A 72089-nucleotide genomic window follows, 5' to 3' on the forward strand; every position below is an offset into this window, starting at 1 on the left:
CTAACTTTTAAAATTGAGTGTGGTTTTTATTCTTATTGTTTTATGGTAGTGGAAGGAATTTCTGCACTGGATAGAGAGTTGAGCAAAAGCTTTAGAAGAGAGAAAGAAAGAAAGATAGAAAATGAAAGGAAGGGAGGGAGGGAGGAAGGAAGGAAGAAAGGAAGGAAAGAAAAAGAGAGAAAGAGGAAGGGAAGGAGGGCGGGAGGGAAGAAAGAAAGAAGGAAGGAAGGAAGGAGGGAGAGAGGGAGGGAGGGAGAGAAAATAAGGCTAAAACCCTTAACCAGAGCCCTGAATATAAAACAGATTCAAGTGGAACCACTCCGATTAATCTCTCACGTGTTTCCCTACCCTTTTTCCTCCATCTCTGCCCTTTTGTATTATCATCAGTAGGGGTGGCATTCGTATCATTTTATGACTGCTACTACCCCACTACTCCAGTGGTTCCTCCTTCACACACAGTCAGCATCGTTCAGTGGGATCAAGCAGATCTGACTCAGATCTAGGCCATGCCTCTCACTGTTCCTGCAACATTAGGCAGAACAGGAGACCAGCAGAGAGAGACAGGGGAGCCTAGGCCTGAGGCTGCTGTACTCATACAGAGTTCTTTGGAAGATTTCTTTTTCTGATGTTTCACCTTCTGTCTCTACCACTCAACTGGCATCTCCTTGAGGACAGGAAGCAGCTGTCTCTTCTCTTTGTACCTTTTCACCATCTGGTATAAAACTTTACATTCAATGGATGTTCTCTGGTTTCTGGCTCCCTAAGCTGCTAATTTCTAGGTGATGGATTCTTTTCAACTGGAGTGTCTACTCCAGAGAAGCAAAACTGCCATGTCATGAATCTTTGACTCTTTGTCATAAGAATAGGGGAAGGGGAAATTATATAACTCTGTTACACAACTGACAACAATTTTATAGCCAGTGACACCTTCCCTTTACAATGGTGATTCTCCAGCCTTGGTGTTGTAACATTCCAATATGTTTTTTTTGTTTGTTTCCTGAAAAGGGAGGGTGAGGTCATGGCAATTCTCGGAAAGTATTTAAAGCAAACCAAATAACAAGTCACGTTACCTCAAGTCTAAATTATAACTTCACCAGTGTCACACAGCAAGCGTATAGCAACATCAGGATGAGAACTTGGGCCTCCTAAATTCCAGGAACCACAATCCAGTGGATTTAATGCTAAATTACCAGGGCTTTCAATCTGATTGTATCCTCCCTGCCTCTTAGCAAAAGCACATACCAAAAGTTAGTATTTTTGAGTGATTGTTAAGAGCCTTGCTCTCTGCTTGTATTAACTCATTTAATACATTATCCTTAACTGAAGGATGAGCCAACTGAGACTGATTAAATAACCTTGCCAGAGTCTACTGATGCCAGTTAACTCTCAGCATCTGCACAGTTAACTATTTCTCTTATATACTTTCCACCTCTTTGTGCTGTGGCTGTGTTCTTCTACCTGCTGTTTCCCAGATTTAAGCTTTGCATTCATGCTATTCTTTTGTCTAAGAATTCCCCTCCCTCATCTTCCACCATGCTCCACCTGCAGAGCTATTCTTTTAAAATTTCCCGCTCAAATAGCACCTCTTCTGTAAAGCCTTCCTCAACTGCTTCTAGGCAGAACAACCCGGCTCCCATGTTGGCATAACAGTTTGTGTGTGTGTGTGTGTGTGTGTGTGTGTGTGTGTGTGTGTGTGTGTATGTGAATTACCTATTGACACATCTCCCCCACCAAATTGAATCTGAACTTCTCAGTGTTGAGAGCATGTCTTTGTTATTTATTCCTGCACCCTCATGGGTCTTGCACTGTGCTAACAACAATGTAGCTTCTCCATGAATGTTAGAAGGAAGGATGAGTAAAAAAGAAAACTTTCAAGGAGAAAAAGGAGAGCGAGAGCTTTACTTTAATTAAACTGCCAACAAATCTGAGAGGCACGTATTAGTATCCTCATTTTACCACTGGGACAGACAAGACATATACTGTAAGACTTAGCATCAGAGCAGAGGTCTGTCTGATTCCCACGCTGGCATTCCTTTCTTTCTTTTAGAAGAAGAAAAGGCACATTCTTTGGGGGAATGCAGTCAGCACTGTCACATGCAGAAGCGGTTAATGGAGATCACAGAAAGAAGGGAAGGAAAAGAGCAAAGGGAGAAGGAACATCAAAAAGTAAGGAAGGTGGAATATTGTCAGTTTAGGGCAGAGAGGGAGACAGGATTTCCCAGGTAAGAATCAGCTTAGCACCCAATAAGAAGGTGCAAAGGAAGGAAGATTGCGGTGACATTTAGACAGGCTAGAATAACACCAGAATTGAACCCCAGATAATTGGATGAGTTTTCTTCAAAACTGTTTCAAGAGCCAGAAAAGAGTGAAGAGCAAAGACAGGGGTCTGCATCAGGCAAAGGAAAAAGAATTATTTAAAGGCAGATGCCACGGCTCAGGAAGGAAACTGCTTGACCTCACTGCTTGAGAAGGGAAGTGCCTGGGAGGTCTGGCAGGCTGGCCACTGAGTACATCTTTGGTGGCTGTTTGCAGTGGCATATGGTTGAGGGATAATAGCAGCCCCACAGTGATAGAAGGGATAATCACACGTGACATTTTAAGAAAGAGCAGGAAGGAATGAGGAACCAGAGGTCTCTGCAATTGCCAATTGCCAATTGTGAAATTTATGCAGAGTGTTTACTCTTAACTGGCAAGAGTTTGCAGATGGTGAGAGGCACGAGGGGTCAGGCAGTGCCTCCATAGCTAACTGTTTAGGAGCCTGTGAGATATCACTTTAAATGTCAAGTATGGGAAAGGAAAGGATAATTGCAAGCATTATAGTATAAGAAAGGGCTTGGATTTAGACAAACTGTAGTTTTCTCCTTAAGATAATTCAAAATAGTCAAGCATACACATTGCTAAAATTTAGAAGAATCTTATAAAGGTGACATGGATTAATTTAAAAGATTTTTAAATGTGTAGGCAAGCTGGGAGGTATTTTGGGGATTATACACTTGGACAGAAGAGGAACCCTTGTTTCAAGAAGTTTTCCATCCAGAATGATACTCACCACTCCCATGTAATAGCACTTCCCTAAAATGTCTTGAATCTTCTGTTTCATTTGCTTCTCATATCTGTCACAGAAGTGACTCCATAAACCATCACTCCCCAGACAAAGAAACAGAGACCAAGGGACAAAGAGATCAGCGAGTGTTTGTTAAGCAGATAGTGGTGGAGGCAAGTCACCATTCCATTGTCTTAACCCCTGCTTCCATAGTCTTTCTCTAGTCCTCACCTAGATTAATAGCTGAATCTTTCCCATAAATGAGGGAGAGTGGAAAAAATTATAAATGCGTGAATAAAACTGCTTGATTAGTGTTTCCCAATTTCGTATAGTATCAGGAGTTTTAAAATACTGGAACCACATGTTAAGAGTGCTGGACCATGTGCATGATGGAGTTACACCTCTAATCATAGAATGGAATTGCTGGAAAGGACATTTACTCCAACTCCTGCACTTTATAGATAAGGAAATAGTCCTGGAGAGGTGAACATGCTAGGATGTCAGAGAGCTGGCCTGACCCTCAGCGGCTTTTTGGTTCATTGCTTTCCAATAGACAATTTTTTCATGGCACTTTCAACTTCTCCCCACATCTGCATATCTCTTGTATTATTCATTTTGTTCTCTGTTTTAGTTTTCCTAAAAAGGCCCACATTATAAACTTACATATATATTTTAATGGATCATATTCCTTACTACTCACAAATCTTATTACAAGTAGAAAATAACCATGAAAATGTATACATAATCATTGAAGGTAATATACTCATCGGTTATCCACGTAAAACCATCTTATTTATCAACATACCACACTTTGGAAAATGCTGATCCAGCCCAAGTAACCCATTTTACAGGCAAGAAACTCGAGTCCAGAGAGGAGTTTTGAACTATGCATCTACTGCCTCTGCTCACTTACCTGAGCTCAGCAGCTACTCCAGTAACTGGAAAAAACGTCCCCTGCTTCTCGTGGTGCTCGGTTCTCAGACCTGGACGAGACACAGACCACAGCCAGTCCAATCAGAGGTGACGTGTAGAAAGGACTGAGCAGGACCCGGCAGTGAGCTGAACAGTCAGAGATTTACCTCCTGCCATAATTTCAAAACTGCTCCTTGCAGGGTAGAAGTTTTTACGGCAAGTATTTCCCTCTGGAGAGCAGTAGAGTCTTCCAGAGATACAGGGTCTCAAGTTTCAAGGTCAAATCTATTGAATATCAACTTTCAATGCCCATTGCTATTACCTGCCCTCAACAATACCAAAAAGAGGATCCTGGGAAGACTGATAATGGCCCAGCAAGTTCTTGCCCAGGAGATCCTGGTGTTTCCCAGAGAAAACCATTTTTGGAATCTTGAGAGTCAATGGCAAGCTGAATGGTCAGTTTGCAAAAGTGGAGCTGACAAGTTTTATATTGATTTATTTTGCAATGGAAAATCAGAAAAATAAAATACGCAGCAGATGCCTCAGAGAGTTCAGGGCAGACCATGACGTTTTTCTGGTATAAGTTTATGCTAGGTCTCAACTATCCTGGAGCATGAAGAAAGGAAATTGGTAACACACTAGGAGGAACTAGGAGAACTAAAAACTTGCCTAGGTCACAATGTCTAAATGGATATTGTAAGCTCAAAATCAAACAGGCCAGGCTAATCTCCCAGTGAGTCTGATCTGGTGGGATTGAGAAGAAGCAAATGTAACCGTGTGAAAGAAAGAGACATTTTCTGACCAGTAAGGGACGTTTAACAAGAAGGATCACATATTTAATTCTGTTGATCTCGCCTTGGTTGTTATGGATCTTAGCAATAAATCTCAAGGACAAAACCAGCAATCATATTAAACGTAGGGTATTATCCTCCATTTTCTATTGTAACTTTGATTCTCTGATCTGTCAGTGCATTAAAATCACTTAGGGAATATTTTAAAATACAGATTCCTGGGCTTCCCTGGTGGCGCAGTGGTTGAGAATCCGCCTGCCGATGCAGGGGACACGGGTTCGTGCCCCAGTCTGGGAAGATCCCATATGCCACGGAGCAGCTGGGCCCGTGAGCCATGGCCACTGAGCCTGCGCGTCCGGAGCCTGTGCTCCGCAATGGGAGAGGCCACAACAGTGAGAGGCCCACGTACCACAAATAAATAAATAAATAAATAAAATAAAATAAAATACAGATTCCTTAGGCTCAACCTCTGATGCTAAATCAGAATTTCCAGCAATAAGGATGATAAACAAGGCTAGAAAAATAGATAGAAATATATAATTAAAGACCTCAAGTGATTCTTAAGCCAAGCACTTTTTTAAAAGTCAGAGTTGGTAAGCTTTATCATCTTGATATATTATTCCCACTTTTAATAGTTCTATTGAAAGCATCTCAATTGTAAGCTGCCAGAAGTCCTTGGTGAAAACAGACTGAGTGCAAATGAAGGGTGAGGGAAGAGGCTAGAAGAAGAGCTAACAGATGAGAAAGAGAGAGAGAGAGACCTAGAGACCTAAGAAAACATGTTGGATTAAGTAGCTTAATCTAACTTTAGTATCTTGGAACAGAGAAGGCTTGTCTAACCTTTGGCGAGAGACTTCTGTTACCCATCTAAGAAATAAAGTCAAAGACAGCTTGTCTGAAGATTTTGTGAGAAGTTCAGAGCCTCTGAAACTTTTTCATATAATCCTCCCTTATTTTCAACTTCCTCTTTCCAAATAATGCCTCCCAGGGATTTCCTTAAACAGGAACAGTATTCATTCCTCTTTTGTGAAGATGGGAAGACCACCAAGAAAGAATCTAAAGAAGAAGATAAGACTGAGTCCCAGAAAGAAGGTGGGCCATGTGACCGCATCTCACCAGTGGGGCCCTGGAAAGATGGAGGCATAATGTCCTTGGGAGCAGTGGATAAAAACCAGGCTGGGTTATTTCAGGTCAGTCCTGTCTTGCTTGGCTCATGGGAGATGGGGTGTTGTTAGTGTGAGACAAGAGCTCAAATTGGCGACTGACTGGTTTTGATTTAATTACATAGTGAGATAGTTTCTTAAGAGCATACATCACCATCCTTTCTCCTAAACGTGGGTTTAATTTTCAACAAAACACGTCTCGCATAAACAACATGTCGTTTCTAAACCTTATTGCCATTCCCAGAACTGCTTGCAGCCTTTCAGAAACCCATTATTTTATAATTATAATCAAGACTATTAGGACAGGACAGTTTGTGCCAAAAGCACATTTACACTCAGAATTGTCACTTAGCACTGTCACAGGGAGGTATCATCTCTATTTCTGTAAAAATCAAAGGGAGTAGCAGACACTGCCTTATAAACTTTCAATTTCTAGATGGCATGGGAGGTACTGACCTTGTCTAAATTTTTCTCCAATCAGTCCTCTGAACACCCCTGATGGAATAGCTGTTACTTGGTGGAAAGAATGCAGCCCTGGGAGTCAGGCCAACTTGGGTTCACATCCTAATTTTCTTCCTTCCAAGTGGACAATTCACCTTTGGACCTCCGTTTCTTCATCTGAAAAATGGCAAAGCTATTAATATGTGCCCATTTAATTTTAACAATTAAATGAATTAATATACAGATTGGAACAGTCCCAGGCATGTACCAAAAGCTTAGCAAATATTAGTTATTTTTGTGATTAATGCATAGGAGCTGTGTGACCTTAGACAAGTTACTCATCCTCTCTGGGCACCCATTTCCTCTTTGTCCAAGTGAGGAAACTGGTCGTGGCAGCAATCAGATAAGCTCACATGATGCTCAATATATTTGATTCCTTTTGATCAGCCATTTATTTATTCCACAGGTTTCACTATGAGTTGAAAACTCTGTGAGCTCCATAACAGAACCCAGAGCGTGTGACCTTATTCCAGCCATCTGGAAAGTCCTTAGCTTTTGGAATTTCCCCATAACCTCTGTATTCAGTCACAGGTCTGTGATTTCCATCGGGAAGTCAGACTGACTAGAAAAATGATACAGCAACCTAAGCATGTTGTTTACAGGAAAGGCGTGATCTAGTGGACCTGATTTGTCCATTGTTAAAAATCTTTCATCATGTGTATTTTTTTTTTCAAATTAGTCCAACAGCTTTATTAAAAGATAAAACCCTTCTCCCCCCACAGTCCTGGTGGCATCAGCCTCAGGCTCTGTGCATTCAGATGTCCTACAGCCCGAAGGGCATCATGTGTATCTTTAGTTTACTTTTTCACAGATTCTTATGGCTGTAATAGTAATATTGATAAGTAACAATAGTAATAATTCTCTTTGGTCAATACCAATCAAAATTATGACAATGAAATAGAAGGCTTTATGCATTTTTGTGGAAGGAGAGTGCTCTTGACATAGTACAGTGCTTACTTGTCTTAGTTATGGAGTGAAGTAGACTTACATCCTAACCTCAGAGCTGTCATTCATTAACAGGTGACCTGGGGCATGTTACAGAATGACTCCAAGTGTCAGTCTCCTCATCCGTAAATTGGAAATAATTAGTATCTTCCTAATTCATTGATGTGACTAAGTAAATGAGATAGTATATATAAGGCCTTTGCACAAAATGATTGCTCAATTGAAGATAACTATTGGTTATTATTATCAGTATCGTCATTATAGCCCAGTGAGGTCTGCAAAGAGGATAGTATCACCCCCATTTTATGTATTGAAATCTGAGCCTCAAGGCACTTGAATGACTTGCCCACAATCACACAACAAGTAAATGAAGAGCCTGAACCAGATCTTGGTTTCTACTCTCCCAGGAAGTTCAGTGTCCCCTGCATCAGAATTCTGCTCCATTATAAATGGACAGAGTCTGGCTTTTGCCCTTTATTTTTAGACATATATACATTCTTTTTTAAATATTCTTTTCCATTATGGTTTATCCCAGGAGATTGGATATAGTTCCCTGTGCCATGTAGTAGGACCTTGTTGTTTATCCATTCTGAATGTAATAGTTTGCATCTACCAACCCCAAACTCCCAGTCCATCCTTCTCCCTCCGTTCTTTCTTGGCAACCGCAAGTCTGATCTCTATGTCTGTGAGTCTATTTCTGTTTTGTAGATTGGCTCATTTGTGCCATATTTTAGATTCCACATATAAGTGATATCATATGGTATTTGTTTTTCTTTCTGACTTTACTTCACTTAGTATGATAATCTCTAGTTGCATCCATGTTGATGCAAATGGCATTCTTTTGTTCCTTTTTATGGCTGAGTAATATTCCATTGTATATATGCACCACATCTTTGTGCATTCATCTGTCAATGGACATTTAGGTTGTTTCCATGTTTTGACTATTGTGAATTGTGCTGCTATGAACATTAGGGTGCATATCTTTTTGAATTATAGTTTTGTCTGGGTATATGCCCAGGAGTGGGATTGCTGGATCCTATGGTAATTCTATTTTTAGTTTTCTGAGGAACCTCCACACTGTTTTCCATAGTGGCTGCACCAACTATGGCCATTCTGACTGGTGTGAGGTGGTACCTCATTGTAGTTTTGATTTGCATTTCTCTAATAATTAGTGATTTTGAGCATCTTTCCATGTGCCTACTGGCCATCTGTATGTCTTCTTTGGAGACATGTCTATTAAGGTCTTCTGCCCATTTTTCAATTGGGTCGTTTGTTTTTTTGTTGTTGAGTTGTATGAGCTGTTTGTATATTTTGGAGATTAATCCCTTGCTAGTCGCATCATTTGCATTTTGCCCCTTTAAAAATTCTAGCAATGGTGTCTGATAATTCAGTGTGTTTTTCAGAGCTGGGACCCTGCCATCTCTTTCCATTCTCCCTCCCTGAGAATGGAATCCCTGAGTTTGACTATGGGTGTGAGCCTCCTGCCTTAGAGACTTTTGGGATTCCAGTTTTCTATGTCACCTTCATGCCAGGCTTGGGATATTTCTTGCTCATAAGGCAGCCCCTTCAAGCAGGTAAATTAGGAGCTGTGCTCCATCTCCCTTCCACTCTCTATTTTAATCTTTGTAGTAACCCTGTAGTATAGGAGAAACTTACCCTTCATATTCAAGAAAACAAAATGAAATTAGGGAGATTTAAAAACTTGTCCAAAATTATCTTGTGAAGTTGTGGCAGAACCTTCAAATACAAGTCCACTGTATGCATCTGCTAGAATTGTAGCCACATAAAGAAGTCCATATAGGATTTTTTAAAACTTGTCCTCCCTAGAGACTTCCCTGGTGGTCCAGTGGCTAAGACTCTGCGCTCACAATGCAGGGGGCCCGGGTTCAATCCCTTGTCAGGGAACTAGATCCCACATGCCTCAACTAAGAGCTTGCATGCCGCAATTAAAAGATCCCTTGTGCCGCAACAAAGATCGAAGATCCTGCATGCTGCAGCTCAGCCTCGGCACAGGCAAATAAGTAAGTAAATAAATAAATAAAAACCCTGTCCCCCCTATATTTAGCAACAATGACTAAAATATTCCATTGGAAGAAAATGAAAGCCAAATTTTCTAGCCACTCCTGATTTTCAAAGCATCTGTATTCTTCTTCACTTATTTATTAGCAAAATAGATTATTGGCATTCTAGGTACTAGGCTGAAATTCTAAGTCCAAATTCTCAATTATTTGGGTCCTCTCATTAGATAGCCTGGAATAAGTGAGAATAATGGTGCCAGTGGGAAAGTCAGTCCAGGAGGCACGCTTTGTTGCTTCTCCTCCTGACAGTCCAACTTAACTTCTGTATCAAGGTGCATTGCTAAAGCTGATGTACTCAAACTCTATCAGTTAAGTCTCCTTATTGTGTTGATTTCCAGTGACACATCCCTGTCATTTAATGAAGGCATTGAAAGGAACAGCCTTGTTCCAAATCATGTGGCAGAAAGGTATCTCTGAGTACAGGTTGGTGGGTAATTGCTATAAATACAGAAACAGTTGAGCCTATCTGGAAGGCAATTTGAATAGACCTATTTGCATGAAGTCCTGGGAGCCTCGTGGAAAATAAATTACTACATCAGAAAAGATAATTAAAGTGGGAAAGGCTTAGTTTGTCATTGTTGGAGGAAATGGTTGATTTCAAGTACTGCCTCATGTCTCTCACCCAGCTCATCTTTCAGCCCAACACACATCCTTTGGTTTAACCTTCATATCTGGATTCTTTTGAGCCCTGGCTCAAAGTGGAACCATAGGAGGACTAATTCTAATTAGGGAGTTTCTTTCTGACTTGGCTTCCACCCATGCAGTTGTCAGAACCCCAGCCTCCTTCTGGACTCTCACTTTTCTGGAAATTACCAGCAAGTTCCTGGAAGGTACTACATGAACTCACAGGTGTCCTTAGAAGGATGACTGAGAGGTCTATTGCGTTTAAATCCAAGCTCTGCCATTTTCTACCTGTGGGACTTGTGATAAGTTACTTATAGAGCCTTCATTTCCTAATGGGTAATAATGCTGGTATTATCAGTGTCCATCTAATAGGCAGAGTATGGGACTTAAAATTAGATACCATACACAAAGCAGTAGAATAAGGCCTAAAAATGGCCATTAAAAAATAATAATTATTAGAGAAGTCCTCTTCTCCCGTTCTGCAAGGTCTTTCGTAATACTTGGAGTTAAGGAACCAAGTGGAGGAGGTGGCTGAGAACATCCATGCAGACATCAAGAACAGGGGAGAGTCATGGAAGTCTGGAGCCACAGAAACTGCACGGGCAACAGAGAACTGTGGTCTGGGACTTGGCGGCCTTGACTGGGAAGAACAGAGAACATCATTCCCTGCAGAGATAATCCTTTGCTCATTCATCAGTTCTTCAAATAAGCAGGTGTTTTATGTCTGCTATGCGCCTGCCATTGAACTCAGGGCTGGGGAAGCAAAGGATAAACAGATATGCTTCCTGCCCTCAAAGACCTCCCAGTCATTCTTGCGAGGGTTCCTGTGAGGTCATGGAAGACCCCCACCCCCCTGCCCCCCAGGATCCTGCTGGAGATGTCTAGAGAGGTTATAGAGTTCTGGGGTTCTGATAATCCTGTGGGTGGAGGCCGGATCAGAAAGAGACTGCATGATTATGCCTACAGTCCTCCTGTGGTCTCAGGGGTTGGGAAAACAACAATTGGTAAAATGGTATTATTGAGATAACCATTAAGTGTTTCTCCCTGTGGCCGCTTCATAAAGTCCCAGAGGATTACCCCCCTTTAAAAGTGTTCCTTATATTGAACATGTACTATTTTTAATACTTACAACAGTTTTGCAAAGTAATAATCTACCCTCCTTTTATATTTGAGTTAACTAGATTCTCAGGGAGGTGAAGCCAATGTCCAGAGGGTAAGTGGTGAATGTGAGTTTTGGCTTTCTCCAAAAGCCATACTACCCAAAACACCAGGGGGGTCTCTCTGGAGTTAGGACAGGAAACCACTATGCTAAAGCTTACTTTAATTATCTTTTTTTCCTCTTTTGTTCTTTGTCAAGATTTTCTAGCTCGAATTAACTAAACTTGTCCATGTATTGTTTTTTTGAATCTCCCTCATGCCCTTTATGGAAAGAAAGGTGTCATAAATAAATCAGTCAGTATATATAATGTATATATGCATATGTATTTACCTAATGATTCATGGTTTCAGTGAAAAACCCTTGAGTGCTGTCAACCACACAGAGAGGTTCAGGAGTTTCACTTCCCATCTTGTGAACTTGAAGCATGAAGTAGTGGGGTACAGTAGAAAGTGAGCTGCCCAGTGTAGGCTGGAAGCCAAGTTCAGGCTGTGCCACTTTACTCTGTGGCCTAATAAATTTACTTCCTGGAACTTCAGATTTTACACCAGTAAAATGGTGAAATGACTTCTTAATCTGCTACACCCCCCCCCCCGGATCATAAGAGATTCAAGTGTGGTTATAATTGTGTGAATCTGTTCTAAGTTGTAAGGTAGTATACAAATTTAAGGCATTATTATTAATTTTTCTGTTTTTTGTTTTTCTATTCCACCCTTCATCTCTGTTTAATCCAGAGAATTTAAATGGCTGCAAAGAACCTGTCCTAGGCCTCACTTTCCTTTTTCTTCCCCTTATGTTTCTGTCATATCATTTCTTTCCTTTCTTGTCCACCTCACCTGCAATTTTCAGAATTCCCAGCTGGGAGAGGGGACTGATAGGAAGAAGGCCAGTGACAGCTTTGGATACAGGAAATATTCCAGTCCTATTTTGATTTTCCTCCTTAGAGTCTTGTATATTTGCTTGAACTAACACACAGATGAAGAATGCATACTTAAATATGAACAGAAACACACTCACATATAGCCTGGACACACACAAAAATGCATGCCTTCAAGCATACTCAGAATACAACACAGACATTTGTATATAAGGAATCACATACCAACACTAGAGTGAGGACCTAACTCAAACATCTGGAGACATCTCTGTCAAATGCAAATAGTCCCCTTGCAATATAATCACACTTTCTTCCGTGCAGACATGATCACACGAAAAGGAACAGGAACACATAGAGGCATGTGCACAAATACATACATCTACTTTCACTAGCACATAAGACCTATAAACACACCCAGGCATGTTCAGCAACTCCAGCCATGCTCCAACCAAAATACACTCTGGAACACTCAGTCACAAACACACTCCTAAATGTGGCCATATTTCCAGTTTTTGACAACTGTATTTTCCAAGTGTCCTCACTGCACTTTCTTTGACTGCACCATTCTGGGAAAGCTGGCTGCATGTGCTTTTCAAAGAATTTCCCTTAACATGACCCACAGTAACCTCAAGGACATTACTTTCTCAATGATAATATCTACTCTTTCCTAAATGTGATCATGGAGTGACATCCAACAGGAAACAGCAATATGTGCTGCCCACCTTGAACCATTTCAAAATCCCCTGAAAGATTCAATGGACCATCAAACAATACTCATTTGCTGCAGAAGAAACCTTTGCTGCAACTCCCATCATGCAGTCACCCCAGCTCTATCAGCCCACATGTTTCTGGGGTCATCAAGAAGAGCTGACCTCCTGAGGTCTTCCCACATCCTGCCCTGCCTCTAGCCTGAATTGCTCATGGTGAGACCAGGAAGTTGGACTTGTCTCCCTCTATTACAATAAGTGCCACTTTCAACCAAATTCTTTTAATGCTTCCTTCATGACAGTCATAACTTGGTAGGTAATAACTTCAGAATGGCATCAAGTGACAAAGTGACAGAGTATATTTTACATATTTGCTCAAAAGTTAGTGGTTAAATATGGATCTTTCCAGCATGCCTCTAACAGCCTTATTTATGATATGGGTTTATAGAGAAGACATGAAAAATGAGAACTGGATTTATAAAGACAAAAAAATATCAGGGACTAGTAGTTAATAAATAGAACATGCTAAGGGATAACCAGGATATTTGTGAATTGACTTAAAGTAGGGGGGTGGATCTGAATCTTGAGCCTTTTGAGTCACAAATAGAATTTAAATTATATTCAAAAGAAAAGGGAAAAGTGAGCCGAGACCTAGATCAGTTGAAACTACCAAAACCTCTTTGTTTTAACATGGCTAACACATATAACATGAGATGGTTTCTACTCAAAAGACGAAGGAGAAGAAGTCTGTCCTTTTCTAATCTCACTGATGCCCGATCTCTTAGTTCTAATTCAGTTTGGCGGGGTAAGAGTTGAGTTGACTTTCCCTGTCCTGGACTCCTTAGCTGAGTTGGTTGAAACATCCACCTGGAAGTTCTGTATTTCAGTACAGTGTTTATTCCCTCTACATTGTAAACTCCATGAGATTAGCAGTCCTGTATAACTTGTGCACCACGAAATCACCAGCCTTTATTTAGTACAATGCTTGGTACGTTGCAGCATTTAATACTTGTTAACTGAACAATCGCTGTGTCCAGCTGGGCAAGGAGCACATCAGGAGATTTTCCTCCTCAAGTGGAGTCTGTTGCTTCCTGCTGTCTGCTGTCTGCATCTGCTGTTCCTTCTGGCCTCCATGGTTTACCATCCAGCAAGGCTTTTCTGAGTCGTCTCCAGAAGATGTGCCGCCCCAGGACACTGTCCTCCCACTCCAGGTAGGTATTCCTGTTGAGAAGGCGATACAGCTCTACCTTCTGCCGCAGCAGGGACTTCTCCAACTTCTGCAGGACTATGAAGATGATGCCAGCATGGCTGCTAAGAAACTGCCAGGTCTGGGCAATCTCATACTCAAAGATACACCATCGGCTCTGGATGAAGTGCGGGGACACCACGACAATAACCTTCCGGCTTTTGTGGAAACCTTCCTGGATGATGTTGGCGGCAATGGCCACCCCAGGAATAAAGTCTCTGTAGTGAAGGCAGAGCTGAAAGGGGGGCACCCCCTCCTCCAAGTTCTTTACCAGTTCGTTCCTCACCCAGTCTTCATCCTGGCTTGAGTAGATTACAAAAGCATCATAGGTGCTTTCACCTCTGCCGTACTTTTTGCAGCCAGCAAGAAGCATTAGGTGGAAATAGAACTTATAGACCAGGACTACTGCCACAGATACCAAGAGGATGGTGAGAACCGACACACTAACGATCATCTTGTTCATCTGACAAGTGGCATTCCTGAAGCTAAGCACGGGCATGTCCTGCATATCTAAAGGCTGTGTACACATCATTTGCTCAGCTCCCACCAAGAGCTGCCTCTGGTCCTTGACCCACTGCAGGAAACTCTGGTGTTCACAGACACAAGCGAAGTCATTCTGAGTAAGATTTAACAAAGCAAGGCTCCTTGGCAAATGCTGTAGTTCTTGCTCCTTGGACTCCATGATACGGTTGAAACTGCAATCCAGAATCTGGAGGGAGTGGAGTGGTTTATAAGGAAGTGTATCCAATGACAAGAGTTTGTTGTGACTCATATTTAGCACCCGAAGTCTAGGGAGGGAGTGAAATGCCATCTGGGATACCTGTTCCAGTTGACACTTAGAGAGGTCCAGGATGATTAAGTTAGTCAGTTCTGTGAAGATGTCAGGAAGCAAGTTGTTCTGAAAAGAATTGCCTGCCATTTTCAAGGTTTGGAGGCTGACCAGGCCAACAAAGATGCCATGGAAGACAACTTGGGTGTTGGTATAAGAAATATCAAGGTAACGGAGGTTTCTGAGTGATAGGAATACTGAAAAATCATTGGCCTGTTTCAGACTGGAATGCTGAAAATCCAGATGTTCTAGTTGCTCTAAGCCCAAGAAGTTTGATTTCATAGTAATGACATCATTGAAGCTCAGATCTAAATGCTTCAGTTTGATTGTCCCAAAATTAGTGTGAGAACAGCAACCCGTGAAACTCAAGCGATTTCTTTTGAGATCTAGAAACTGAAGGTTTGGTAGCTCCAAGTCAGTAAAAGTGCTCGTACCTTTGTTGTCTATGAAAACAAACTTTTTGAGAGAATTGAGCTTCAATGTGGGAAATTGTTTAAAATGACAGTTAATCAATTCTAAGTGTTGCCATCTGCCATCTTTAGGAAGGGCTTCTAGACTGTGTAAATCCAGACTCAACAGAGAAATCACAGAGACATTTACCAAACAATTAAATAAGCCTGTATCATCCCTTGGGAATTCACTGAAGTATGCTATCCGAAACTGTTTGAAGGTCAAATTGCACAGTCCCTCCAGGACAGATCTGTCAAAACTTTTCAAGGTCCTTTCATTTTTAAATTCTCCTAAAACCAACCGATTGATTTTTAAACCAGCCAGACCTTGAATACAAACTTTCATTACATGTGTACTATTAAAATTACTTCGCAAAGTCAGTTCATTGAGCTTAATTTCTTTAAAGGTACCTGGTTCAATAAAGTCTAAAGGGTTCAGGGACAAATCTAAAGAGAGGTTGAGTAGGGGCATGTGATGGAGAACCTTCAAGTCTTCGTGATAAATGTTTTGGATTTTGTTATTAGAAAGATCCAAGTGCTCCAGGTTGGGCAGGTTAGAAAAATATTCAGGAAACTGGAAGGAATGGATAAGATTGTGAGCCACATTAAGCTCCTTCAAGGTTTTGAGATGTCCAATGGGGAAGTCCTCTAGAGATGCTAGGTTTGTCTCCACAGCTACCAGCTTCTGTAAACTTGATAGCCCAGAAAAGGCTCCCAGGGCTAAACTCTGTATAGGGTTTCCTGTCAATATCAAGGTGGAGAGGTGGCTCAGGCCCTGATACGCATCATCTTCAATCACCTGAATTTCACATCTACAAGGAAAAGAGATACAGATTACATAATATTTCTGCTGAATAAAAAAACAAAATGAAATATCAACACAGTCATCTAGGTCTTCACACAGATATGACATGCCATATTATGATGCATAGGCAAAAATATCAAGCAACGCAGATGAAGCAAAGAAGAAACCCCACAAATTTGGTACTATCATACTGACCCCCATGACAATCTTTTTTTTTTTATCACACTAGGCACACATGCTAAGCAGAGGCAGCCCATCCAACAGAGGGAAATCAGTTAAAGATCAATGACGGCGGCACGTGAAGACTGAACCTTGGATCAACTTTAGCCATTTCCTGACCCACGTAATTGTGATGATATATCTGATTGGTACAGATGAGGCAGATAGTTGTTAGGCATGATAAATGACTAGTGAATGTCAATTTCAAAGGTATAAAAAATTACACCAAAGTGTCACAGATATCCTTAATGTTCATGAAAAGTTCTCCATATAGGGCTCATCACTTAATATTAATCAGAGTATTAAGATCAATAGAATATTTAATTTGGAAGCAGGAGATGTGAACATGAATCTCTGGTCTGCTGTCAACAAGGCATGTGCATGTATATGAATCCCTTAAACTCCCCGAGCCTCAATTTCCTCATCTACAAAAAGAAAAAAAATGTATCAATAGATTTCCACAGGAAAAAAAGACTGCCTGGTCTATCACAAAGCATCCTTAGAAGATAAGTGGAGTTACTGTTTATGAAGAACACTGTGAAGCAACATGAAAAGTCAGAGTATCTATTGCACTGTAATCTGTCCTCGCCCTAATCCAGAATCTCCTCCTGGCTAACCAGGAGGGGGAGCTGGCCTCTCTCCAAGCACATATTTAAAGCCTTTGAGGGTAGTTCCTTGGGTATGTGGTGTGTCGAAAATGAATTATAAGGGACATTGATGAGAAACTTTTGTTTAAAAAAAAGTGTTGGTCTGTCTACCTCAATTCAGTATATTTCTTGACAAAATCCTTATTCAGAAAACTGAAATTTATAAACTAATGGAATGCTATAATAGTATTTTATGCTTATACAGTCTACTTTACAAGGTTTTTAATATATATAGCGTGTTAACATTTAGTATCACAGTTAACCCTACGGGGTAAGGTTCACCATTTATGGTTCACAGATATGAAAACCGAGACTCAAGTCACACAAAGTGACATGCCTCAGGCCACGTGGCAGTAGATGTTGGAGGAGGACCCAGCTCAAGTCTTCTGACCTCCATAAGGCTCTATGTCACTGCCTTCAAAATGCTTGATCCCCCGCCTTTGTTGTAGTCTATCAATATCCAAGTTAGAGTATAAAACATAAGATGATCACTCTTCTGCAGAAAGATCTACTATCGTCTCATCCTTTATTAAGAGTTTCTGTAATAAAATGTCATACATAAAATGTTTCTCCATTTTTCACAAACCCTTATAGAGATGATGGTCCATTAGCTATTACATTTCTAAATAAGGTCCCTGATGATGAAAATGATTTTAGGATTCAATTCCCCCCAAAATGATGTTAATAACTTCACCTGTTCTAATGAATGATATACTTCCCGGTATCAGAAAAATAAAACATTAGTCACTGTTCTTTCTCACAGCAGATGTTTTCCTTTGATCTTGTTATCTTTCTCTTTGGGTTACTTGTTTCTTTCTAATTCCTTATCCTCCACCCCACTTCCAATATGCTAGACATTATTTGAATCCCACTCAGTTCATGAACTCTATATTGATTATTCACTGCATAGAAGGCCCCTTTTCTGTACAACACAATGTCTTGCCTCTAGTTTGCAGATAACTTATCACCTACTCTTATATATTACTATCCTTATTATCTCAGGTTCACAATCCAAAATCAGAGTCAAGTAGCACGTGTTGGATGTTTACTATGCTGAGCACCACGCTCAGGATTTAAGTGTATCAACTCTTTCCAGCGGATATGCCCTCTTTAATAGCTCGGGTTGTATGTTCTATAGCAACATACTCTCGTTTCCTAGCAGGGCGAAGAACATATAGCAAGCAGTCAATAAATACCTGCTGATGAAAGAGTTAAAGTCAGTTTACTCCCCTAAATAACTTAAAAGAAAATCAAAGATAGAATTTTCCTTAGAGACTGTCTCATCCAGCTGCCCGTTTCACAAATAAGGAAGCTGAGACCTGGAGAAGGGAGGTGGCTTGCCCAAAGTTATATAGCAAGTAAGATGTCTGTTGAATGAATAAATAGGTGAATGAAAATGAGACGTCATTAATCAGGCTTTCTGACCTAAGAATGAAATGATAAAACAATGAACATTTCTCCGGGTACAATGGTAAAACTCATACATTACCTGGATAAATCCAACACCTGCAGTTCTGGGAAGCTGGAGAAGCTATGGCTGTTTAAATGACTCAGGTGGTTAAAGCTCAGGTCCAGTATCTTGGTCGATGTGGGGATGTTGTCAGGGATTTTGTAGAGATTCAGCTCCATGCATTGGTAACTGATGTTAGGAACCACCTGAAATGGTCAGACCTTAGATGCAGTGTCTTGTTGCATGCACCTTACCAGACCTCCCAGCAACTCTCCTCTCCTAGGCCAGAGCCTGGGATGCCACTGGGACAAGCACAGGGGCCAGTCAACTGTCTTTCATCCATCCATCCATCCATCCAGTCATGCATCCACCCAATCATCTGTTCATCCATCCACCCATCCATTCATTTATCCACTCACTTCATTCTTATAAAATGTCTTACTCTAGATTAGGAAGGGAAAAGCACCTACCCAATGTTTAACCTCTGCTATCACAATGGCAGCATTTAGCGAGAAGCAATGGAGTCAAGTGGTGAAGAGCTGAAGCTCTAGAGTCCAAAAGCTCTGGGTTTCACCCTATCTCTTCCCTGTGATTTGCAACAAGGGATTTTGTTGTTGTTGTTCTTTTATTTATTTATTTATTTAGGGCTGTGTTGGGTCTTCCTTGCAGTGTGTGGGCTTCTCATTGAGGTGGCTTCTCTTGTTGCAGAGAACAGGCTCTAGGTGTGCAGGCTTCAGTAGTTGTGACACGCAGGCTCAGTAGTCGTGGCTCGCGGGCTTAGTTGCTCCGCGGCATGTGGGATCTTCCCGAGCCAGGGATCTAACCCGTGTCCCCTGCATTGGCAGGCAGATTCTTAAGCACTGTGCCACCAGGGAAGTCCCATTGTTGTTGTTTTTCTGAATACACCTCTTGTTGTATACGAGCTTAGGGAGACTGTGAGTCAGGTGTCCAGACCTTCCTTAGTCATAGCCCAATTTTTGCCAATTGTATTCTTTCCCTTGGATCACTGACCTTTGAGCAGATGAAATAGAAATGGGGACAAATCTTTGAAGTGCATAGACTCCAGTGGTGGAACCTAATGAATAGGTCAAGCGCTTGATGCTGTCTTGGTTCCTCTGCTGATTTCTATCATACTTTCCCAAATTCTTTGTAAGCCTTGTTCTCTAAACTCCCATTTAATTTCCTAATTCTCTGATTCTTAAAGAAAATTTCTTGCTTAAGCCAGCTAATTTTGGTTTTCAGTTTAAAACCAGTAGAATCTTTTAAAAGGATTAATGAGATAAGGTATTAAAGAGATTATCTCAAAGCCTATTACAGTGTAAATGATCAATAAATGTTAGCATGTATTATTATTGGCTATTATTAATTCCCCGCTATATGCAGGCTTGTTTCTTATATGTTACATGTTTGAATTTAATCTTCAAATAAACCTTTCTAAGAAGAAGAATTCAGTGAGATGAATTAACATGCGTAACGTCTCACAGGCCATAGTGCGGCTCTTTGCTTTATTCACTTGTCTCCTGAGATGGTATTGCTCACAGAATCCTCACAGCCCGTACCGTCGGAGAGAGGATGGTGCCAGGCATCGTCGCTTACCCTCTTTTATCCTCCTTCACAGGAGGCATCACTGTCTAACATTATGCCTTCTATGTGATTGTTCCATACGTACTGTTTGTTTCCCTCACTAGATCGTAAGCTTTGAGACTCTAGCTCTCTGTCTCCAGCACTCAGAATGATGCCGGGAAAATGGTTAATGCTCAATAAATATTTGTTGAGCAAATGAATTGATAACTGATTACATGGAAGTTTATTCAAATCCCAGTTGAAGGCATTTTCTGCTAAGTGCTGTGGGCAGCACAAAGACCGATGTGATAAGGCTCCAGGCTTCAGTGAGCTCACAGTCTGGAGTAAGAGTTATGATAGGAGCACAGCTCATTCCTGAAAGGGGTCTTAAACCAGGCTTGGAAAATATTCCCTTTGGTTCAGAAAAGGTAGAGATCAATCCTGGATCCAGGGATTGTAGATTGTAGAAGGCTTCCAAGAAAGAGAATATTTCCAGGTGGGTCTGGAAGGATAAGTGAGATTTGGATATGGAAAGAGGGAGAAGGAGGGAAGAGTGTGAGTACACAGGGGTAGAAAACTAGCTCAGATTATCTGGTGTGTGACAGGAGTAGTGAAACCTAAGCCAGAGGGGAAGCCAGAGCCAGATCAGGAGGGCCTCATACTTTGTCCTGTGGCAAAACTTTTAATCACTTAACACATATAAATTGAACAACTGCATGTGCTAGGCACTGTGATAAAGTGATAAATAAAGCCAGCAATGATCTTGTCCTCTTACAGATTCCATTTCAACAGAAAGACAAACAGTGAACAATAAATAAATATATATATATGTATTCACAACACTATATGTATTTTATATATATAGTATATATATATATATGTATGTATACCCAATGATGTGATATAAAAAATAAAGCAGCATAGGAGATTAGAGTCAAATATAGGGAGTGGGGAGCTCTACATGAGACAATCAAGGAAGACTTCCCAGAGGAGGTGACATTTAAGCAGAAATTTGAATGAAGTGAGGGGTTAAGCTATGAAAATATCTAGGGCTGCACTGTCCAATATGGTAGCCACTAGCCACACACGGCTGTTGAGTATGAGAAATGTGGAGAGTTTAAATATGATAAGTGTAAAATATATACAAATCTCAAGGACTTAGTACCAAAGAAAGAATGTAAACTATCTTGTTAATAGTCTAGTATATATTACATTTTGAAATAATATTTTGAATATACTGACTTAAATAAAAATAATATTAAAGTTAAATTCACCTGTTTGTTTTTATTTTTTTAACTACTAGAACATAGTTTAAAACATAGTTTTAAATTCAGTTAGTTAAAATTAAGTTAATTTGGTTAAATAAAAATTTAGTTAAATTTAGTTTATTAAATGTATCGTTTAAATTTAAATAATATCATGTGACCCACTGAGCAGCACTGATCCAGGGGAAAAGCATTCTAGCTAGAGGAACTAGCCAGTGCAAAGGCCCCATGGTAGGAAAAGGTCCTAATAGCAATGGAAAGTTATTAAAAGTTTTTAAGGACAGTAATTTGTTAGAGCTGAACCTCAGGCAAAATAACAACAATGACAAATAAACAGCAGAGAAAATGAGCAGATTAGATTAAAGGAAGGGGGCTAAGGGGTCAGGAGATTAGTCACTGACCAAGAGTCAAGGCCAGGGGAACTGAGGATCTGCCCTAGGGTGGCACTGAGGTAATGGGCAGGGTTGGACAAGTTTCAGAAACTGAGAGCATTTGGGCATGGGAAATAGGAGGAGCCAGGAGTGGCTGTAATTTTATCCTGGGGTGACCATGATTGGAGGATCTATACCCACTAACTGAACAGCAGGAGAGACACAGGGAGGAGGACAATGAGCAGGGAATGGGGGGAGCAGAGGATGTGGAAATAACAAACTTGTCTTTGTTACGTATTAAAGTACACAATTTCCCCCATGTCCTCAATGTCAGGACGGCTGGTTATGCTTTTCTTGAATTTCTGCCCCACCCTAAATCCCAGGGCATTCTTCTGGCTGTTTGGTTCTGCCGTGGGCTTTCCAAAGCAATTGTGAAGTCCATGCAGGGGAAGAACAAAGGAGATTCTTCATGAATGAGATTACAAACCAGCTGGTTGGTGTTTCACAAAGAAAGAAAGCACTGGGCTTCCCTGTTGGTGCAGTGGTTGAGAAACCACCTTTCAATGCAGGGGACACCGGGTTTAATCCCCGGTCCGGGGAAGATCCCACATGGTGCGGAGCAACTAAGCCCATGCGCCACAACTACTGAGCCTGTGCTCTAGAGCCCGTGAACCACAACTACTGAGCCCACATGCCACAACCACTGAAGCCCGTGTGCCTAGAGCCCATGCTCCGCAACAAGAGAAGCCACTGCAATGAGAAGCACGTGCACTGCAACAAAGAACAATAAATAAATAAAATAAAATAATAAAATAAATTTATTTACAAAAAAAGAAAGGAAGCATTGCCTTAGCTGATATTTTGCATCTTTCCCTGTCTCTTTTTCTTCTCTCTTCATCGTTCTGTCTCTGTCTTTCTCTGTATCTCTCTCCTTTTCTTTTCCAACTCCTTTTCTTTTCATTTTTTGGACAGAACTATGACTAGATTCAGAAGTCTGAAGTCCACTCTGAAAGTTTTTTCTATTAAGAGACCAGAAAAATCTTCTTCCTGAGATTGAAAGGGGCAAAGCAACAGCTTGAAACAGAGTGTACAAACCACCAGCGTTGAGCAATGACAGGAAGCAGGTTTCTATTAAAGCCTATAATTCTTTTATCAATGTGAAAACTAGTCTCAGAGAGGTTTAATAACTTCTGCAAGGTCACACAGCCCAAAAGTGAAAGAACAGTGATTTTAAGCAGGTCTATCGGACCTGACCTCCCTAGGAGCACTTTAACTCCTAAATGGGACATGACCCTATGGGCTGCTTGTTAATGTCCTATAGCCATGAATCATTTGGTCCCTGTGGTTTCTTAAGTCTTTAAGGTAATTTGATGTCTGTTTGCAAATGAAACTGGGGCCTGTCATGGGAAACTGAGCAGAGAGCAGTCTTTCAGAAGCAAGGTGAGGCTCCAGGAAGCCAAGCTGACTCCCGCCACATACCTGTACACAAGGGTCCCAGCTCTCCGATCTCAGGCAGAAGAGGAAGGCCATGGCTGGGGTCAGAGCCGCAGCCAGGCGGGCGCGAGGCATCATCCTGGCATTTTCTGTGGCCAGAAGTGGCCTCCTGCAAACATGACCCTCTGTGTCTGCCGGCCAGGGCAGCCTCCGAGGCACTGTGCTGTCTTCCCTTCCCTGCTCGGTGCCCCAGGGCACTGACTGTATTCAAAGCAGTGCTGGGTTAAGGGAGGAGAGGAAGTGAGAGTGGCGACCTTAGCATTCTGGACTTTTGTTTCTCTAATATTTATCTCCTCTGTCACTGGAGAGGAAGTTAGAAGAAGAAGAAGAAAATGTCTGCAGACCAGGGGCTGGAGTAACAGCGAGAGGAAGCTGGCTTTTATCCCAGGAGGTCATCTGACCTCAGGATTATTGAGTTTAGGAAAGTGATCAGACAGCATGTGTGACTAACTACCTAGGACGGTGGCTTCCCACTTTTGTTTTAGTAGTGGAAACTTACTGTCTGTTTTAATTTCCTAGGCCACCATAACAAAAACCACAGACTAGGTGGCTTAAACAATAGACATTTATTTTCTCACAAAGTTCCGGAGGCTAGAGGTCTGAGCTCAGAGGGTCAGCAGGGTTGATTTCTTCTCAGGCTCTTTCCTTGGCTTGTAGATGGCCATCTTCCGCCCTGTGCCTTCGCATGCTCTTTCCTCTGTGTGTGACTGCGTCCTAAGTTCCTCTTCTTATTAGGAAATCAGTCAGTCAGACTGGATGAGGGCCCACCCTAATCCATTACCTCATCACCTCATTTTACCTTAATTGCCTTTTTAAAGACCCAATCTCAAAATACAGTCACATTCTGAGGTACTGGGGTGAAGACTCCAACCTATACATTTTGGCGGGGCATACTATTTAGTATTTAGCCCACGGCATACTGAATGCTAAATACTAAATACTACTATTTAGCCCACGGCACTGTCCAATTTTATGAAATCCAGATTCATAAAAGATAAGCCCACACTTAGGAAACATTGAAAATAAAGCTCCAGTGAAACATGTTTTGAAAAGTACAGGAATATTGGGCAAAGATTGGGGTGAAAAATCAAATATACCGAAATTCAAAATCCAGCATAGGTGATTTGTGGTCTTGTAGCAATGATCAAGTCACTTAAACTATGGAGACTTAATTTCTGGTCTGTAAAATGGGATAATAGTTCTAATCACAACAGAAGTTCACATTTATGAAATTTCATAAATACAAAGCCTTGTGATGCAAGCCACTAAGCATTAGTTTTCTTGTCTTTAAAGTGGAGATAATCACATTTGTCTTGCATGATTGAATTAAATTAATTTACATAAAATGCCTAGCCTAGTGCATGGTTCATCAGGCTATTCCATAAATTGGTAGCTATTAAGGTGATTAAAAATATGAATGTAATGAGGATAATAATTCAAAGTACTGTTATGGGATTAAATATGATGGCATTTGTAAAGCTTTGAGGACAGAGAGTGTCTAGGGTGTAAGAAGTGTTGTGTAAGTTTCCGTTAAAGAAGAACGTTGGTTAAAATGGGGATGTTATTGGTATTGTATCCTAAATAGTTCTACCAAGATGTCCCCCAGGCACCTCAAATCCAACACATCTAAAATCAAGCTGTGAGGAAGCATGTCGTAGGGGATGGAGCACAAACTCTTGCAGACTTCTTCAACAACACTGCTGTAAAATTAAGCTACAAAGAGTCCCCCTGTCAAAATGTTGCCTTAAGGATTGATTGAGACTGTGTAAAGGTCTTAAAGCAGTACCTGGCACAGAGTAGGTGCTCAATAAAGTTTAATTCCCTTGAAAGTTAACAGCATTTTACTTCCATAGTCATCCAAAATGGAAATCTTTTTGACTTCCTCATTTCTCTCATCAAGTGTATATTAACTATATTTTCATATTTTCTGTATTCTTGATGCTCTGGCGTTGGTGGCCTTGCTGATGAGGATAGACTAGTCAGTTCTTAGACATCGCAAATGATTTTCCCTGGAGCATATTTTCATGTGCAAACTAACCAAACCAGAGCCCATGCTCTGAAACACCTCCTCTATCTGGCTTTTATACAGTAAGTCCCCTACATATGAACCTTCTAGTTGTGAACTTTCAGAGGTGCAAATGTGAGTTCGCATGTCCAATCACGTAAGTTAGCTTATGTGTCTGGCGTACATTGTCACGTGCGTGCATCCTCTGCAAGTGGCTGTGCTTTTGTGTACTTTACAGTACGGTATAGAGTACAGTCATACAGTGTCTTTATTTCAAGCTAGATCTGCAAGAGGACAGCTTAATTGAACTCCTTGCTGTGCAACACGAGGAGCTTACTAATGAAGACCTGATGGAATTGGAGGCCCAGAGAAAGGACGAAGAGAGACAAGAGGAAGAAGAAGTAACCAAAGAACTGAAGAGGTTCACAATGCAGGAAGTGGCAAAGGGATTTTTTTTATTTGAGAAGGCACTGTTAGTATTTAAGGCACAGGACCCGAACATAGAATGGTACACGAATGTTGTAGCAGCAGCCATTCAGAATGCAATCCAGTGCTACCATGTCATCTGTGACGAGAAAAAAAAAGAGCTACTACCCAGACATCACTGGATCGTTTTTCAAGAGGGTACATAGTATTGAATCCAGCAAGGAACCAGAACCTGTGCCATCAACATCAGGCCTGAGTGAAATTGCAGATCGCCCTCCGTCTCCTGTTGCTGACGATCCTTCAGCTCTACCATCTCCCACCCCCTCTCCCTCCCCCAGGCAGTAACTCTTCTTGCCCGTTCACTCGATGCCAGCCCCTGGATGCCAGCTGTTGTGCTGTACTACTGTACTTTTCAAGATACTGTACTGTAAGATTAAAAATGTTTTGTGTGTGTTTTTTATGTATTATTTGTGTGAAAAGTATTATAAACCTATTACAGTACAGTACTATATAGCTGACTGTGTTAGTTGGGTACCTAGGCTAACTTTATTGGACTTAGGAACAAATTGGACTTTAGAACGTGATCAAATGGAACTCATTTCTGAGTAGGGGACTTACTGTAATATAGAAGGCAATGTTCTTCTGCCTTGATCATCACAGGGCCAGGTACCAGACAACTGGAGAAAGCCCATATATCCCAGAGCCTGCTGAACTTAAAAGTGTCTAACCGTAAGCCTGCTTACCCTGCTTTTTCTTGCCTTTCCCACAGAAGCCACAATAAAGGCCCCTGCCCACGCCTGCCCCCTGCTCCTCTGCCTCCTGATGGACTCTGGCGCCTCCCCATGCGGCTCCTCAGGGTGTCGCACGCCCCTCCTCTTGGGAACTGTGAGTAACAAGCTATCTTTTCAATGGCAATTGTCTCCTGATCTGTCAATCTCACAACACCTGCATAATAGTAAAATCAGCATTTTAAAACAAAACTTTCTACCAAGTTCTAGAGATTTTTATCTGTAAAATAATTCTAAAACATCAGTCTTCATTTCTATTAACATGACCATTGAACAGCACATCCCTTGGCCTAGAGTATTACATTGCACTGCTCAAGGGTCTTCCAGGGTCCAGACACTCTCCTTCCAAAGTCTCAACTCTTCTCATCCATCCTTTATCCCCAAATCAAAGCAATCTTCCTAAAATGCAAATAAAACTATCTCATGCCATGTCAATAATATTCTGAGGCTGTGTATTGCCTAGACCCCAAGCATCTTGGCCTACCCGCCGCTACACACACACACACACACACACACACACACACACACACACACACACACACACACACACACAGGGTCACTGAAGTGTTCAGCTCCACAGCACCAATTCTGTTCTACACTTTGGAAGGGGAACACAAATCTATGTTGATCAGGGGGTTATCAGTGCTACAACCCTTAGCATCCTGTAATATCCATTTCATGATGATTATAAGAAAGTAACAAGAGTGAACAATCACAACATAGCCTGGCTCACGGAAGAAAGCCCCTCACAGTTTGGCATATCTAAGAACCAAATCTGATTCCATTCAACAATTCTAAGTTTCACATTTTTTCATACGTTAACACCTCTCAAATCAGAACGTGTCTCATAATTGACAACATATTACAATGATCACTGGCAGAGTGGTTTTTTTTTCTTTCCTGGTGACAAATAAGGTAATGGTACATCTAACAATCAATGGTACCTTATATTCAATGAGGAACAGTTTGTCAATAAGAAGACAAAAACAAACAAAAAACCCACAAGCTCTGTTCAAATAAATAAAGAAAACAAATGGTTGGAGAATAAAGAGATTTGTTTCTTAAGTACTCCTTAAAACATGTACTAGAGTAATGGGCATTTTGCATCTACAAAGAAAAATAGAGTACTCAATGTTTCCTAAACTTTTTGACCCACGGTGAATCTCTTTTATCCTTGGATACCCATTACCAGGCCTGTATCCATTAGCGTGCTGTGGAACCATGTTCCTGTGATCTATAATACAGAAAATGCTACTCTTAAGCAGAATCTGGAAGGATATTCTCCTGGCACCCAGCGACCCAATCCCTGTCCTTAGGGCTGGGTCATCACATGAAGTACTGCCCTGTATTTTTCGTCCAAACACCCCTCCTACCAGCAGTGAGTGAGTGCACCCCACAGGGGCTATCAAGGCAAACATCCTAAGTGGTGCCTACTCCTCCCCAGCCTGAAATGTCTATGGCACTTCTGTGTTATTTTAAAAATTACTTTGAATTTTCTATCTCTGTATTGTTTGTCTCTACCAGTAGACTGTAAACTCCATGAGGGTAGAAGCTTTGTCCAGTTTCATATATATTGAATGCATGGGTATATACTCAGTAAGTAATTAATGAATGGATCAATGAACAGTATATCTGAATTTGTTCTTAATATGCAGCTAGTATTTTAGAGTATTTGTCCCTTTCCAGTAATGTGATTCTCTTATAATATGTTCAGTGATTATTCTGGGGCTTTCTTACTATTCTCATACTTTTAAATACTTGTCCTTTATACTTGTATTATGGTTATACTTTTCTACTCCCTAATATTCCCTGAGGGTACATGTGCCCCAGTTTAAGCAACACAGAATAATAGAGTCACACAGCAAGTGGGTTGGGATAGAAGTCCTTATTGCAGTAAACACCATGCCTTGTCTTGGGTTAGAAAAATCTTTGTCTCTTTGAGTCATGAACCTGAGGCAGAGGCTGGTTGATTATGAATAAGAGAGTCTTTCCTCTTTGTTCTGTCTCTGTCCTCCTCCAAATCATTCAGTGGATCTCTGCTTGTCCATCCAGACCCTGGAAAGGTATGGTATAATATATAGAAGGCTATATTTTAAAATATTTAATTATTCTGTTTACTTTCTGGCATCATCATTTCTTTGTATGTGACTTACCTTTAATTTCACCAAGTTTCCTTAACTGTGTAATGGAAATAACACTGTGGCCTAATCAATAATATTGTTTGAGGGTTAAATGAGATAGTATATGTGGATGTACTTGTAAATGTTACAGTTCTACCCAAATGTTGACTACCATTCACTCATTCAGTCATTCACCAAATATGTAGTAAATGCTTAACATCTGCCAGGCACTGTTCTAGGCAGTAGGATACATCAGTGAATAAAACAGACACCCCTGCTTGCATGGAGCTCATGTTCTAATGAGGAGAGAGCCAAGAGCAATTATAAATAAGTATGTTGCACAGTATGTTAGAGGATGTTAAGATCTATGGGCGGAAAATTAAAAGAGTAAGTGGTAAAATTCAGTGGAGAGTGGTAAGGGTACTGAAGTTTTAAATAGGGCAGTCAGTATGGGCCTCCCTGAGAAAGACATTTTGAACAGATTCCTGAAGGAGTTGCTAGCCATGCAGGTATCTGGGAGAACACTGGGAGCAATTTTGCCCCTGGGGGACATTTGGCAATGTCTGAAGACATTTTTGTTGTCACAACTTGGGAGCAGTAAGTGTTGCTACTGGGATCCAGTGAGTAAAGCCAGGGATGTTGCTAAACATCCCACAATGCACAGGACAGGCTCCTAATCCAAAATACCAATAGTGCCAAGGTTAAGAAACCCTGAATTAGAGGGATAAGCTGGTGCAAAAGCCTAGGGACAGGAAATTGTCACAACCAACAAGGAAGCCAGTGTAGAGATGCACAAGTGACCATCTGGATCACTTAGGGTGAGGTAGGCCATGGTAAAGACTTTTGAATCTTCTTGATACCTACCCTAGGCTCCCCAGGCAGGCACTGTCACTCTCTTCTCAGTGCTCCCACAGCAACCAGATGTCATGCTCAATAGCAATTAATTTTCTGCATGTCTCACTAGGCTTTCAAGTCCTTGATGATAGCAGTCAAATCTGGTCCATCTCTGTACACCCTGTGCCTCTCACAGTGCTTAATACCCAGTAGGAGTTCAATGTATGTTATTTGCATCAATGATTATGATAATAACTTTGGATGATAATAGCAATTGATTTGATTTTTATTCAATATACAGGCTAATAAGATCCATGAAAGGACAGATTTTGTTAGTTACATTCATAGCTATAGCCGCAATGCCTAGTCGTTACCAAGTACATAATAAGTGCTTAATAAACACTGATAGAATAAAAGAATGAGTAGGTTATATACATAATCAGCCCTTCCCTTGATTTCTGGTCAGTCAGATTTCTCCTCTTCTTAGCAACTTCTCTTGAAAAAGAGGAAAGATAAGTTGAAAAGGAATATCTGCTCTTTTTCCTAGTAGACAACCTATGACAAAATACTCTGAGCTGGTAAGCTGATGCAACCGTGCTATACTGGCAGGTCACATGATAACACATAAGTGTAGACAGCACATGCTTGCATAACCCAGGGTAATCTTTGGAAAAGGGTCAGGACGTAAATCAATCAATCAAGCTGGTTGATTCGACAAGTAGCTCCCCTTTTCTCCTATTTCCCATACTAGAGGAATCCAGAAATCTGGAGATGATCCGATGGGGAAAGGATGAACAGATATTCAACCTGGGCAAATAAATGCACATGGAACACTGAAAAGTATCCAGTGAATGCTTTCCTTGAGGTTCAAGAGATACAGTTCAATCCATACAGAGTGGAAAGGATGGTGCAAGATTCAGAGTGACATTCCTAGTACTCTGGCTTTATCCTTAGCCTTTGAGAGAACCCTACTAATAAGCTATCCCTTCCTCTGCAAAAAGTATTATACCTAAACCCTGTTCCTCACGTGCTCTCCCAGACCCCTGCAGACCCTTGGTCCTTAACTCTTCTCTTCCTTCCAAAGTCCAGGCGTTGTGTTAGCTACAGACTTATTAATATGAGTTGTTAGTTTTTCCTTGTTTGGCTTGGTGTTGTTGATGGGTAGGGGAAAGGGAAAAATCTACAGATTCTAAGGAGAAGAGCATAGGACAATAAGACCCTTGTGGATTGACCACCAAGTAGGAGGAAAAAAAAAAACACACTAAAATAAAAAGAAACCCAAAGGATGGATACTTACATGATGAAAGTGAAACATTTCAATCAATTATTTTATATTTGATGCTTATATAAGTACTTGCCTCCTTTCCTGGTCTGAGTCAAAGTAGGGGGGAAAAAATAGGGGAAAACCTTTCCTAGTGCCTTGGTCTTAGATGGTTGAGGCTCCAGGTCTTAGATGGTTGAGGCTCCAGGTCTTAGATGGTTGAGGCTCCAGGGAGCAGGAAGATGAAGAGAGAAAGAGAGAAAATAAAAAGGTTTTATGTGATGTTGTGGATAGGGATTGTGCTTGGGGTAGCATAAAATATGTTTAGAATACTAAACATAAACATGCTTCTATTTTGACTCCGTCCTTTTGATCCACACCAGAGACCATGCCTTTTTCGTCTTTGACTCGTCTAGAGCTCAGCAAAGGGAACTGCTCAGAGGAAATAGCCATCAAATGTGTCCTGAATGACTCAGCAAAGGAACAACTCTCAATGAGTTGGCATGGAATAATAACTGAAATGTATGGCCTATGCATTTGATTGGGAGTTTTTGCTTCTAATGCTTCATCATGTCTTAGCTGTGTGACATCAGCCAAGTCATTTAACTTCAATAAGCTTTAGTTTCTTTCTCTGTAGAATGCTTCCTATAAGACAAAATGAGATAACGTAGGCTAAGACCATGACAAATTAAGTCTGTTAGTACTTGATGAAGATTTCTCACTGCTTGTGGAAAAGTAGCACCCAATGCTCCTTTCTGATCACAGACAGCTTCTTCTGGGTTGACTTGGTAATATCTTACATCTTTGAGTTAGTCTGAGTTTCCCATAACTTGAGAAGATGCAAAGTAAATGGGTGATGGAGCTCCTGTAACTTTGTATATTGGGGTTTAATTCCCACAACCTGTTTCCCCCACTGAAAGAGCACATGTTACTTTATGAGGGCTACTGGAATTGAATGTGAAAAGGAGGTGGTGACTCAGGGTGTTTGGGGAAAAAATCTTGTTTTCCAAGGCTTCAGACTCAGCCCAAAGCAGATCGCCACATGGTTCTCTGTTTCCTTCTTCAGCTTCCTCTGTTCCCCAGCCCCTCACACTCATATATAGCAGTCAAAGTGACTTCAGTTTCCACCGGATTTCTTTAGAAATATTGTTCTGGCCCTTATACATACTTACTTAGTTGTTGTTGTTTTTCTGTTTTGTTTTGTTTTTTTGTTTTGTTTTGTTTTTTTAAAATATTTATTTATTTATTTGGTTGCACCAGGTCTTAGTTGCAGTAGGTGGGCTCCTTAGTTGCGGCACATGGGCTCCTTCGTTGCACTATGCAAACTCTTAGTTGTGGCATGCATGTGGGATCTAGTTCCCTGACCAGGGACCAAACCCGGGCCCCCTGCATTGGGAGTGTGGAGTCTTATCCCCTGCACCACCAGGGAAGTCCCATATACTTATTTGTTTCAAAAGACATTTTATCATAGCTCATAATCCTCTCAAAGCCAGAAATCCTCCAGGACAAGAACCTTACTTTGCACATATATGTATTCTACATAGCACTTTACCCTGTGGTAAATATCAACTAATGGAAGGAAGGAAGAAATAGAGGGAAATAATAAACAGACTTGATAGCAGAATAAATTTTTAAAAGTAAAGTTTGGAAAACTATCTATAAAATTATTTGACACTATCACAAAGCACAACGTGAAGCGAAAAAGCAATGCAACTAAAAGAAAAATTCTCATTGCCTAAGAACTGAAGTGAATCTTCTCTCCATTTCCTGCTAGTAAGGTGCTCTGGGACTGCACAGTCAGGCCTACACAATGAAGCCCATGGGTTCAGCTGCCTTGGGCCTCTCAAAAGGCAATTGCTTCATTTCCACCAACCACAAGCCTTTGCTTCTGCCTCTGTCCCAGTCCAGCTGGACAACACATGCTAGAGGACTGGCTATTCTAAAATCTCTCTCCTACTCTTGATAGGTGGTTTCCATGGAGGTCCCTCAGTCCCATCTAACTCTTTCACCTTTAAATGTGCTGAAGAGCGAGTTTGAAATTAGCCCCAGAGCCATATGGGAAAGCTGAGGGCAGCATATGGTTGCAGATTTCTCAATGCTGATTGATAGCATCTTTAAGCTCACCTTCCATCCCTCTTTACAGAGGAAACAGTGATAGGGTCAGAGTTCTGTATTTTGAATTGCTGTGTCCTTCATGTGGGAAAATTAGACTCATAATACAGCATCCATATTAAAACGTTTTAGTTTCTTGGTCATGGTGGAGGTAGAGTACAAAGAAATATCTGTACTCCTACTTGTGATCAATGGGAAGTAAACTGATAGGGATAGAGATTCAGTCTGTGAACTTGAATGATGGTCTGTCCTGTAGAAATGCGACTTTAAGTCAAACCTAACTAGGTCTCACCTACAGATTTAGGTCACGCCAACATAAACTGTAGATGGGGATGAATCAGTCCCATGGAAACAGGGAGCATATTGCTACAGTTACTACAGTGAGATGATAAGAGGAGAGAGAAGTTCTGTGGTCCAAGCAGGGAAGCTTTTTTTTTTTTTTTTTTTTAAACAAGCTGAAAAATCTGAAAAGAAGAGGATGCAAAAAGAAAAAAAAAAAAGCGGGGAGTCAACTGCAAAGAATCAAAGAGAAAGAGTAAGCATGCAGAAGGAAGTAAATAATTCAGGATCTATCTCTGCAAATGCTGGGCTACAGCCTGTCTTATTACCCCACTTCACAAACAATAGCATCATTATTTCAATGACAAATACTGTTCTTATGACAAATTATGACAAATACTGTCATAATTGAGCAGATTTCAGAAAGCTCGACTGGGTCAGTTGGTAGTGGTTTGTCTCTTTTATGAAGTCAAGTTTTCAAGAAGGAAAGCTCTTGTTTCCATGAGTAAGTGCATTTTTTTGTTTGTTTGTAAAAACTAAAACTTAGCTATACAAATGCACTTTTTTGTATAATTAAGTCTGGCAGAGCTGGAACTCAAAACCAGATTTCTTTTTTAATTCCAGCTGCATAATTATACTGTATTATCAAGCAAATAAACCAACAAACAAGTAGACATAGAAAAACCCATGGAAAAAGGGAGAATCATCACAGAATACCCTGGGGAAGAAAGACAAACAAGGAGAGAGAAAGGGTTTTAGAACTTTGAAATACAACAAATCAATGTGATTCTTATCATCATCACCAGTGACATCATTAATTGAGGTCCAGTTCATGTACCAGAGAGTAGCTTTGATAACAATACATCACTGAACCATCACTGGGGCCGTAAACAGCTTTAATGAGACTTACCACACCATTCACTTAAACTGTACAATTCAATGTTTATTTTAGTATATTCACAAAGATGTTCAACCATCACCATAGTCAATTTTAGAACATTTTTGTCACTGCACAAAGAAACCCTGGGTCCTTTAGCAATCAATGCCCTATCCCATGTCCATTGCCCTAGCTCTAAGCAACTATTATTCCATTTTCTGGCTCTATAGATTTACCTGTTCTGAACATTTAATATAAATGAAATCTTATAATATGTAGTATCTTGTGACTGGCTTCTTTCACATAGCATACTGTTTTCAAGGTTTATCCATGTTGTAGTTGTATCAGTACTTCATTATTTCTATGGCTGAATACAATTCTATTGTATGGGTATACCACAATTGTTTATCCATTGATTAGTTGATGAGCATTTGTTTCATTTCCACCTTTTGGCTATTATAAATAATATTGATGTAAACATTTATGAACAAGTTTTTGTGTGGACACGTTTTAATTGCTCTTGGGTATATACCTAGGAGTGGAATTACAGAGTAATATGGTAACTGCATTTTTCCTCATCTGGGGAACAGCTAGACTATCTTCCAAAGTGACCATTCCTGCCAGCAATGTGTGAGGGTTCAAATTTCTGCACTTCCTCACCAACACTTGTTACTGTCTTTTTTATTATACCCATTCCAGTGAGTGTGAAGTGATATCTCACTGTGGTTTTGATTTGCATTTCCCTAATGGCTAATGAGGTCAGGCACCTTTTCAAGTTCTTATTGGCCATTCATATATCTTCTTTGGGGAAATATCTATTTAAGTTCTTTGTCTATGTTTTAACTGAATAGTATTTTTATTATTGAGATTTGTTATATATATATAAATATATATTCTGGATACTAGTCTCTTATCAGATATAAAATTTGCAAATACTTTCTCCCTTTCTATGGGTTGTCTTCACTTTCTTGATAGTGTCCTTTGAATCACAAATATTTTAAGTTTTGAAGTCCAGATTATCTATTGTTTCCTTTGTTTCTCATGCTTTGATGTCATATCTAAGAATCCATTGCCAAATCTGAGGTCATGAGGTCGTGAGAATTTATCAGTATGTTTTCCTATAAAAATTTTATACTTTTACCTCTAACATTTAGGTCTCTGATCCATTTTGAGTTAGTTTTTGTATATGGTGTGAGATAAGGATATTTTTTTTTTTTTTGGCTGTGTTGGGTCTTAGTTGTGGCACTTGGGAATCTTCATTGTAGCACGCGGGATCTTTCATTGTGGCACGTGGGCTCTTCATTGTGGCGCGGGCTTCTCTCTAGTTGTGGCATGTGGGTTTTCTCTCTCTAGTTGTGGCACATGGACTCTGTAATTTGCGGCATGCAGGCTCTCTAGTTGAGGTGTGCAAGCTCAATAGTTGCAGCACACAGGCTTAGTTGTCCTGTGGCATGTGGGATCTTAGTTCCCTGACAAGGGATCAGACTCACATCCCCTGCATTGGAAGGCAGATTCTTTACCACTAGACCATCAGGGAAGTCCTAGGATTCATTCCTTATTTGATTTTCCCACCACAATTTGCTGAAAAGATTAATCTTTTCCCATTGGTATCCTTGTTGAAAATCAGTTGATCACAGACACATGGGCTTATCTCTGAACTTTCAATTCTGTTATCATATTGATCTATATGTGTATCTTTATGCCAATACCACACTGTACTGATTGCTGTTGCTTTGCAGTAAGTTTTGAAATTTAAAAATGTCAGTCTTCTGACTTTGCTCTTCTTTTTCAGATTGTTTTGGCTCTCCTGGTTCTCTTTAAATTCGATGCAAATTTTAGAATCAGCTTGTCAGTTTCTACAGAGAAGTCAGCTGGAATACAGATAGAGATTGCATTAATCTGTAGATCAATTTGGGGAATTTAATCATCTTATCTATTTTAAGTCCTCTAATCCATCTAACAATCTAGTAATTTTTTCATTTTAGTTATTGTATATTTCAACTCTAGAATTTCCATTTGTCTCATTTCTGTAATTCTCTGGCCTACAGTTTACCCTATATCTCCAGTGAATCTAACAATATATTCCCAACTGCCATCCATCACAAGCTCCACTAGTTTTTTGTTGTTGTTGTTTTTGTTAGTTTTTCATATCTTTATTGGAGTATAAATGCTTTACAATGTTGTGTTAGTTGCTGCTGTACAACAAAGTGAATAAGCTATATGTATACATATATCCCCATATCTCCTCCCTCTTGAGCCTCCCTCCCACACTCCCAGTCCCATCCCTCTAGGTCGTCACAAAGCAACAAGTTGATCTCCCTGTGCTATGCAGCTGCTTCCCCCTAGCCAGCCATTTTACATTTGGTAGTGTCTATATGTCAATGCTACTCTCTCACTTTGTCCCAGCTTCCCCTTCCCACCCTGTGCACTCAAGTCCGTTCTCTACGTCTGCGTCTTTATTCCTGCCCTGCCACTAGGTTCATCAGTACTGCTTTTAAAAATTCCATATATATGCATTGGCATACAGTATTTGTTTTTCTCTTTCTGACTTACTTCACTCTGTATGACAGATTCTAGATCCATCCACCTCACTACAAATAACTCAATTTCATTCCTTTTTGTGGCTGAGTAATATTCCATTGTATATATGTGCCACATCTTTATCCATTCATCTGTTGATGGACATTTAGGTTGCTTCCATGTCCTGGCTATTGTAAATAGTGCTGCAGTGAACATTGGCTCCAGTGTTTTTGTGAGAGCTCTTGAGCTTGCAATTCCCCACTCTCTTGTAAATAAAGTCAGTTCCTTTTGGAAGAGATTAGGAAGTACCTGTTTTAAGGCTTGCTTCTTCCCCTAGGCAAAATCTCTGAGCCAGGGCTCTGAAGCTGGGGATTGGGGCAATGCTGTGATTCTCTCTGAGTTACACTTCCCACTTTAGGAGCTGAGTGCTCAGTGGATAGGAATGGAAGTAGCATCAGGTATTCTTGGCTTGCCTCTCTCTTCATGGAACCACTGCCTTACAAGCTGGGACAAGGAAGATTGGCTTCTCAGTATTCTTAGTGATACCTGCCCAACGTAGAGTCTCAATGCCATTAGTCGGGACTGAGCAGAAGAAGAAAGAAGTCACCACTTGGCTGCACTCACACAGAACTTAGCCTCAGCAGCAAGTAGCTGGGGCAGGATGAAAAATGCTGACATACTGCTCCCCCTGGGAAGATAGCCCTTCAACTGGGAGCTGGGGGAGATGGAGTCCTGTATTCTTGACAGCATAAGTCTGAAGTCCAGTTTCTGTTTCACTGAGCTGGGAGTGGGGAGTGAGTGAGTCTTGCTTTTGATACTATGGATTCTCATTGTGCCTACCAAATTTTAGTAGATTTTCTTGAATATATGTTTCTGCGTTTGCTATATGCCATTTGGACCATTTCCAGAGACTTTGAATGTTTTCTTTTTTCATTAATTTTCACCAGTTTCTATGGGGAGTATGTCTACACAGCTCCTCATGCTGTCATTCCAGAAGTGGATCTCAAAAATATGTAATATTTATACCAATGTTAATAGCCTAAAAATAAGACCAACAATCATAGGATAGGCAATGGGCAAGAAGAAGAGGTAAATGGGGCTTAAAGAAAGGAAAGAGGAAGAACAATAAGAAAGGCATACAATTGGAGAAGAAATGACAGCAAGAAGAGACAAAAACAGATGGAAAAAATAAACATTGCAAAATAGCCATATTTGACCCAAGTTGATCAGAATGAGCTTGAATGTGGAGCAACTGATGTAAAGTTGATATCCCTCACACTGACCTTTCATCACGTACTGACTTACCTTCCAACATCATCCAACTATTTCAGGTGTTCATATATCAAGTTTCCTAAAAGTGATCTTGAATTCATATAAAAATTATGCTTTTCTCCCCTTCTGTCTCAAAATATATAAATCCTCCCTATCTTTGAAGGATCAGCTCAAATGCCATCTCCTCCAAAAAGCGTCTCCTCATTTACCCACAGCTGCCTTGGTGTCCATTCTCTCCATTCTCTGATTTTTTTAAATAATTTATTTGTATCTCTTTTGTGAAATTATCATTTTTACCTCTCCTCCAGAGTTCCTTGCCTCCTGCTTATTCCCAAATCTAATGCTCTGAGATATCCTCAGAGATTCTTCCAGTGTGTTTTTCTTTTCTTACATTAACCAGGGTAAACTTAACAATCAATAACCCTAATCAATACAGATATATGCAATGTTTTTTCAATATTTTTAACGTCTTTAGTGGAGTAAAATTGCTTTACAATGGTGTGTTGGTTTCTGCTGTGTAACAAAGTGAATCAGCTATCTGTATACCTACATCCCCATAGATATATATGCTTTTATAAAAATGATGGAGGGAGATCGGCACAATGATATACTCATAGTCTTTCATAGTCTTCAATCCATCAACTGAATGAATAACACTGAATGAACAAATTGAATAAATGAATGTCAGAAATAATGAAGTGTGCATATTATCAGATTGGGAAACTAAGAAAAGCAACTCAGTAACCTTGTGGAGAATGGAGTAAATACAGACAGGGAAACTAGGATTCTATTCCTTATGGCTCTGTGACTAAATCTTGCTGTGTGATCTTGAGCAAAGTATCTAAACCTCTACTTCAGTTACTTCATCTGTAAAGATAGGAGGTATCCTAACATTTTTTGTTTTGTTTTTTTCTGCTCAGAGTCTCTTAAAAGAGACTATGCTATGAAAAGTGGTCTACGATAAAATAAGGGTAGCAAATTCTCAGGTAATTATAAATATAAGTGCAAGACCATTTTTTTAGTTAAGTGAAAATATATAAAGAGAAGGTGACTTATAACCATGCAATGCCACACACTCCATTTCAGCTTCCAAAAAGACATTTCCTTTCTCCTCTCTCAATTACATGACCAACTCAAAGAGCCTATAAGTTAGAAATGTTTATTTTTAACAAAGAGAAAACACTGGACAAAACATCACAGTTTAGAAAATCTTCTCTCTCCAGGGTTTTCATCCTAGGTAATTGGATTAGCCTCATCTCACAAACGCTACTAGCTCCCAAGTCTATGGAGAAATCTGGTATAAAATTTCCACTCAGAGGGGCTTCCCTGGTGGTGCAGTGGTTAAGAATCCTCCTGCCAGTGCAGGGGACACGGGTTCGAGCCCTGGCCCGGGAAGATTCCACATGCCACAGAGCAGCTAAACCCATGCGCTACAACTACTGAGCCTGTGCTCTGTAGCCCGTGCGCCACTACTACTGAAGCCCGTGGGCCTAGAGCCCGTGCTCTGAAACAAGAGAAGCCACGACAACAAGAAGCCTACGCACTGCAATGAAGAGTAGCCCCCACTCGCCCCAACTAGAGAAAGCCCCGCGCACAGCAACAAAGACCCAACACAGCCAAAAATAAAATTAAAAATTAAAAATTTTAAAAACCCAAATTAATTAAAAATATAAATAATAAATAAATAAATAAATAAAAATTTCCACTCAGAGCTGTGAGGGACCTTAACATCTCAATTAAATAGTCGACATAAGAACAAGATGAGAAGAAAATAAGGAGGTGAACTGGATAATTCTGGGAGGAAGGGAATTTGTTTCTTTCACTGCACAAAACATAATCTTCATTTAAACAGAGGTGGTTGGATATTATCTGCTCCAAATAAAAACATATAAAACTACAATAACAATTCAATGAAAGGTGTTCAATTTCTCCATGAAGGATTGAAATTTCAATATCTAACTATACAAGGGAAACCAAGGCACACTGGACTTCTCCCACATCATAGAATGAATTACTCCTGGGTTTATGCTAAGGAATCCTCCAAATTAGGCCGGACTTTTAAACAACAATTTGCTAGCAGCTATCTTTGCCAAATGCCAATAAAATATCAGAACCCCACTGACATCAAGAAGGGAAGATACCTCCTAAGGGTGTGCCAGGGATATGCATCATCACATCAAAATCTGACCTTTGATAAATATTTTCATCCAGAGCTGCTTCTCTGCTCAGAAGTGGAATTACCTACTGAAGAAAGAACATACTTCTTAGCAGAAGCGAAGGAAATTGTAATCTTGCCCTGAAAATAGTTCCTTCCCAAACAGTTAAGAATCATTCCTTAGCCCTTGGGTAAGAAGTTATGATCAAATTTGGGAAAAATAAATAATGAACTTTGGAGAACAATTCATATAACAGGTTTATTCCACTTGAATGAAGGCACAGTGATAGAGTGGAGACGGAATGTACTTTGGATGCCAGCATATTTGAGTTTGAATCTCTGCCTCCCAGTTGTCCCATTGTGGAACTTCGGGTCACCACTCTATCTCCATGTATAAAATGGGGATAAAAGTACTTTTTTTACAATGTTGTCAAAAGGATGACATGAAAAAATAATATGCAAAACATCTAGTACAACACCTGGCACATGGTAGGTGCGCTAGACGTGTAAAATACCATTGTTTTCATTTTTCTTTCTTTCAAACTACAAATTAGAGTATTAGAGTTTTCCATGCCCCGAATTTTCTTCTCTGGGTATTAGTAGTGGGGATACAGCATATAATGATGTTGACCCATAACTGAGACTCTAGTCTACCCCTCTGCACTCTGTTTAGCCTTCCTCTTTGCTTGGTTGTATACTTGGCCATTGGTATTAGGGTTAGAGGAAAGAGTACTGGACCCATGTCAGAAGACTTGAATAATTCGCTAACTCATTTGCAATGTGAACTTGAACACATCACTAGGCCTCTCAGAGACTTAAATACCCCGTCTGTAAATAGGGACTTATAATCCAAGCTCTGCACTCTGCTATCTGTTTTTTTAAAGTTTTCACTGACCTGAGTCTACTCCCCAAATTACCTACCTACCCTACACGAAATTCCCAACACTTTCCTTGAGTCCATATGGCATTTTATAATTTAGAAAATGATTTCCAATTCATCGACTCATAACAAGCCATATCAACTAACTAATCTGCCCAGTACTCTGATGTGAGGAAAAATCAAACTTCTACCTGAATTTTTCAACTGAACCAATTAGTTGAGATGACAAATCCAGAAGTGGGCTTAGAATAGTTCCAGACATATAGTAAAGTTAATCAATGCAAGCTGGGCTTCCCTGGTGGCACAGTGGTTGAGAATCCGCCTGCCAATGCAGGGGACACAGGTTCAAGCCCTGGTCTGGGAAGATCCCACATGCTGTGGAGCAACTAAGCCCATGCACCACAACTACTGAAGCCCACATACCTAGATCCCATGCTCCGCAACAAGAGAATCCACCACAATGAGAAGCCCGTGTACCGCAACGAAGAGTAGCCCCCGCTCACCACAACTAGAGAAAGCCCACGCACAGCAACAAAAGACCAAACACAGCCAAAAATAAGTAAATAAAATAAATAAATTTAAAAATAAATGCAAGCTACAGCTGTTAATATCTCAAAGTAAATTCTGATTATTGATAAATGGGGCCATGTCTTATATCTCCTAAAGTGCATCTCTGCAAATCTCAAAATAGATAGGACAGTGCTGGGTATAGAGGGGATGCATCCAATAAATCAATAGTGACTAAATGGATAAAGTGGTTGTAAAAGTATAGTTGTGAGGAAAAGAGAACTATCTTCCTAGAACACAAGTACGGTAAATAATTGTGTGTGGGGATGTGTGTGTGCATGTGTATGTATTTTAACAGCACTTCTTCCAGTCAATGTCTAGCTAACAAAAAGATAGCATATCTTCAGAGAAGTCTATGCCTCTTTATTCCAAAGCACTCAATACTAAAATTGACCACAGACTTCATGAAGTACAGTGGAGAACAAAGACCTTTCTAGGCTCCTACTACTCCAGGAAGGAGTGAACATACAAGGTCACACACCGGAGCTGCTTAGCCCTTTTCATTCTACACATTCAATTCAGATGTCATCTCCATTAAGCTTTCTCTAAACAACCCATCCAGAAGTATTGAACCCCTCTTCTGAGTTTGAGAAAAAAACATTATCTGTGCTTCACCTAATTTTCACATTTGAGCCTTCTCTGATATTACTTATATACATCTTATCTTGAGGCAGCATGATGCAGGGACAAGAGCATGGATTTCAGAATTAGGCACATCATTGTTTAAATTCCAGTTCTGTTACTTACCATCTGCGTGTCCTTGGGCAACTTCCATGAGTTAATGGAACCTACACATAAGAGCTATCATTGGGAAAGTGAGATAAAATAATAGATGTAGGCATTCAGCAAATGTTAGTTTCTTTCTTTTCATCCCCTTCTTTTTCTGCTAACCATAAGACTGTAGGTTCCTATGAAATGCCCTCTTCAAAGAAGACTGAACATTTTTAAAATGTGTTATTTTATTCTAGGCACACTTTGAGCATCCTTTGCAGGGTTAAATACTCTTAAGACACAACAACTCTCTTTCTACTCCCACCCATCCAAAAGGAAATGTGTGGACATTTCTGTTATATAGTTACCCTTCGAGGAGTGGACAGGAACTGATTACATATTTTGGTGTCATTCTTTTCTGATTCTCTCAAGCATCAATTAATGCAAATAGGTAAGTACATACACACATAAATAAATACCCCAGGTACATACGGTGCTTATTTCTAAAGAAGTAACATCAATTAGTTTATAGAGGACTTCAAAGAATTGTTGTAGAAGATATAAGATTAAATGAAAGAGAATCATAGATTACACCTGACTTTCAGCCTTCACATTCAACAAGAAGTATATGGTTTCATAGATGACCAGAGGTTAGGAATACTTAATTGAAATATAGTTTTACTTTATGTAATGGTAATTGGTGTCTAAAAGCAACACATACACATATGCACACACACACACACACACACACACACACACACACACACGCACACCACAGTCAGGGACCTGAATCATTCTGCACTCCTGGGGAAAAACAAGTAATTAAATTGACGGGGTAATGAACATTCAAAGATAATTACCGGTAGTACTCAGACACACATCTGATGATTAATAGCAATAGATTCCATGGAGGTGATTAATAAAGAGGCAGGCAGGGTAGCACTAATATATAAATGATTAATAATGAAACTCTTCAGTCCTTGAAGGAAGGAGGAAAGAGGACTAAGGAGTCTGTCTTTCCCCACAGCTGCCACTAAGAGGGTTTTGGGGCACTGAGAAAACCAGGGAGAAGCTGAAGGTAGAAACCTGCAAACAGGGATTATTCACAGTAGTCTTGAGTAAGTCATTTAATTGCTCTTTTTCAAAGTCCTCATCTGAAAATGGGACAAGATGATTTCTCAAGCCTTTTATACCTTTATTGAAAGTTTGATTGTCACTGATTTCTTTAGGTGTCTGTTTTTAGATAAGAAGCACAGTGAAAGAGAGTGAAAGAAGATTGGGTCAAAAAGGTTTAAAGGTTAAGAGAGACAAATATAAATATTGAATATTTCCCAAAAATTGCAAGTAAGGACCTCCGAGATTCAGGGAATTCCCTGGTGGTCCAGGTTCAGTCCCTGGTTGGGGAACTAAAATCCCAAAAGCCGTGCGGCATGACCAAAAATAAAGAATCTCTGAGATTCAAACCTCAAAGTACTGTTTCATGCACCAGAAAGCATGTGTTGAACAATGGTCTATTAAACACATTTATCTAAATTCAGCAGTTGAGCATGGCTCCATCATCCTACAACGATGCCTTTCAAAGCCTACTTCACTGAGAAATTTGAGCAAAACCTTTTCGTTTAGAAAAATAATCATTCTTGAATGGAATGGAGACCAGTAAGAAATCTGTCTGTTGCTCAGCATGTTATAGGAGGTATTCTCAAAAGTTTTCCTCCCGCCAGTTTTCCCTGATTCCCTTAAATCTTTGTAAATTTATTTATTTATTTGCTTGTTTATTTATTTCTTTATTTTTGGCTGCACTGGGTCTTCATTGCACGTGGGCTTTCTCTGGTTGCGGCGAGCACGGGCTACTCTTTGTTGCGGGGCGCGGGCTTCTCATTGTGGTGGCTTCTCTTGTTGTGGAGCAACAAGAGCAACAAGGGCTCTAGGTGCGCGGGCTTCAGGAGCTGTGGCACGAGGGCTCAGTAGTTGCTGCGCAAAGGCTCTAGAGTGCAGGCTCAGTAGTTGTGGTGCACGGGCTTAGCTGCTTCGCGACATGTGGGATCTTCCCGGACCAGGGCTCGGACCCATTTCCCCTGCATTGGCAGGCGGATTTTTAAGCACCGCGCCACCAGGGAAGTCCCTTGTAAGTCTTTGAATCTGATGCATAAAATAACGAAACATGGAGGAGAAACATTTCTCCATGAGGAATGGCTCAAAAGAAGTGGATCTAAATAATGGAGTGGAAGGGACATCCTTGACAAAGCCACTGACCTAGTCCTTCCATTTTGCTGGCAAGGAAAATGAAAACATTACAGTGATTTTCCCAAAGATAAGCAGTTGGAGGGAAAACTATGTTAAATCCAGTTCAATACTGGACACTGGACTTAGAATAAAAACATCTGGGTCATTTGTCCCCGTTCTATTACTAACTATGTCCTTGAGAAACTGACATTAACTCTCTCTGACTGTCTCAGGGTGGTCTTCAAGGGCTGTCAGAACAGACCTTCCAGTATTCTGGACTCTTTTCTGATTAGATACATTTGTGAAGAGCAAATCATGTTAGCTTTAATCCCAAACCTATGAGGATAGGGAGTAGGCAGGATTTTTTTTTTTTTCTTTCCAAACACATTTTCCTGTAGTATTCCATGTGGAAAGAGAGCATCATGACAAACAGAACCCTACTGTTCCATGGTTTGTTTTCTCCCCTGATGCTTTTAGGTCCTTGACTTTAATTCTTGTTTTTGTTTGCTTGTTTTTTGTTTGTTTTTTAAGTGTTCTGTTTTCTTGCTATGTAGGGATGTCTCAGGGAAAAAGACATATTTTGAGACACGGGCTATTTGTTTTGATTATTTACAGGATTTGCAGCATTTTCAAGGTTTTACCCTGCTTCAATAAGTTAATAAAAAGATTACCTGGTTATGTAGCTGCCCACAGAATGCTGTTCCCAGATTGGGTCATTTTGGCCATATCTTTTGCCAGAATTGTAAGCCAAATTTCTCCTCCAGCTTTTGTCCCTTTAAGTAAAAGCTGTTCGGGCTTCCCTGGTGGCACAATGGTTGAGAGTCCGCCTGCCAATGCAGGGGACATGGGTTCGTGCCCCGGTCCGGGAAGATCCCACATGCCGCGGAGCGGCTGGGCCCGTGAGCCATGGCCGCTGAGCCTGCGCGTCCGGAGCCTGTGCTCCGCAACGGGAGAGGCCACAACAGTGAGAGGCCCGTGTACCACAAAAAAAAAAAAAAAATGCTGTTCTATATTTGACAGTTAAAATTATGCGGGTGGAAGACAGACAAGTCTTTCTTGCACACTTTTCGTTAAATCCCTCAGACCTCTTTGCAACTCACCCTTAATGCTTTATACAAAATTATATTACTAAAAATGTCCAGCATTGCCAAAAGTTATTACTTTCTGCTCTCTTGGTCATGAGACCTGAAACCTAGAAAAGGTCTTCATTAGGATGTAAGCATTTTGGGATACCTTGCCGAACCTGTTGTTGAGTTAAAGTAGGAGAAAGGAAATATACAAAGACAAGAAATACCCCACAATTTTGACAGCATCATCATCATCTTTATCATCATCATCACCAGCATCCTCATAGCATACTCTCATAGCATCATTCTCTTTCAGGCACTGTTTTGAGTACTTTACACATATATTAACATCATGAAGTAGAAATGAACATGTATTTACAGCTTGAGTTATAAAAACTCAACTTGTATATGTCCTATTCAAAATTTCCTCTTTTGCCACTTGAATACAGATCTACCCTGCAAAAAGCAGTCTTGGAATAAGAGTACCACCCAGTGGTGATTGTTTTTGTCCATTAAGTTTAATATTTCTTTCCTATTAAGATTGTTTTTACCCTCTCCAGTAGGGATAGTCACATGGCCTTTCACTAAGTAGCAGTTAGTTATTTCAACGTCAGATGGCCTCTTTGTGGTAGTCTGTAGTATTGGATCATTATTTTCCTTCTTTCCCAACCTCTGCCATTATTCACTGAGAACAAATTGTACTTCTCCACTCTAATGACTTGGGGGTTGGCCATGTGATTTTCTTGACCAATGAAATGTATGTGAATGTAAAGTGCACCATAGCAACTGCTGTTTCGCTTGGTCTCTTGCACTCCTGCCCTGCACCTTAAGAGGATCATACCCTTGTAGGCACTGTTCTTTAAACCTGAGTTGTGGAACAAAAGATGATGGAGCCAACCTGAACAAACCCATAGCATGAGCTAGAGCCTCCCAGTGAACTTGCAGACATGTGAGAGTGAAATCAACGTTTACTGTAAACCATTGAGATTTGGGGCATAGTTTGTTACTCAGCATTGTTGTATCAGTGGCCACCTAATACATTTTCCTATGTCCATTAGTGTGCAGATTAACTCCATCACTCCCTCCTGCTTCCTCTCCCAAATCTTGTTCAGTTACATTCAGTAAATCTACGTTCTTCCTTCAATTATTTCTCCAGATTCTATTTATGAGCCTTTGAAGTCTCTAACAATGGTCAATAAACATAAATAAGTTTTCCTGACAAACCTTTGTCAAAAAAAGAATTAAAGTATACTTAATTAGAAATTTAAGAGGTAGCTTTAAGGACTTCCCTGGTGCTCCAGTGATTAAGACTCCACACTCCCAATGCAGGGGGCCCAGTTTCGATCCCTGCTCAGGGGACTAGATCTTGCATGCCACAACTAAAGATCCCGTGTGCCACAACGAAGATCCCATATGCTGCAACTAAAGAAAAAAAAGAAAAGAAAAAGAAATTTAAGAGATCCCTTTAAATGACTTTATATACAATGTTATTGCTCTCATATTTTCTTTCAATGCTATTCTTGTAACACTCAATCCAGATTACCTGGACTTGAATCCTGTCTTCAACCCTTACTAGCCACAAGGTCTTAGACAAGTTTCTTAACCTCTTAGAGTCTCGCATTTCTCACATATAAGTGGGAAAAACAGTGGTATCTATTGTGTAAGGGTCTTGGCAAGATAAAGTTAGTCCATGGATGTAAAATGGTAAAACAGTCTTGGGAATTGGCAAGATCTCAAAAAGTTTGGCAGTTAATTTCATCATCATCATCACCATCCATCACCTTTCAAAGTTAATGTATGGTGTTTGGCCTCCTGGTTTAATTAGTTGTTTGTGAGTATGCTTAAAAGGAACAGATACCTCTGGGTGGGGGGATGGATTGGGAGATTGGGATCGACATATATACACTACTATGTATAAAATAGATAACTACTGAGAACCTACTGTATAGCACAGGGAACTCTACTTAATGCTCTGTGGTGAGCTAAATAGGAAGGAAATCTAAAAATGAGGGGATATATGTATATGTATAACCGATTCACTTTGCTATACAGCAGAAACTAACACAACATTGTAAAGCAACTCTACTCCAATAAAATTAATAAAAAGAAAGAAATTAACAGATACCGCTAATTCCTCCTAATGGGAAGATATAACTACTACCTATAATTCTAGACAGCACATTACTATATTCAAATGCTCTAATAGTCTTGAAATAATATAGTCCTCAAAAGATCTCTCTACGGGGAAAAAAAAGGGCAAGCAGTAATGCTCAAATTTTAACAATAAAAAGCATAAGGCTGAAAGAGGTTAAAGGATTTATACTGAAATCTCATGAGTAGTTGCATCAGAGCCTGGGTGGAAAGAACTGGTTTATAAGTAGACTGTTGGGGAAAATATTTGTTAAAAAGTGAAAATAAAAGTCCCTAACAGGCTTCTAGTGCCTGTGTTTCCTAGGAAAGCCTAGATCCTTTTCCTTCTCTTCTCTCTGCAATATGTGCCCACCTCTCACTATCAATATGTTGAGTGGCTTTGAACAAAGTGACTAGGGAGTGAAATTAGGCCTTGGATATTTGGTCTCCAGGGATTCAACTGTCCCTACTGTACTGATCACTCCTGATCTTTAAACCCTCTGCTAGATGATTGTCCTAGATCCTGTAATACTGCAGCCTTGTATTTTAAATGTTGTAACCTGTCCCCTCTGATTTAGCCTGTTTAGAACCTATCTGTGTGCACCTTGCTATTTCTCTCTCCATTACTCATATCATATTCCTTGCCAGCTCCTCTTCAGCAGGACAGCATTCTCCTGAACACCTTGTTTGAATCTTGCAGCTTCCAGAAGGTATCCCTGATTTGCCCCAACTCATGCTGACCCATCTTCTTAGTTTGTGAGCCCTCAGTAACTCTGTATAGTAAATGCCAAAGAAGATAGATATGAGAGCATAGCTATTACAGTTAAGAGGAAAAAATTTTATATGCATCTGTGCAGCCATATGTGTGGTTTTAAATTTTCAAAAGAATTAAAATACAATAAAGTACTTTGAGGAAAATTAATCTTTGATGAGTCATATTTCAGTATTTTTTCACTTCTAAAGATTAGTAAGAGGAGAAAAGTAACAGTAGTATCAGTATCTTATATTTGATATTCTTCATGCTTTCTTAAATATCCCTAAAGTAACCACATGAGTAAATCTGAATAGACATTAATATTTTAAAATAAAAGTATTCTTCCTATTATAGAATGGAAATATATGGCCATCCTAGAAAATTTGGAAAATATTGAAGAAAAAATAAAAATAAAGAATTAAAAAACCTCTTTGATACACCCTACTCTGACACATGTGGTACGATATTTGACATAATTTCACTAGCGTCCCTTTTATTTTACATATTGCATTTTAAACTTATTTTGTCTGACAGTATAAGACTTGAAATATGCAACAATTGCATGGACAGATATGATCTTCATTTCACATATAAAGGAATTTCCACTTCCAAAGATAAGTGACTCATTCAAGTTTGCGTGTGGGAATAAGCCAGAAAGACCTGTCTCTTCAGTGCCCTGTAAATACTGTGCTTGTGTCCCTGTTTTTGTATTCTGCCTACAGCCTCCCTCCTCCTTGCCTGGAGGATTTACTCTTCCTTCTCTGCCTAGGAAATTCTATTCATCCTTAAAATCCACATCAATGTAGTATATAGGATTTATATTTGGAGTCGGATCTGTATGACCTTGGACAAGTTGCCTATGAACTCTGAACCTTATATCCCTTGCTTATGAAATTGACCTAAGAAGTGGTCATGAGAATTAAATGAGACAGTACATGTCCACAACTAGGAATGGGTGGAGCAAGGATTTAAACATGGTCTGCATGATTCTGTCGTATCATGCCGCCTCACAAAGATTAGAAGTTCCATAAAAGTGCCTCTGTCCCAACTGCTCCGTGATTCTCTGCACGAAAACTATGTCTGTCATGAAGAAGTGCTGTTTCTAGAAATACCAGGTACCAGCTCTGTGACCTCAAGCCAATTCTTACCCCCTTAGCCTCCTCAGATCTCATTTGCAAAATAGGGTCACCAATAGTGCCTACTTCATGAAATTGTTATAGATGCATGCATCTATATATGATACATGCATCTGGCACATACAAGAGCTCAATAGATGATAGATTCTGTTATGTTACCCTAACAACAGTAATAAAACAATAATGGGTGATTACATCTAGGTCCTTTTGTGTATTCCATGACTTTCTTCGGCCTCTGCAATTTTCAATGCCAGGCTGGAAAATACCCTGTGAGGGATGTCAGCAACATTTCCTCAAAGGAGAGCAAAATAATTTCTAATGCAGGCACCTTCCTAAGAAAGAAAAAAAGGAGGAAAACAGGAAAGGTATGGGGGTGGGGTCAGGTTGTCACAAGAGCTCTCCCCCAGAGCCGGCCACTCACCATCTGGCTTCTTGCCCTGTTGAATCCTACACTTACACATCTGCTCCTAGAGGTGTCGTTGCAGGAAAAAGATAAAGGAAAGCAGTGGTGTTCTTTCAGGATAAAACAAGGGTCAGGACAAATGGGATAAGGAATGAGGCTACAAGTAGAGAGGAGTAAAATAAACTGTGCAAGAAGATTAGGGAAAAGACAGTAAAAGGAAAAATGGAAAGAGAGAGAAGAAAGAAAAGAAAGAGGAAGTGAAAAACAAAGAGGAAATGAAAAAGTGAGGAAGAGAGAAAAATATGAGTAAGGACATAAATCACAGGAAAGATAACTATGAAGAGGGAAAAGAAGGACAAATGGAAATGATGAAAATAAATGTGGGAAAAGGGGAAAAGAAAATGAAAGTGATTAAAAGGAAACAAGGAAAAATTAGAAAGAATAAAAGGTGAATCAATGAATGAAGAAAAATGAAAGTGATGGAAAATTAAGTGGAAGTTGAAGTGAAGTAAAAGGAGAAAGGTAAGAAAGAGGAAGAGAATAGAGAAAATCAGAAGGAAAATATTAGATAATGAAGTTGAAAAAGTGATGAAGCAGGTGCTGGAAATTAAGAAAACTACTACTGATACTGCCTTAGTCAACTGCCATAAGAAAATACAATAGGCTGTATGGCTTAAATAAAGCACATTGATTTCTCAGTTATGCAAACTGGAAGTCCAGGATCATGGTGTCAGTATACTTGGCTTCTCGTGAGGACTCTCTTCTTGGGTTGCAGACAGGTGTCATCTTGCTGTGTTCTCACATGGTGGAGAGAGACAGAGACAAAACAGAGACACAGAGAGAGAGAGTTCTCTAGTATCTCTTCTTACAAAGTCACTAATCTCAGCATGAGAACCCCACCCTAATGACCTCACCTAAACCTAATTAACTACCAAAGGCCTCATCTCCAAATACTATCACATTGGATTAGGAATCCATACATGAATTTGGAGGGAAGGGCACAAATTCAGTCCATAACAACTACTATAAATAATAATAAACATAGTAACCATGGAAAATGGGAAGAATGGAGTTACGTAGTTTATGTACTTTGTGTTCCAAATGAATGATTCTGGGATAGTCACCCTAATAATGCCATAAAATATACATGGTAACTTTACAAATTATTAAAGAAAAATGTTCATATTTTCTTTCCTGGCTCTTACAGCAAATCAGAAATTATTTTATCCTGAATGCCTTTCTGTTAATGTCACAGTGACACAGCCCTCTATTTTACTTCGTGATTTTAAATATAAGATCTTGGTTGATTTTATTTTGCAGGGTCATGAAATTTTAAAACATTTCAGGATATTCCACAAATACCTCAACTTCCAGGGTCAGAATAGGTATTTCTAGGCAAAAATGCAAAGGGAAGAGGAGAAGATGGGCCTCTGTTCAAGAATGTGAGATAATGTTTGGACTTGAATCATTTAACAAACACACAAGAAAAGATTTTGTAAGAGAAGGACTCTGGAAGAGATAAGAAGTAATTCAGATAAATGAAGAATAGTCCACAAGAAGGATGAAATCTCAAATCATGGATTGAATGAGTTTATAACCTCACCTTCCATACTGGATCAAAACAGTGCTACATAAACAAGCCATCGCTTTCCACAGCCTGGAGTGATAATTGCTAAACTTCTCTGAAAAATGTAGCAAGTTAAGATCTGCCAAATTTTTGTTTAATTTAAGAAAAATAAGAAATATTAATTTCATAAAAATTTTAAAATTGCTTATATTAATTTGATTTCAATTAATAACACTGCAAACACTTTGTTAATTTTCATGTAAAGGAAATTTCTGAAAACATCAGCAGATGATGGAGTTGACTATGCCCCGAATAAGCCATATTATATGTTGTTACCCAGTACTGGGTCTAGAATATACTTCTGGTAGGGAAAACATATACAATATTAAAAGAAGATTTAAAAAATATGTTTATTTTGCTCACTTCTTCTCACAAATACCTGTATCTGGCCCTTACAAGGTGCTCAATAAATATCTGTTGAATGAATGAATGAATGAATGAATGAATACCAAACAAAAAAAAAAAAAGAAGAGATAATAAAAACTGAGCAAACTTGCTTCTGGGAATTAATCCTATGGTGACTCACAGAGTGGAAAGCACCTGGAGAAACCCAAGATCTTTAAGGATAGGGTTAATGCAGGAGTAATTTACTCAGTTCAGTATCCTTGCTGGAAATTCCTGGACAGTCAGAACACCATTCCTTACCTAAACTTCTGAAACCACATACCAATAAAAACAGTATTATCAGTTAATATTTATTGAGTACTTTCTACATATCAAGGACTGTTCTGAACCTTTTATAAGTGTTAATGCATTTTTTCTTACAATAACCAAATGAGGTGATATCACCCCCATTTACAGATGAAAAAACTGGGGCACAGAGAGGTTAAGTCACTGGCCCAAGTTTGCACAGCAAGTAAGTGGCAGAGCCAGGATTTTAACAAAGGAGTTTGGTTGCACAAGCAACACTCTTAGTATAATCTGCTACCTCTTTAGACACAAAGGAACCAGTCAAGGCGCATTTCTTGTATACTTTTGCTGTTTCAGACAAATGCAATGTGCTTGTCATGAATACTTTGGAGAAACAAACTCCTAGCCCAGAGACACTGCCTCTCACTTGACCATGATCCTGAAGAACCCCACATGTATACAGTTAGGTCAGCGCAAAGAAAATTATAATAAATGCTATGATGGCTGTACCTGTAAAGAGCGCCAATAAAACAATAAAGGAAAATATGTTCTAATTGGACAATCTAGAAATACCTTATGAAAGTGGGGTGGGCAGTCCAGGCTCAGAAGTATAGAAGTTCATGTGATAGTTAATTTTATATGTCATCTTGGATAGGCCATAGTACCCAGATATTTGGACAAATGCCAGTCTACACATTACTGTAAAGATATTTTTGATAAAATTAATAAATTAATATATAAATCAGTAGACTTTGAGTAAAGTAGGTTACTCTCCATCATGTGGGTGGGCCTCATTCTATCAGTTGAAGGCCTAAAGGAAAACAGTTGAGGCCCCCCTCAAGGTAGAGGGAATTCTGCTTCCAGACTGCCTTCACACTTGAGCTGCAACCTTAAGTCTTCCCTGAGTCTCCAGCCTGCTGTCCTGCCCTGCAAATTTCAGACTTGCCCAATGAGCAAATTTCATCTCCCACAATAAGTCAATTCCTTAAAATAAATCTCATTCCTTCTCTCTCTCTCTCTCTCTCTATATATATATATATATATATATTTTTTTTTTATTTATATTTATATATGTACACATACACATATGTATACATGTATACGTTTACACATATACACATATACACACATACATCCTATTATTTCTGTTTTTCTGGAGAGCCCTAATATAGCTCATATTGTGTTTTCCAGCAGTAAGTGTTCTCATATGGGTGAAATGTAGGGCTTGTGTGATGATTTTGTAATATACAAGGAAGGAGTGATAGGTCAAGACCAGATCATAGAGGATCTTAAATGCCCTTTGGAGGAATGGAGAATCACCGAAGAGTGCTGATCAGAGAAGTGACACAAGGTTTTTTAGAAAATCTGATCTAACACCAGGGTGTAGGATGGATTTGAGGAGGCAAAATAGGAGGCAGGGACCCAGTTAGTTGAATGGTTTCCATAACCACCCATGTGAGCAAGTCAGAGGATCCATAGGCTGCGACAACTAATTGGTTGGAGGTAGTGATGGAAAGAAATGAAGAAAGGATGGAAGTTTCGAAAGGTTGTTTTTTGCTGAGTCATTCTGGGAGATTGTTCCCTCAAGATACTTTGCAAAAACTACACTCTATTCATAAGCATGGCAAATCTTAAACCGTCTCACCAGGACATTATGTTCCTTCTTTTCTATCTGAATATGAGAAGTGGTCGATTCGCAGATGTGGGAAACCTTCTATGCCCCCATAACTCACTAAGTGTGGACAATAGACTTGTAGCTCACCTCCTACAAGAATCCTGCCCTGACTAGTCCAGAACCATATTCTTTCTAAGTCCCCAGGGTGGAAGGGAAACAAATGATGACATCTTCAAGATATTATTTTAAGAACCCTCAAGAGAACAAAATATCCCTTATTTGGAACCTTAGGCCTTAAGAGTTGAGACAGGACTTTATTGCTGCTCAAGCTCTGGAGGTTATGACATCCTTGAAAATCTGAAGAAAGCTGTGGAGTATCTCCCTGGAAAAATGCACATTTACGAATGCATGCTATTATTATACATAATTTCAGGGATTCACAGAGCATGCCTCCTCCATCCATATACATTTTAGGGGTACATGTTAAGGTCCCAGTTTCTAGCCCAGTGCTTGCCAAGAAAATACTCTGGAAACTGACTGAATAAAGTAATTTGAAAGTAGGACTCTGACTGAGAATTTCTTCACCCACATCCAATGAACTGGTCTGGGAGTTGTTGATCCATACATATTAATGAGATAAAATAAACCAAAGATCCTGCTATGAATTAAATTATGTCTCCCCAAAATTCAGATGTTGAAGCCCTAACCCCCAAAATGACTGTATTTGGAGACAGGGACATTAAAGAGGTAATTAAGGTTAAATGAGGTCATAGGGATGAGGTCCTAAATCAATAGGACTAGTGACCTTATAAGAAGAAGAGACACTAGGAGGGAATTCACCCAGAACAAAGCCCATGTGAGGACACAGAGAGAAGGCAACCAGCTACAAGCCAAGGAGAGAGACCTCAGGAAACAAACCTGCTGACACTTCGTTTCTGGACTTCCTGCCTCCAGACTGTGAATACATTTCTATCATTTAAGCTACCTCAGTCTGTGGTACTATGTTATGGCAGCCCTAGCAAACCAGTACAGATCCCTGCTCCAAAGAGCAATATTAAGAAGGCGAAGGAAAAAAAGACTCAAGAGGTATGAGTTCTGGAGATTTAGGAGAAAAGGATGTACTTGGGCTTGGCTGACCTGGGTTCAGACCCCGGCTCATCAGTGAGATTATCTGAAGACCACTTAGCCCCTTGGAGATTTGGCTTCCTCATTTGTGAAACATGAATACTTTCCTGGAGAAAGTGTCCTGAGAGTTAAATGGGAGGATATAAGGAACCTGATAGACAGTACTTCATGCTAACATCATGGACATCAAATACAGAGAATGGAAGCCAGGAATGGAGGTAGTTTTTACCATCTCTAGTCACTTCCAATAGCACCAGAAATGCACACATCTCTGTGTGTCCCTCATTGCCAGATACAGCCCACCCTCAAAGACAGTGGCAACCCCCTGATCTTCCTTGGAAAGACCTGCAGAGGGGATGTCTCAGGAACTTGCAGGATATATGATGAGGTACCATGATTTGTAAAAATCAAACCTGGTCGGTTTAAAAACTCTTAACTATATATAATTGATAGAATGACCTAGAAACAAATATCCAGGCTCTCCCCTGACCTCTGAATCTCAGAGGCATGGTCCAGGTGTTTATAGTTTTAATTACTCCCAGGTGATTCTAACGCACCAAGAGGATGAGGATCCACTGTTCCAGCTCCACTTTCTCCTGTGAAAAATGCAAGAATGAGGTGGGGGAGGTTGGGGTCCAAGGGCACAGAGCCAAATCTCACGTCCAGGTCTCCTGATGCCCAGTTCTACTGAGTAGGACATACCAGTGTTTCTCAAAGACCACCCTGTGCCATCGACATTAGAATCATCTGGCTCACTGTTAACAATGGGTATTTATAGGTTCCACCCCATGTTTACTAAAACAAAATTAACAAGATCTCCAGATGATTCTCAAGCCTAAATTTTAAAACTGCTTTATGACATCATGCAACTGTCCTTCTGTTTGAAAGACCCCTTGCTCTTTGTGGACAGACTATAACGTTCTTTGCAAATATAAAAGACAACACAGAGGAGGGAGATTCTTGGACTAGGAACTCAGGGTCTGTTTCTATCCATGCCGCTAATTAGCCCCCTAAACCAGCTACATGATCCAGAAGACTCAAAGGAGTGGATGAGAAAGTATTTACTTAAAAAGAATTAGATTAGAAACCGCTTAGCAGCCATTAAGATTTAGTGACGATTGTCATTGCTTTTTGCAGCATAAGCGACATCACTTCTGTTTCCTCAGATATGAAATGGCTGCTAAACTCAGACCTCACCAAAATGTTGACTGTCAGATGTGACATTGTATGTTCAGTGCCGAGCACAGTGTCTGCCATACAGCGGATGCTCAGCAAGATTCCAGCCTCCATTTCCAGTTTTGAAAGACAAACTCCAAAAGGCTGCTGTCCTGGTGCCCCCCCGACTATGGGAATCTCTGGCCTGACGGTGACGGGAGTGGGCAGCCCTCACTCCAGGCAACAGAGTGCTGACGCAGCAGCAACTCCAGGACTTCTACAGAGGAGCCACCGTTTGATTAGTGATGGAGTAAGGAAGGATTTGTCTTGAGGTTGTGTCCGTGCATCAGAACACATCATAATTTCTCAAAGGATTCTCCACATACCAGCAACATCAGCATCACCAGGGGGCTTGTAAGAAATGCAGAATCTCAGGCACCAGTCTGGATCTATTGAATGAGAATCTGCATTGTAATGAAATAACCAGTTGAGTTGTGTGCACATTAAAATTTAACAAGTCCTGGCTTAGACTACATATAAAAGGCATGGCTTGGAAGGGCATGGATAGAGATTAAGGAGCAAGGGATTACCAGCCCACTTCACACCAAAGCCATCCTTGGACACCAACTCTGTGTTAGGAGCAATACACCAAACATCTGTGTATGTTTGGAGAAGCAGAAGATTCTACGACCACCAGATCTAAGAGGGGAGGGGAAGGATTAAGAGGGGAGAAAAGCTGGAACAATTACCCTAAAGTGTTGTTTCTAAAAATGAATACATAAATGGAATCAAGAATACTTTTTTAAAATGAAATTTTTCGGAGAAGCAAAATACAAAACAACTATAAGCAGAGTTGTTCTGCCTGAAACAGTGGAGGATCAACCAGAACCTCATAACTGCCTGCCTCCGCCTCCACCCAGGCTGACTTGAAGTCACTTCCGTGGAACCCTAGTTTGAAAACCACTGGCCTAGATGCACTGGCTTTTATGGGTCAACTGGAGAATGATGCCTCAGGCTAGGAGAAGTGGCCTGAATTTATGGACTTGTCCTTAGCTAAACTGAGGGAGTGAAACAGTCACACATCAGTGTTCTGGGTGATTGCACCTAGATTAGGGGTAAACAAACCAATGTTTACCCCATGTGACTTCTAGGCCAGCTCCACACCAGGATCAGCAGATCTGTGGTTGGCTCCAACACTCAGCTATGGAATTAAGGTATTCATCACCTCAGTATCTGTTGAGGTATTTCTCAAGACCTATTACACAGACCTAATACACGGGGAAGCAGATGGACCTAGGAAGGAAATGAAACTCACAGTTGCTGGTGCAATCGTTTAATTCAAGAGAGTTGGGCTAAGAACCAAGTTACCATTGCTAATCCCTCAAACACATTTTCAGAAGTCAGTGAGAGGAGCAAATTCATTGCAAGGCATCATCATTTTTGTAAACACAGATGGAAGTGAAAGGATTTCCAGGGGTGAAGGTCTGATTTTCCACTCAGCTTCTTATTAAATGGAAATTCATAGGCTGGAGTTGAGGTCAAATGCAAGGTCCCATGGAAGATAAAACACATGCAAATATCTGGAAATTCAAATGTTTGGTTCCAGTGGTCTCTGTAACCTGTAATGGGCTATTCAGACTGTCAGTCTATTAAAATCACACATGCACAAGAAGATAAATATATCTAATAGGGACATTGGTAATTTTGAATAGATAATATTAATGCTAATTATAATTATAACCAAGTTTGGTTGAACAGTAATAGCAGATCTGTTGCAATTATTAGTAACATGTGGTTAGCTTACATTTAAGTTCCTACTATCTGCCAAGCACTTTACATGTGTTATGTCACCCTTACTTACTGCTGATTCTCCAGTAACTAGAACATTTCCTAGTGCATAATAGGGGCTTGACACAGATATATGAAATAAATGCATAAACAAATGAAAATCCCCTTGCTGGCCCCAAAGGGTAGTTCTTATTTTCTTTATGCAGAGAAAGCAACAGTTTTGGAGAAACAAGGTGTCTTTCTCAATATCCAACAGCTATTGCTGATATCCATGTGTCAGAATCAGCGTGGGGGAAGGCCTCTTCCTGAGATGCTGCAGGGATATGTATACATGTATGGATTTCCATGACAACTAGGATTTTGAACACTTATTTTGGGCCAGATACTGCACTAACAATTTTATACATTGTATTTCCTTTCACCCTCCTCCCAACTCCTTGCAAGGTAGGGACCTGTACTCCCATTTACAGAGAAGGGAAATGGAGCTTTACAGGATTAAATAATTGCCCAAGTCCTCATATAAAAGTCTGTGATAGAGTCAGATGAGGCTGACTCTAATGCCAAGGTATTCATCACTGTGCTGCTTACCATGTGCCCCACCAGAACGCACAGAAAACTCACACACACAACAAGCCATGAATTGCACCGCCAACATGTGACTGTACACTTTGCTCTAAAATGCCAACTAAGGCATCCAAGCCTTAAGTATATTTAAATGTTTGCAAGGAGTTAGTGAGGCGAAAGCTATCTACAAACTTCTCTGGATTAGAATGTTCCAGATTGGTTTTCTTTGATCTGGCCATGAACTAATAATTATGCAGGCCTTTAGTAAACAACATGTGGATTTTACAAGATGTATTATATTTCTTCAGACTTCGAGACCTTAAAGAACAAGAACCTTGCTATCCCAGTTTTGTCGTACTGACCCATAGCATGATGCCTGCCACACGGAGGTTCTTTTTTTGTCAATTTATTTTATTGAAGTATAGTTGATTTGCAGTGTTGTGCTAATTTCTGCTATACAGCAAAGTGATTCAGTTTTACATATATATGCATTCTTTTTCATATTCTTTGCCATTACAGTTTATCACAGGATACTGAATATAGTTCCCTGTGCTATTCAGTCGGACCTTGTTGTTTGTTTATCCATTCTATAGATAATAGTTTTGTATCTGCTAATCTGAAACTCCCAATTCATACCTCCCCCCAGCCCTTGACAACCACAAGTCTGTTCTCTATGTCTACAAGTCTGTTTCTATTTTGTAGATATGTTCATTTGTGTCATATTTTAGATTCCACATATAAGTGATATAATATGGTATTTATCTTTCTTTTTTGACTTACTTCACTTAGTGTGATAATCTGTAGATGCATCATGTTGCTGCAAATGTCATGATTCCATTCTTTTTTCATGGCTGAGTAGTATTCCATTGTATATATTTACCACATCTTCTTTATCCATTCAACTTTTGGTAGACATTTAGGTTGTTTCCATGTCTTGGCTATTGTGAATAGTGCTGCTGTGAACATAGGGGTGCATGTATCTTTTTGAATTATAATTTTGTCCATATATATGCCCATTTAACTGAACTGGGAATGGGATTTCAAGATCATACGGCAATTCTATTTTTAATTTTTTGAGAAACCACCATACTATTTTCCATAGTGGCTGCACCAATTTACATTTCCATCAACAGTGTAAGAGGGTTCCCTTTTCTCCACACCCTCTCCTGCATTTGTTATTTGTAGACTTTTAATGATGGCCATTCTAACTTGTGTGAGGTGGTACCTCACTGTAGTTTTGATTTGCATTTCTCAATTAGTGGTGTTGAGCATCTTTTCATGTTCCTGTTGGCCATATGTATGCCACGCAGAGGTTCCTAATGAAGTTTGGAATTAAAAAAATAAGTAAAGCAATGATGAGTTGATCTGTACGTTCTTCCTTCCAGTAGCAAATTATACTGTATATGAGTCTAATAAACTTAGAATTGAAATAATTCCAGCTGAACCATCCCATCTTTTGTCCTCTCTGTAATCCTAAAGAAAATGTAATAAGCATCCCACACTTTCTAGTCCAGATTATAAAGTTAATATACTGGGAGGCTAAGCTCAGTCTTCCTAAGCCTACATACCAAAAGTGGTAGATGTGCTGCCATTAAAACTAGATTATACCATAAATCACCATAAATCCAACAGAAGTCCGATAAACAGGTGGCCACTTTATCTGAGATTTAATTCCAGTCTTTGCCAAGAACATAAGTGGCTGGTTGTCCTATGCCAACCAGCTGGGTGAGGCAAAAATGCTGCTTTATGGAAGTAGCAATCTAGTGACGTTCTCACCTGTACCCTCTTGAACATCAGACAAAATCTGGTGAGGCCTCTTTGGATAATATCGATTTCAAACTTTCATAGAGCACTTGACAGCCTACCAAGCACTTTTGCTTTTATTATTCCATTTGATCCTCAACGAGCAGGGCAGGTATGCAAGGGTGGGAAAAAAGCAGGTTCAAAGACATTATATGATTTTTCTCAAGTGTAAAAAAATGACAGAAGAATGCTGTGATGCATGTCTTACGATTCCTTCAGTGGAATCCTCTGCCCCTTCCTGAACATGAGGCCCGTTCCACGTGCCTCCTAAAGTTCTGAGGGGGAAGGCTGGACTAGTGGAGCCACACTACTTAGATGATAGAGAGAAAGGCATAGATCCGTCTACGCCCATTACGTCAGTCCTGCATAATTTAAGTAAATGATTCAGGAGCCTCACTTCCCTCGGCTGCCATACAGGGTTGTATTCTGTTCTTCTCAGGGCCAGTCTGAGGACTAATTATGATGGAGCAGGATACGTACATGCACGTGATATGCTAGTTCTTGGTCTTCTTCCTGAAGAATGTGCTTGCTGTGCACAGTGATCTTTCCAGAGGGAGAAAGATCCTGAAATACTGTGAACATGACGATATAGGCCAATGGTAGAGAGGACCAAAATGAAGAATCCACGCTGGCTTGCCTGGGAGACTGCCTGAGCTGGGTCCTTCTACAAAGAGGAAACAGAAACAAGGTTTTTCCTTTATCGTTGATGAAGATTAATATAATTATAGACAGTCTACTTCAAGGCAACACAGAGTCACAGGTGGATGGGTGGCTGTCTCACTTCAAAGAGGCCTCCTTAATGGTTCACTAAATTCCATTGGTGACCCTGATCCCCTTCAGTGATGTACACCTTAACTCTCACCTACATCCAGATGCTGATGTGAAAGGAGCTTAAATCTTGCAAAAGATTCTAAATAATACTAAGGAAAAGCATATATGACATATTGAACTTTCCAAGATGTTTTCCCCAGATACACAATACTGCATGTAGCTCTCCCAGCAATGATCTGAGTGACAAAGTCCTTACTACCTTCTTCAACTTAGAGATACAATTGAAAATCACTTGCTGGAAACCATGAAGTTAGTAGGTGATAGAAGTAAGACCTAGACCTGAACCTTAGGCCACCTCCTCCCCGATCTTTTGTTATTTCTATAACATGCGGAGTTTGCTGTCACCTGCATTAGTGAGATGAGCCACAAGTCGAGATATGGAGCTCTCCTTTTAAAGTCCCATATTGTTGTCTGGATCATAGTTATTGAAGGAAAATCATCCTCAGATAAGGTCCAAATGAGAAGAGATGACCCAAGTTCCAATATCTAAGTCATATAGTAATGTACCCTTTCTCATAAAAATTCCGTATAGCCCAATATTTTGGTTCTTGTATCATCTCCAAACTCAAGGCTTCTATAGAAATGTCTATTCACAGCTCTTGGGATCACTAGTGTCTGCCAACCCCAAAAAGAAAGAACTGTGAAAAAGACTCTGGAATCAAAGAGTCAGCATCCTAACCTATCAGCCCTATCTACATAGCATATGGCATTCTAGCAGATCCTAATAGATACTCAGAAACGTTAACATTTTATTTCTTTATTCATACATTTTATTATAAATGCAGTAAATCTGATTCTCAGATATAATTCCTAATGAATCCTGTGAACAACTTATATTAGGCCATGACTAACTACAGTTTTCATAAGGTTTAAACCAATTTTATCAGAAGCCTGTTAAAGCAAAGATACACCCAGAGGTACAAACCATTCTAGGAAACCTTTTCAGCCACTGTAGTAAGTTCGAATGACATGCGTAGAGTTACATGTTGTTGAAAGTCAAAGATTAATTTCTAAAAGATTAATTAAATGCTTAGGCATATTAAATTCTAATAAGCAGTTAGTACCTTCCTGTCACCTGTCAGTATCAACATGTATAAAATAAGAGCATGTGCTTTTGTTTTTCCCATGATAACTGGAAGTTAGTCCATTGGTTGAATAAAAGCCCAGCCAGGTCAACTCTGTAAAAGGAAAGAGCTGGCTGGCTGGGGCCTCTAGGCTTTCTCAGCTTTGATCCCACACTCCTGCCGGGGGTGGCGCCGCTGCAGTCCTGAGTCACTGTAGGGTCTCAAGTGATGCATCCATTTTAATCCAAACAAACCAACGAGACTCTCATTCAGACCCCAACTTTCTTGCTACATAATCCTATGAAGTGTGGTTTCCAGGTTTTCTAACACATAGAGGATGAAAGGAAGAAAATTAGAAGCTGGGTAAGAAGTGACTTCCAGACAATAAGCAAGGGGACATAAAAATCATAAAATGCAGGCGCAAGACTTTAAGAAGCCACAAAAATGGAACTATTTGGTGAAAGGGCACAATCCCTGCCTCCCTCAATAGGATGTCCCTTGTGAGAAGCCAATGAGATAATAGATGGGATCATTAAGTACAGTGCAAGGTCCAGGGTAAGCACTCAGTATATAGAAGTTGCTAAAAGGAGACATCATGGCAGTACTGCAGTGGGGTATGGTGTCAGCAGATGCTGATCAGGCCCATTTCAAACAACCACATGAAGGTAAAATGAAATCTGTCAGCCTCTACCGAAGCCTTTAAAAGTGTGTAATCTTCTATTTAGAAAGATTTCCATAAAAATTATTAAAAAGGAAAGTGTGTTCTCTCAAAAGGACCAAGCTTCTGTTTTTGAAAAATGTCACTTAAGTAGAATGCCTCATCTTCTGGGAAAGCCGGATCAATAAGAACAGTCCTGTTCATGTTCACCACTGTAATCTTTTTTTATACCTTTACATTTGATGAGAAGTTATATGTCTCTTATCCCAAATTACCCATTTTTCCTTCCAGCCGGTCAGCTGAGTTTTGACTCAGGGCACTATATGCATGTGGTTCTTATCTGCTCTCCGTAGCCTCTTCACATACTCGCCAAAAATGTAGATACATTCATATTTTTATCGCCTATCTCACTCCACAAAGGGTTCAAGGTGGCTTACAGGAAAACATACAAACTGATAGTGAGAAATAAATACATAAAAATGAGAATCAGGAAATACATTTCCGTGGAAATATTTGCTTGCGGGTAGACTGCATCCAAAAGTAGAGATCAGATCAGTGCCATAGTGGGCACTTCTGGCAACAAGGTGGCCCAGCTCTACCCTAAGTGGTAAGAAGCACCGTACGGTGGCACATGGAGAGAGCGGGCAGCATGTGCATGTCCTAAGGGAAGAAAAGCTGACCAGTTACAAAATTGAATGATCGGAGGGAATCATGATTTCAGTTACAGTACTATGATTGTTTCTCAAATCCATTGCTGAGCCAGCCAAGTGGAAGGGCGTATGCACTATCAGTAAACACTGAAGGCTCTCATTCAGCAAATTCTTTTCAGCATGGTGGAACAGTCTTCACTGCTACAGCCTTTCTAAGAGAATGTAACATAAAGGAAGAGGGGGAGTTAAATAATCCCTTCAAATCACCTAAGGCTGCTGAGAATCTTTTGCTCTGTAGTAGCTCAAGTGTCAAAGGATGGTGACACCTGGCAGGTCAGTGGCAACCACCCCTAGGAAATTTTAGGGCCACAGGAGAAACTGTGGCGCATGGTGGACAGAGGAGCAGAAATATCCTGCCAGGAAAGCCACACTGCCCGGAAAATAGGGGGCGCTGCGGGGGTTGGTGTAGCCACGGCAGCTGCCAATACATTAGTGCTAAATTAGCGCCACTGCCAGTTGTGTGGACTGCTGAAGCTTCTGGAGGGGACCAAAATTCTTAGCTTTGCCCTCTGTGCTGCCCACGAAGGGGGTTCAGGCTTTTTCCACCACTTTACCTCTTGCCCTCCAAGGACTGTTCTGTAATTGCCTTATTGGTTCTCTAGGTTTTTATGATACCAAAAAAATGGAGAAAGAACCACAGAGATTACAGGAAAGCAGAAAAGCGCAAGAGGTACATGAACGGTGGCTAGAGGAGCTTTGTTTTGTTTTGTTTTGTTTTTGAAGCACAAAGCAAGTCTGCACGGAGATGGGATGGACAGGGTTTTTGGAGTTCGCGTGTGTGCATGATTTTTTTTAAGGGAATGGTGCCAGAAAACTGATAGGATGAATGGGCGTGGCTAGAAGGGAAATAAAGAAGACAAATTTGTACTGAAAGTGTGTTTGGGGGGCCGGACCATATTGCCCACGATGGTGCTCTAAGACTGGAGCATAAAAACCATGGTTTTGTAAGTGCTATCCTAGCAATGGCTTTTTGGTCTTCTGTGTGAATTCTGCTGTCCAGCACAACAGCAGTTCCTAATGGAGCGGTGGAAGTTGCAGAAAATGTGTCCAGGAGCATATGTGAGAACTTTCCAGGGACGCAAAAAAAAAAAAAAAAAAAAAAAAAAAAAGCAACAAAAAACCCCCCAGAAAACTCTTAATGAGAGAGGGGAGGAAGAGAGGAGGTTTTGCAGGAGGGGAACGCTTTGCAGATCCTGCATCAGCAGGTGGAGGCAGGAGTTAGTACCACTTGAATTATTGCTGTTAATGAACTCACAGGCTGGTAAAGTGGGAACATGTGCATTCTCTGTAAGTTACAGGAAGAGGATTCCCCCATGTACTTATAACAAGATTGTTCCCCGTCACCTAAAGGAAAATAGAAATTACTTTAGTAGGGCAGAAGTTGGCTATGATCTGGCTGTCACTTCAGCTTCATCTTTCATGACTCCTTCCTTGCCATCTACATCCTAGACCTGTAGTTTTCAACTGTGGGAGATACCCCTACCCCCAGGGACATTTCGCAATGTGTAGAAACACTTTTGACCATCACAGCTGGTGGGGGAGGGGAGAAATGCTATTGGCATCTAGCGAATAGAGGTCAGGAAAATGGCTAAACATCCTTCCATCCACAGGACAGCCCCCAGAAAACAGTCCCCACAACTAAGCCAAGTGCCGGTAGTGCTGAGGATGAGATACTCATGCTTGACTGGCTCCTCCTGACTCTCTGATATGACTGTTGCCTCTTCCCAGGAAGCATCCCCCAGCCCCAAGCATCAGACTCGTTCCTCCACATGTCCATTCAACTCTGATCATCTCTTGGGGAAGTTCCTTGGCTTTTAGAGAATGACTTGGGTGCCACTTCCTGGACTCCTCTGCCTCTACATTTTGTGTACACTATCATTAGGGCAGTATTATAATTATTGGTAATTTCTTATTATCTTCTCTTCCCTCCCCCCTCCCGCCCTACTACACTATAAGTTCACCAAGGCAAAGAGGGACCAGGTCAGGTCTTTGTATCTCCAGCTCTTGGCATTGTATGATCAATAAATATTTGTTGAATGGAAAAAACAAATAAAATGTTTAATCCCTGGGGCGTTTTCTTTCCTTTTTAAAATTGGGCATAATATCTGTTCTGCCTTCTTCACATAATTCTTATCATGATCGAATGAGATAAATAGATGGTAAGTTGTTTGATGTTTCACAGTGATAACAGCTTTCCATGTACCAAGCAGCTTCTCTGTTCTCGCCACTGGGTGAGATGCTTTACACATAACACATCTGATTTTTTTATATTGATAAGAGGAGTGCTATTATTCCCCTCCAAACCCACAGGGATGACTGAGCATAAGGAATTCAAGTGACTTGTCCAAGATCACACAGTTAGTAAATAGTGGATTCAAGACTCAAATCCAAATTTTGGAAATGGGAAATTTTGGAAGTGTTTTAGATACAGACTGATATCACTGCAAAAATCTAAGGGTTCAAAGTTAGGGAGATTCCCAAAGATAGGAAACTTAGCCAAAGAGTCAAAGAAAATAATGTGTTTTTTGTTTTGTTTTGTTTTGTTTTCTGTCATCTGATCAACACTGAGACCTTTCTCAGGGAACCTGGCGTTTTAATAGCAACATGACCCCACCCGATTAATCAGAAACTGTTTGTTTGTGCATAAAAGACAACTCATTATGGCAAATATGCATTAGAAGGCCATAATATATGCATTTATTCAATTAAGTTTAATGTATTATTTAAGGCTTGGTGTGTGATATTTATCACTAGCAAATGCTTAATTTATACAGATTATCAGAGTGTAATTAGGTGCACAGCCTGCGAGGGTAGCCTGTTACTTGGAAGGTGCAGCCATGACTTACTCTACTCTGGGCCAGTATATTAGAGCGTCCGTCAACCTACACCATATGTACACTTTGGCTCACAAACGGCTTTGAAAGTTAAAAAAAAAAAAAAAAAAAAAAGTGAGTGAGTGCACACCCCATTACCACGGCCCCTCCAACTGCTAGTGAAAGCCACTGCCTGTATCTTGGAGAGGTACCACTCACTGATGAGGGTTTACGTAGAGTCATACACCCTCTTGAGCATCAACGCCCCCCTCGCTCCACCAACCAGAGGTAGTGCTAACGAAATAGGTGCCTTCCCCATTACACCCACCCACCTCTATGCTGTATGCAGGAGACAAGGGAGTCCTTGAAACATTCACTCAATAAAGAGGCGCTGAAAATCTACTCTGTGCCAGGCTTTATGCCTAGCTTAGAATATGTGAAGATGGATGAGGCAGAGGCCCTGCATCAGGGGAGAAGCGTTCTGCAGACTTCTAGGGGACAGAGTTTAGCATGCCACAGTCCAAGACAGAGAGCCCTGACTGTCTTTATCAACTATGTAATCATAAGCAAGTCACTTTTACCCTCCAATCCCCAGTTTCCTCACCTCTTGCAGTGGAGAACCTACACCCACTTATAAGCTGGCTGTATGGATAAAAGAAGCCACTGTTTCTGACACTAAATGTAAACCTGCCCTTCCACCCACACTCTTTCCTCCAGATACTCAATCACACCCAACATCACTTGATTTTTTTTCTCTCCTAAGACTGTACTATAGGTTTTCCTATGGAGACAGAAGTAAGGTGTTAACATTTCTTGTTCCACAGCACTGACCCTAAAAATCTTTATCAGGGATATCTGTTTCCCCAGTTTGTGTTTTCCTGCTCTCTGTCCCAGCAGCTATTGCTTCTCTGTCTTTCCCCAGATGGAACATACCTTGTTTCCTGTGGTTTGTACTCTTCTCAACCTTCCATGCCTGGCATTTCAAAAACAAGTTCCTGAAGTTTACAGAGTCCAGCTGGGCCAAGGGAGCCTAGCAAAATCCTGCCTCTGCAGGCTGAGATCCTTGCCTATTTACATGAGATGGATTGTATATACCTGATTTGGGGAAAAGATTCACTTGATAAGCTATCACTGAATATGGCCTTTTCCATTATGAAGAGATCATTTCTTTGTAGCTAAGAGAGGAAGGAAAGAAAGTATCAGATGGCCTTCAAATGAGGCAAATACCTTGCCAAATTTAAATCTTGTAAAATCTGTTTCTAAGTGGCTGGGGTGAAAGTAACAGTGCCTTATAGCTGTGAACTATTTTGGTTGTCAAGCTGGAGGGCATTTTATCAGAAACAGTTGTTGAGATGAAATATGTAGTAAAGTGAAAGAGAACAAAATAGGCCCCCACTATCATAGTATAACTATTTCTCCCCAAAAGCAAAGTTAAAATAATTGTACTTACCACCATACACTCCCCATCAGAACTCTACAATTAACATTTTACTATACTAGTGTCATCAATGAAGTAAGCAAGCCACCAGCAAGAGGGAGATGTGATCTCAGCACATCTTTCCACCTGACCTTCCTCTATTCCTCACTCATCCTTTTCTTCTGCTAAAGGTACTTGAAATCCCCCCAACTTTTGCTTTTTCTCTTATTACTGTCTTAGTTTAAAATGACTCTGTCTAGTCATGCCCAAGTCTCATCCATCCATCAAGGCTCAGCTCAATAATAGTTAACATGTTTTTTGAGTTCATACTACATACCAGACACTGATTAGTTGCTTTATTTGCATCAACTCACTGAATTCTCATATCAACCTTAAGATGAATGCTATTATTATCCCCATTTCACAGATGACGCAACTGAGGCCCAGAGAGGTCCATGGGCTTGCCCCGTATCAACCAGCTAATACCAGGTAGAGCTGGGATTTGAACCCTAAGTTATGACCCCAGAGTCATATGCCCTTAACTTCAATGCCTTCTGTGATTTTCCCTTGGAATATTCTTTCCTTGGAGCTTCACTAACATTTAATGTTCATTTCTCCTAAGACACTCTTCATATTCTACCTTGCACTGAAATTATGCCCCTCTTCCTTTTCCCCTAATAGATTAGATGAGGGCTGAATCCATATCAGTTTTTTTGTTTGTTTGTTTGTTTGGTTTTTTTTGGCTGCATTGGGTCTTCATTGCTGTGCACGGGCTTTCTCTAGTTGCGGTGAGCGGTGGCTACTCTTCAACGCAATGTGCGGGCTTCTCATTGCAGTGGCTTCTCTTGTTGCGGAGCACGGGTCTAGGTGCGCGGACTTCAGTAGCTGTGGCTCACGGGCTCTAGAGCACAGGACCAGTAGTTGTGGCGCACGGGCTTAGTTGCTCCGCAGCATGTGGGACCTTCCCGGACCAGGGCTCGAACCCGTGTCCTCTGCGTTGGCAGGTTCTTAACCACTGCGCCACCAGGGAAGTCCAAGAGTTCACTCTTGAACAGTGGAAATCTAGGGAAATATTATTTGGTTAAACCAGGATTTCCCCCTTCATTTCCTTCCTCTATGCAATATTTGAGCTGAAAATGTCGGTTTATAAGCAGACTGATTATGTGTGCGTGTTGGAGACTTAAAAAAAAAAGTAGGAGATTTGTCTCCACAGCAGGAAATAAAGAGAGAAAGAAAGGAGGCAACTGTAAAGAAGCCAATTTGTTTCTTTTTTTTTTTTTCCAAACATGAAAGGAAAAAATACATAATTTAACCAAGAAATTATCACCAAACGCCCAGGGAACCCCCTGCCTGTCCAAACAGACAAAGCACACAAACATTCTATGTGTGTTTTTGTGGGCTGTTAATTTGATGCTAGCAGTGGAGGCGAGCAGCATTAGGAGTCCAGAAATGCATCTATACAAGACAAGAAGCAGAAGAGCCAGAAGCTGGAGGGTGCATGAGGCTGGCACGGCCAGTGTGTCCCAAGACCCGGGATTGTGAGCAATCTCAATGCACGTGTGGTGCAATGGGGAGACAGACTCAGGTCTTGTAAGTCCATCGACTCTTTACTAAAGTACCTTAGGCCTTCCCAAACTTGATATTAAAATCACCTGGGATGATTGCTAGAAATACAGATTCCAAGCCTCCATCCCAAGCTTCCTAAGTCAGAATTTCTCTGAGAGGCGCCCTGGAATCTTTACATTCAGTAAGTGCTCCTAAAGATTCTTAGGAACGAAGGAGGCAGGGAAACACTGCTTTGGGTGATAGGAGCTGAATGCCTGCTTTGTGGCAAGCTGGGGTGCAAGGATTAGAGTGTCTGGGTCCCCAGCGTAAGGTGCAGAAGGAAGCCAGATTGGAAACTGCGAAGCCAACAGGTCACTTAAACTCTCTGGGCCTCACTGCCTCAGTCTGTGAAGTTTCATTGCCCGCTTCACACATTTTCTGCTAGGTCCATGCAGTGCTTTCTGAAGTTGACCCCCTGGTTTCTGAGGGGTTATTTGACAACCGCTACCTCATCATGACCACCTAACTCTCCAAGGGCTGAGTCCTTCCCAAAACAATCCCTGATATAAAACTGCTAGTCCTTGAGTCTGTAGGAAGGAGCTCCATGGCAGACAGTTTCCAAGGTGGCCTCTGATGATTCTACAGTAAGTCCCCATAGGAACCTTCAAGTTGCAGACTTTCAAAGAGGCGAACGTGGAGCTTACTGATGAAGGCCTGGTGGCATTGGAGGCCCTGAGAAAGGATAAAGAGAGACACAAGGAAAAGAAGTAACTGAAGAACCAAAGAGATTCATGACGCAGGAAATGGCAAGGGGGTTTTCTTTATGTGAGGAGGCACGGTTAGTTTTTGAGCTACAGGACCCGAACGTAGAACTGTACACGAAGGTGGCAGCAGTCGTTCAGAATGCAATCCACTGCTCCGTGTCATCTATGATGAGAAAGAAAGAGCCACTACCCAGACATCACTGGATCGTTTTTCAAGAGGGTAGACAGACTTGAATCCAGCAAGGAACCAGAACCTGTGCCATCAGCGTCAGGCGTGAGCAAAACTGCAGCTCGCCCTCGGTCTCCTGTTGCTGACGATCCTTCAGCTCTACCATCCCCCACCTCCTCTCCCTCCCCCAGTCAGTAACTCTTCTTGCCTGTTCACTCGATGCCGGCCCCTGGATGCCGGCTGTTGTACTGTACTACTGTACTTTTCAAGGTACTGTTCTGTAAGATTAAAATTATTTGTTTTTTATGTATTATTTTTGTGAAAAGTATTATGAACCTATTACAGCACAGTACTATACAGCCGACTGTGTTAGTTGGGTACCTAGGCTAACTCTGTTGACTTAGGAACAAAATGGACTTACGAACGTGCTCTTGGAATGGAACGCGTTTGTATGTAGGGGACTTACTATATCTACCTGCATTCATGCCTCCATGTAGCCTGCTTCCATACTGGATAATCCATGATTGTGGTAAATTATTTTGTGGAAATAGCAAAGTGTGGCTTCTAAGGCTAGTCATCCATGACACTGCAGCCTCCACTTTGCTCTCTTGGATCATTGGGTCACTCCCTCTAGGGGAAGCCAGCCACCATATTGTGAGGGAGCTCAAGCAGCCCTGTGGAGAAATCCGGGTAGCTAGGAACTGAGGCTACCTGCAACAGTCACCATCATCCTGCCACATGAGCCGACTTGGAATCAGATCTTACTTCCCCAGCCAAGCCTTTAGATGATGGCAGCCCAGGCCAGCACCTTCCCTGCAATCTCTGAGCTAGAACCACCCTAGTTAGCTTCTCCTGGAATTCTGATCCACTGAAACTGTGTGGGTTATTGTTTTAATCTGCTGTGCTTTGAGGTAATTTATTATGCAGCAATGGATAAATATACAGTCTCTCTTTCACCTATGTCTGATAATGGCTTGAAAGGGTCTAGGAACTGATGGTCCATTTGGGTTCTATTTGGTGTAATAGCAACTAGAAAGTATTGAATGCATACTAAGAACTTTGCATGCATCATTTCATGTAATCTTCTTAAGAGACAGATATCATTATTCCCATTTTATAGATAAAGAAACTAAGATTTAGAGAAGTCAATTTAAAGTCCCAGGCCTCTGATTTAATACAGGTGAAATAAGAACTTGAAAGAAGTTCTGCTTCAGAAAAGATTCTCGCTCTTTGTTTTCTAAGGATGAGTAATATTCCATTGAATGCATAGACCACATTTTTTAATCCATCCGTCAATGGACATTTACTTTCTTTCCATATCTTGGCTGTTGTGGTAAATGCTGCAACAAACATAGGAGTGCAGACAGCTCTTCATGATCTTGATTTCAATTATTTTGAATAAATACCCAGACATGGGGTTACTGTGTGATAGTTATCCTATTTTAATCTTTGAGGCCTTAAAAAGAAGGAAATTCTCTAACGTGTGACAATATGGATGAACCTTGAGGAGACTATGCTAGGTGAAGTAAACCAGTGACAGGAGGACAAATAAATACTATACGATTCTATTCATACAAGGGATCTAAACTAGAGAGTAGAATGGCGATTGCCAGGAGCTGGGGGAAATGGGGAGATGCTATTCAATGAGTATAAAGTTTCAGTTATGCAAAATGAGTTAAGTTCTAGAGATCTGCTGTACAACACTGCACCTGCCGTCAACAACGCCACATCGTACACTTAAAATTTTGTTAGAAGGATAATCTCATGGTAAATGTTCCTATAAGAAGGAAAGGAAGGGAGGAAGGGAGGGAGGGAGGGAGGAAGGGAAAGGAGAAGGGGAAGGGAAGGGAAGGGAAGGAAAAAGAAAGAAAAGGAAAAAGAAAAGAAATTATCTACTCAGGGTCACTATTTAGAGCCTCCAGGCAGTTTGTATCCATCTCAGCTCATTCTGTTTGAGGATTTGCCTGTCTCACTTGGCCTTGGTCCTTATCTCTGTGGAAAGAGAATGTGTTAGGCTGGCCCTTGATCTGCATGGATAAAGTGGGAGGGGTAAATTCAAGCTCTCTGAGCCTCAGCTGCCTCAGCAGTCACATGGGGATAATCATTATTTCACAGGGCAGTTGAAAGAATTCAGTTTCACAATGCATATGCCATCG

The 72089-nt window shown here is 40.5% G+C and overlaps 1 protein-coding gene across 1 annotated transcript; it reads right to left on the minus strand.

Moving 5' to 3' along the window:
* Nucleotides 1–13457: 13457 nt before the first annotated feature.
* Nucleotides 13458–23841, minus strand: TLR4 (toll like receptor 4). The gene is made up of 3 exons (XM_059071625.2): nucleotides 23121–23841; nucleotides 18482–18648; nucleotides 13458–16133 (listed from the first exon to the last, which is right to left on the minus strand). The coding sequence occupies exons 1-3, from the start codon at nucleotides 23211–23213 to the stop codon at nucleotides 13868–13870; spliced, it is 2526 nt and encodes an 841-aa protein (XP_058927608.1). The 5' UTR covers nucleotides 23214–23841; the 3' UTR covers nucleotides 13458–13867.
* Between the last annotated feature and the right edge of the window lie 48248 nt (nucleotides 23842–72089).

Source organism: Kogia breviceps, chromosome 8 (assembly GCF_026419965.1).
Source record: "Kogia breviceps isolate mKogBre1 chromosome 8, mKogBre1 haplotype 1, whole genome shotgun sequence".
Lineage (NCBI taxonomy): Eukaryota > Metazoa > Chordata > Mammalia > Artiodactyla > Physeteridae > Kogia > Kogia breviceps.

What these genes read in the sequence shown, in the direction of transcription:
- TLR4 (XM_059071625.2), bottom strand. Translation starts at nt 23,213, where the DNA reads ATGATGCCTCGCGCCCGCCTGGCTGCGGCTCTGACCCCAGCCATGGCC. An exon ending in GCTGGGACCCTTGTGTACAG is followed by an intron (nt 18,649 to 23,120) that starts GTATGTGGCGGG and finishes TGACCATTTCAG; the next exon opens with GTGGTTCCTAACATCAGTTA. An exon ending in CAGGTGTTGGATTTATCCAG is followed by an intron (nt 16,134 to 18,481) that starts GTAATGTATGAG and finishes TTTTCCTTGTAG; the next exon opens with ATGTGAAATTCAGGTGATTG.